At 40.1% G+C, this 72,089-nt stretch overlaps 2 protein-coding genes across 10 annotated transcripts; one reads left to right on the top strand and one right to left on the bottom strand.

Moving 5' to 3' along the window:
* Window positions 1–659: 659 nt before the first annotated feature.
* On the bottom strand, window positions 660–49,678 carry huwe1 (HECT, UBA and WWE domain containing E3 ubiquitin protein ligase 1). Of its 9 annotated transcripts, none has more exons than XM_084428740.1 (82): window positions 49,606–49,678; window positions 46,669–46,719; window positions 45,265–45,334; window positions 45,074–45,172; window positions 44,788–44,994; window positions 44,537–44,689; window positions 44,100–44,162; window positions 43,351–43,428; window positions 43,147–43,194; window positions 42,855–43,023; window positions 42,625–42,725; window positions 42,360–42,510; window positions 42,140–42,267; window positions 41,899–42,039; window positions 41,697–41,802; window positions 41,094–41,201; window positions 40,891–40,992; window positions 40,695–40,775; window positions 40,348–40,454; window positions 39,930–40,128; window positions 39,733–39,824; window positions 39,399–39,601; window positions 39,210–39,267; window positions 38,845–39,021; window positions 38,473–38,718; window positions 38,252–38,385; window positions 30,493–30,593; window positions 30,059–30,247; window positions 29,736–29,952; window positions 29,426–29,548; window positions 28,257–28,494; window positions 27,825–28,166; window positions 27,425–27,547; window positions 27,199–27,294; window positions 26,772–27,041; window positions 26,315–26,467; window positions 26,051–26,178; window positions 25,746–25,827; window positions 25,463–25,639; window positions 25,195–25,348; window positions 24,589–24,986; window positions 24,298–24,493; window positions 24,025–24,192; window positions 23,742–23,890; window positions 22,542–22,608; window positions 22,196–22,419; window positions 21,750–21,961; window positions 21,446–21,628; window positions 21,071–21,243; window positions 20,823–20,962; window positions 20,642–20,717; window positions 20,457–20,555; window positions 19,964–20,091; window positions 19,697–19,856; window positions 19,306–19,534; window positions 18,866–19,044; window positions 18,703–18,792; window positions 18,436–18,596; window positions 17,923–17,965; window positions 16,884–17,240; window positions 16,455–16,665; window positions 15,818–15,942; window positions 15,500–15,723; window positions 15,005–15,399; window positions 13,460–14,129; window positions 10,932–11,616; window positions 10,410–10,504; window positions 10,139–10,295; window positions 9,796–9,928; window positions 8,732–8,937; window positions 8,299–8,570; window positions 6,910–7,012; window positions 5,370–5,519; window positions 5,040–5,285; window positions 4,801–4,918; window positions 3,945–4,085; window positions 3,520–3,807; window positions 3,322–3,427; window positions 3,106–3,223; window positions 2,834–3,015; window positions 1,930–2,120; window positions 660–1,720 (listed from the first exon to the last, which is right to left on the bottom strand). In XM_084428740.1, the coding sequence occupies exons 3-82, from the start codon at window positions 45,307–45,309 to the stop codon at window positions 1,618–1,620; spliced, it is 13,740 nt and encodes a 4,579-aa protein (XP_084284866.1). In that variant the 5' UTR covers window positions 45,310–45,334; window positions 46,669–46,719; window positions 49,606–49,678; the 3' UTR covers window positions 660–1,617. The 9 variants fall into 9 exon arrangements, with proteins under 9 accessions (XP_084284866.1, XP_084284868.1, XP_084284865.1 ...); XM_084428742.1 differs by having other exon boundaries at window positions 39,930–40,107; window positions 42,360–42,522; XM_084428739.1 differs by having other exon boundaries at window positions 23,742–23,887; window positions 42,360–42,522.
* Window positions 49,679–51,221: 1,543 nt separating this feature from the next.
* On the top strand, window positions 51,222–53,392 carry tmem107l (transmembrane protein 107 like). The gene is made up of 6 exons (XM_084428089.1): window positions 51,222–51,387; window positions 51,509–51,599; window positions 51,688–51,755; window positions 52,582–52,682; window positions 52,941–53,037; window positions 53,147–53,392. Exons 2-6 carry the CDS (start codon window positions 51,513–51,515, stop codon window positions 53,214–53,216), a joined length of 423 nt encoding a protein of 140 aa, XP_084284215.1. The 5' UTR covers window positions 51,222–51,387; window positions 51,509–51,512; the 3' UTR covers window positions 53,217–53,392.
* The last annotated feature ends 18,697 nt before the right edge of the window (window positions 53,393–72,089 follow it).

The following is a 72,089-nucleotide window of genomic DNA, read 5'->3' on the forward strand; positions in this document are numbered from 1 at the left end:
TTAAAGGGTTTAGGGGTTAGACGTAATTATGCATAATTTACCGTTATCGCTACAGTAAGTACATGTAACAAGGACAATAAAATAGTGTTACCCCTCTTTTTACAGCAAATCACATTGCATACAGCTTTAATGAGAATTAAAGCATGTGCATGATGCAAAAGGCAGTTACTTGCAGGTGCATCATTTCCATCACTGTTAGTGCTGGAAATTAGACCTAGGTGTAAAAAAAAACAAAAAGGCTGCATAACTGAGCTGTAGGGACATTCTGATGGTTTAAATGGAATAAACAAAAGGATACATCTGAAAGACAGGCAATGATCACGGCTCCAACATCCTCTCTCACCTTTGATATCGCACTTTATCTTGAGAGATGTCAGTCTAGACAAGTGGACTCCTGCTGTGTGGGGTGAGGAGGAGAAAGCAGGCGTGATGAACTGTATCCTAACAGCATGGCCGCCCAGCATGGACATTACTGGAAGCTCCAGATGGTCTGAGACACTCACTACACTTCACACCAGCTCCCATGCAAAAAGAGTTGAAGAGGGCAAGAACAAAGGCTAAAAAGCCTGTCCTAAAACGCCAGTAAAGAAAAACCCAAAGCAATAAATGTGAGATTCATGCAGGTGATCAATAACTGGACAGAATTCCTCATACATAACTCAGGATGAAGAATAGAGCTTTTAATACTTGGACCCCACAGCATGTGTCACGTTAGTTTTCATGGACCTCCTCCATCAGTATATTTCTTAACATATAAATGATATTTGCTCCTGTTAGTGCAAATGTGTAAGGCATACATTGAAACAACTCTAGAGGACACAGTGGGCTCATTTTATGCATTTATTTATGTAGCAATTTACGTTCTGATTAGCTGCTGAGAGGCTGCATCAGCAGTTGGGTAATAACCGCACGTGTCTGAGCACACGCGGTTCAACGTCTCAGTCCTTCACTTCTTAAATCTGTGTGTTCCTCTCCAAAAATACCACAAAAGTTGCCTAAAAATGTCCCCGTTCTGAAAATCCCTGCACGTCTGCAATTTCACCAAAACCTCATTTCATGTTCTCGCCCTCCCGCCAGTATTCATGACTGCCCTTTCCCCCAAATTAAAGTTCCCATTTGCAAAGCTAGTGAGGTCACACATTAGCAACAGAGGACAATCAACTTTTTTTTTCCCCGCCAGAGGGTTACAACCATCCTCTTTACACACACAAAACAGCCCTCTCCTTATTTTAACAGCCAGAGAAGAACAAAAAAGATTAAACAATAAACTCCCAAACCTTTTGTACAGAGAAACCAAACTAAATGGAGAAAATGTCTTTTACATTAGTCCGCAGATATCCTCTGTGATCCTCTCCCGGGCTCTGTAATTTTAATAGGGAAGTGAGACACACACGTTTACCAAATACAGTTCGGTGTGTCAATGCGAGGCTCTGTGTGTAGTGGGCAATGTCAATACATCTCTATCACTCGTTTAGCCGTCCATCTGTTTGTTTTATGTGGATTAGAAGAAGGTCTTGGCCGTATGTATGATAGTGATGTGAATATGCATGTGTGTCATAAGTTAACAACATGTAAGTCTACATCTGTGTGTGTCTGTATGCAGGTTTAGGAGAGTCTTTAGGCCAGTCCAAAGCCTTCAGAACATTCCTGAATGGCCAGCAGCAGCATGTGTCTTAACTTCTCGTAGCTCTCATACGCTGGGAGGTCCAACTGGTTAAAGCTGGAAGGAGAGAGAAACAGAGGTGAAATAAAGCAAGAAGAAACAAAAAAAGCAATAAGCCACTTTTGATTGTGCAACTGCCATGCAATGTAGTAGCATACCTCATCCAATCAGTTTTTAGAGGTGCTTAATTACATGCATTGTGAAATTTCACAATGTGTTATATGAATACATTTGAATTGTTTCATGAGGCAACAATGTTCATTTACCAAGTGTGTGCAGAGGGCAGACGGTCAGTGGAGCGGTCATCTCGGTGGATCTGGAATTTCTGGATGCCATTCATTCCCTCTAGTGCAGCAAAGCCCTGCAGTGGCACTTTGGATGTGCCTGTAACAAACTGCAGGAATTTGGCCCGGTCAGCCTGGTCAAATGATCGCAATGCACGCCAGAACCACTGGATCTGTGTAGAGAAAGGAGAACAGAAAATTAAAACCAGGTAAAGAACAGCAAGGTGTCTTAAGGCCAATTAACACCGCACAGACAAACGCCAATAAACAAGTTGGCTGTTGGATTTAGAATTTTATGATATATAAACAAATATTTGACAAGATATTTTCATGTTTTATTTTGCATAAAATATTAGTATGTATCATTACATGTCTTGAAAAAGGTGGTTGTTAACAAATGGCTAAATGGGACTACGAAGGTTGTCATTAAACACCATCACGCCAAAAATGAAAACTCCTCTACTCACTAGTTCGCTTGTACATAAAAACTGAAAGAGAAGCTTAATGGTGGTGATGCTGAAGTCATGCCACTGTGGTGTAGTTAGTATATAGCCTAACTTGTTTGTATTTAAACTTCCAAATTCATTAATTGTTTGTTTCTGAAGATTTTCTTGATGAATAAAATCATAAACTTATGTTGGTCACAGATCTTATTCCTTTTTTTTTTTGAGAACCACCGTGATGCTAACTTGCTAACTTCCGGGTTGGCCTACAAAAATATGTCATCCCTGCAGCGCTCTTTTGGACACAACCTTTTTTGCTTCAGGAGGTGGTGAAAATTATGACACTTTGTCATAGTTCATGAAACGCTTCACAAAGCTATGCAGTGTTGAAGACAGTAAAAAATAATGAAAATATTATTTCATGTCCTATGAGGTGTACATACCTGAATAGAACTGGACTGATATTTGTGGTATTCTGTATTGGCTTTGAGGTCGTCAATGTCGATGGTGGGCAGGCCGGAGATGAGCAGCTCCAGCTCTTGCTCAGTGAAGATGGAGATCAGTCTCTTGGGGATGATCTCATAGAAGCCCTCCAAGAAGGCGGCCAGCTGTTTACGGATCGCACCTAAGAAACAAAGATGTTTCAGCTTTCTGATAGACTTTTGAACCTCCCCCTTCCTCACAAGCAATGACATTTATTGAAGTGTATGCACACCTGTCATCTTCATCTGGCAGACCAGATGCACATATTCCTTCTTATTCTCTTCTGTGACAATGATGTTGGCACCATTGGCCTTCAAATCTCTCACTTCACACACGCCAAACTCTTGGACCTGTGAACATATGAGGAAGTGATTATCATGCCTAACCCTAACCCTACCAAAACTATCTTAACTAAATCAAATATTTAAGTGCAAAATGCAGCCCATACCTCTGTGCTGAATGTCAGCTCGTAGCCCAGAGTGGACACATCATTCTCCAACAAGTAGACCAGACCCTGGAAGAAGGGATAGTCTTCGCTTTCCATGTCTGTATACCTATGACACAAAAAATCCAGCTTATTCTACATACATTGTAGAGATAAAAACAATCTAAAATCACAATAAATGAGGATAATCCTTTCTGTTACCTGACACTCTTGCCCAGGATGTGCTTGTAGAAGCTGCGTGTGAAGTAACACTCTAATAGTCTGTTGTCATAGACTGCTTTGGCCACCACACGTCCCACAAACTTAAAGTAGCTGAGATGGTTGGGGTTGCAGTGGGAGGAAGGATTGATGGTGTAGGTGACACGGTCACCGGGTGAGGTGCGGAACAGGGCATACATGGGGTTGAACATCTCTCTGGAGATGATCATGTACCACTCCCTTAACAGCCCACCTGCATCCTGACCCTCCTCTCCTTCAAACACTATATACCTGTAGAGAAAGAGACCATGTGAATAATAAGAAAAAGAGAACAAACAACTGCCCTGCTCTTGCAGTTATCTGGAAAAAAAAAGAAAAAAAAAAGATCAGTGAGAGAGTGTCAAAGTGAGAAAGCATGAGAGATTTACAGTCTGTTCTTCATGTCCTCTGGGCTCTTGCGGTGCAGCTCTCTGTAAGAATCTTCAAAGACGTGGTCTCTTCTCACATGGACGGCCATATCTTCTTTCCTCAGCCCCTCATCCAGACGCTCCAACTCCTGGCGGAAATACCTAAGAGACACACTTATTAGATAAAGACTGCAAACAGAAAATTAACAATAAGAGAAATATCCATAGATGTCAGCTTTAGACTAAAATGCCAGTAGAGAAGGGAGAAAAAAATACAATTTAATTTCAAAAAAAAAAAAAAACGTACTAATTATATTGTGTTTAGTCAGTACTGAAAAATTTAACAGTAAAGCGCATTTTTCCACAAGTTCTCATTACTACACAGAAAAAAAAAACTCAAGTAAAACATCTGGATTCATTCTCCATAATGATTTTTAATAGACTTCCATTATTAGCATTACAGTGAAAATCAAGGTAATATGAAAGTTATCACAATGATGTATTATTTTTTTTTAATTACAGTAATAAGAGGGGCCTTTGCATTTTTTCTTTTAATTTTTTGTCATAATGTCAGTATAATTATATAAAATTTTAAATAATGTTAAATAAAAAAAAGAAAAAATAAATGGCAAAAAGAAGTGTGATGTCCACTCGCTGAACTGACAGCTCCAAAACAACTATTGAAAGCCCAATGTTTCGACCGTCAGGTCTTTATCAGGCACATATCAGGCCAATTAAAAGAAATTCAAAATCTAATTTCGCATTGTTTTTTATTTTAGTATGAAATATGACCCAGGAAAATGTTCTTAATTGTCATGAAAATAATGTCAGCATTTCTTAATATAAAAAAGTATAAAAGGCAGAAAAAGTATCTTACTTCCGCTTGACATCAAAGTCCAAGATGCGGATGTAGTCAACCAAGACGGCAAATGGCCCATCTGCCAGGTGAGTGGTGGACTGACGCAGGATCTGATTCAGCACTGTACGGTGGGTCTCTGTTAATGGCAGAGAGAGAGTTCATATCAAGGACAGCTTTCATCAGCATTCATCACGTACGCCTCTACACTGTGAACTTTCATTAGGGACCACGAGACAGCTTGTGTTTGATTGACTAACCTGCAAAACGCAGGAACTTCTGTGTGTCTGGAGGCAGGTTGGAGGAGATGTGCATAGAGGATGGCTCCCTGGAAAAGAAGGGGTCCAGAGAGGAGGGGGTGGCAGGGGTGAGAGGGGCAGGGGATAGTGGGGGTGGCTCGTCCTTGATGTGTGACAGCTGGCTCTCCCGAGTATCTCGAACCGGAGGTTTGCTTTCCCGCTCGGTGGCATGCACCAGGAAAAAGGCCTCCACTGCAGGCTGCAGCACTACGGAGGTACAAAGAGATTTGTTAAATTAAGTTATTTATTTTCAAAAAAAAAAAAAAAAAAAAAAAAAGATGAATAAAATACCTAAAACTGCATGTTGGTCATGAGACTCTTCAAGTTCTTTCAGGCACTCCCCCAGCATGTCCCATAGCTCGTCTAACAACAGCTGCTCACTCAACAACGGCAGGTCAGGCAAACGTTCCTCCTGTTCCTGCTGGCTGCTGCTCTCTTCACCTACTCGCACACATAAACCATATTGTAACATGCATTGTATATAAACCAGTTATTTCAGACACTGATTTTTCTCAAGTTGCATCAATGCAGCAACCAGGCATATGAGCCCCGGATAATGTGTTTGTAGATAACATTGTTTGTAGAATAATTATGCATTCCAATCCTGTTCTAAAATGGCCTAAAAGAGTAATCTAATACTATATTAATGCATTCACCTACTTTATGATGCTTATATTGCAAAGCCATCATCATGCAAGTATATGACTGTACATCAAATTATATTACATTTGAAGTTTACTTAAATCTTAATATGGAAAAGGCAATAGGACATTTAGCTTTGACTAAAATTATTCACACAGTTCAAAAGATTGGGGTCATCAGGTTTTTAAAAATGATTTTTTAAAGAAGTCTCTTATGCTAACCAATGCAAACCAGCAACACAAATATTGACCCTAAACTTTTGAACAGTAGTGTATTAGTGTTGTTTTATTATAATATTTTGTTTAAAACACAATTATCCATATTCCAATAATAACTGGCAGACTCCTTGCTAGGGTTGATCATCTTGGAATTTTAGCAATTTCGATTCCACTTATCAATACCCAGTTTCAAATCCAATGAGGTAAAAATTCAAAATCTTTAGATATCAAACAGTTACATTGTTGCAGCTCGATACCATGCACCATAATCAGCAGCCTAAAAAACACTTAAAAACAAGCCTAACTAATATAAATGTCAAACATTAATGACAAGTAAACAGTCAGTAATAAAATTAGCAATAGCACAAATAAACAACTGAAAGTTCAGGTAAAGAAATTTAAATCAAATGCAATAAATTGTAAAATAACTGCATGGTTTTCTTTTTATAAATAACATATAGATTAATCCTTAAAGTAACAAAAGTTATTCAGCGAGTGATTCTTTTCTTTTGTTGTTTGACAGACAGCAACAGGAATATAAGGCTGCTGTCACTTTAAAAGCGAATGCATAGATCTAATATACTGATACACATGCGTTTTCTTTTTCTACAGTTTATGTTCTCTTAAGACAAAACTGCCTGTTTATGAGGATATTGTGACAATTTGGTGTGCATTTGTCTGTTCAAACCCAAGATGATGTGAAAGAACTCAACTCAGTATTCACACATTATATGAGAGGTGCACACAAGAATTGATAAGCGGAATCGAAATGCACACGTCTTATTGAATCCAAGTTTCTTGGAAAATAGGAACCTGTTCTAAAAATGGACCATTTTAGTACCATTATAGACACTATAAATTATAGCAGTCTCATATGAGGACAAAGTAGTTCAGCGATTCATATGCTATAATTCCATGCACTGATGTTTCTATTATCGTCATTTCACAGCTATTGTTTTACAGGGCCTTACCTAAGGTTGCCTGGTCCTGTTCTAGGGGTGAAGGCTGATCCACATCCATGGGCGAATCATCTCTTTGAGCTGCTGGGGGCTCGGCAACAGAGTGCACCTCCGACTGAACCAGGGGAACCAAGGAATAGGATGAGATTCAATACAATTCCCCCGACAGAGGAGAAGAGACAAATAGTGTGTATTATGTAGGAAAAAAGATAAAATGGGGGTAAGCTCAGACCGAAACCAGAAGCAGTGATAGAGACTGAGTATCATGCATCAAAACATTCAGAGACATTGGCAGGAAAAAGGGGGTTGGGATGGAGCTTTAGCAAAGCAGCACTGACAACAAGCCAAAAATCAAACCACACACAAAAAGACAAAGCTACAGACGGGAGAGAATCAAAAAGCTGGATGCAACATTCAAATATCTCAAATAATGCACCATACAGGCTTTGTGTTTTAAATGCAGCACAATGCAGTGGAAGGCAGAGCAGTAGAGAGGTGAAACAGAGAGCTGGGGTTTAGAAAAGAGTCACTGGTAGGTCTTATGACAGAATTACTTGGTTTGTCACTGGAAAACAATTGTGGGCTCAGCTGAAGTTTTGTAACTTTTAAAATAGTAACTAGGTATTTGATAAACAGAGCATTGAGGTGCTTTTAGAAGATTTATAGTTTTCATATGAACTACAAGCAAAAGGTTTACTAGTTTCATTATATTTAATGAGTACTGAGGGCTTGGTGATATAATTCATATTTGTGATGATTTTGTTGGTGATATAAAATTAAGCATTCTGAGCATCACAGTAATTTTAATTGGCCTTTTTTTGAGTATGAAAACTTGAGAAAAAATAAAGATTATAATAGGCTCTCAGGTTTTCATGGAAAGTTCAAAAGTATGGATTTGGAAATTCATGCAGATTATTCAGACTTCTCAATTCTATTTCAAAGAATTTGTTAAAAAAAATTTTATATATATTGCTGTCTATATATCATTTGTTAAATTGGTGCATTTAAATATAATTAATATTTATTAATTCATATATTATATAATATCATAAATTATATATATTTTTGTTCATTTAGTAAAAAACACTATTTTAATACTTTATCCCAGATGTAATGAACTTAGTAAAAATAGAGAAGACACATTGAATAGTTAAATGGGTGAGAAAAATCAAGATTTGTAGCTGTACCCTGTGTGTAATGCAGTGTTACATCTAAATAAATAGAAAATATTACTACTATTATTATTATTATTATTATTATTATTATTAAGTCAGTGGTGTCCTGGGCTGTCAGATATCATCACTACGAAATACACAGGGTATTATGAACATCATGGGTGTGTGTGTGATGGTGAGTACAGTCAGTAGCAGTCTGCCTGCTGTCAGTGCGGCCCATGCTAACCGTGGCTGCGCTGGCCGTGCCAGCGGGGGGGTTGTTGGTTGCAGAGGTACTGGGGGCAGACGATCCAGCCACAGCCACAGCAGCGGATGCAGCAGCAGCAGCAGCAGCAACAGCAGCAGCGGAAGAGGATGCAGATGAAGAGGGTGGGGGGGCCTGCTGTAGACGGCGGGCCCTCTGCCCCTCTCTCACCATCTGAATGATGGCGTCCGCTTCAGCCTCTAGCTGACGGACCGCAGCCTGGATACTGCTGGCCGAGCCCAGACTCGTGGAACCTGGAAACAAATGGAGAATGAATCTAGATAGACCCTTGAACATTAAATAAGCTGTCTAGAGCTCAATGGGAGAGAGGAGTCAATTGAAAGCTTCAATGTGAAGCGTGGAAACGTTCTTAAAGGATTAGAGGATGCCTCTGTGTTAAAAGAGAGTGACTTACTCAGTCTTCCTCCTGTCTGCTTAGCTTTCTTGTTAGCACGCCGTGTATCTTCTCTAAGCTGAATAATGACTTGCAGAACACGCAGGAAAAACTTCTGTGTGGAGGTCTTGGAAGTGAGCGAGCTCATGCAGGGCAGCTGCAGCTCACGGCCACCTAACGTGCGCTTCTGAGCAGCCACAATCACCACACTCTCTGACCCATCAAACCTGTAATCCATTCAGAGCCAAGTAAAAGGACAAGTATGGTTATTTTTGTGAACCCCATTCAGCAGAATCTTTTATTTTAAATAAATTATTTCAAATGTGATTTGAACCTCCAAGTTTTCTACAACCAGCTTAAATCCAAAGGTACATTACCGTGCCAAAAGTTTGGGGTCAGTAAGATTTTTTTTTTGAAAGAAATTAATACTTTGATTCAGCACGGATACATTAAATTGATCAAAAGTGATAGAAAATGTAAACATTTATAATTTTACACACAAACAAAAAAATTCAAATAAATGCTGTTCTTTTGAATATTCTATTAAATCAAAGAATCCAAAAAAAAAAAAAAAAAAAAAAAAAAGTAGCATGGTTTCCACAAAAATAAGATTTTTCAATAAAAATAAGAAGTATTTCTTGAGCACCCAAACAACATATTAGATTGACTTCTGATCATGATTACTTGATTAAATTCAAGTAGTGTAAATTTTTTTTAATAATAATAATAATAATTAAAGTTTGGGCTTGTTCACAATCATGTCAATTTTGTAATGATATCTCAAAGCAAACAATAGTTAGGGTATTTGGAAACATGGTGGCCTTTTATTCAAAAGTCCAAAAATCTCTCCATACAAGTGATCTGAGTGTTACACTGAACATAAGAACTACTTAAATGCTATTTCAGCTGTGTGCTCCTATTCAATGGTGCGCAGTAAATCAAGACCAGTCAATCTGATCGATCAATCCAATCGAAGCGCGCAAGCAATTCAATGCAGCCTTGGTGAGCATAAGAGACCTTTTTCAAAAAAATCTAACCAACCTCAAACATTTGAATGGTAGTGTAGGTAGAAACTTTATCGTCACCTGCTGGTCATCTTGCCCTTGAGGCGTGTGGTGATGGATGGGTCATCATGAGAAGCTTCAGGAGACTGAGCATCAGCACGAGCTCTTCTCTGCTGCTCCAGGTTATACTCCCTCAACTCTGCCAGTAAAGTGCCTGAAAAAAAAAAAAAGACCACACAGCGATTCAGTTCTGCAAATGAAAACTAAGCTGCAAAACAGGCTATTCATGGTGGTAATGACAATTCATGAGCACAATAGCACATGCCTGGACAGCTTAACCAGCCCTAACAAGTGACCACACAGAAATCTTGAAAGTATAGTACCGAAAAAAGGTGGCAAAAAATCCTGATGATGAGATACTGACCGATTTGTTTGCAGAGAGTGTATCCGAGGTGACGTGCCCCACTGAGCAGAAGTTTGAGTACAGTGTCTCGGGTTAGTCCATCCCCTCTTGACAGCTGCAGCAGGATGTTGGCTGCATCCTCTAGACCTTCCTCTGAACACGAGTGGGATGTCAGCACCTGGACACAAACCACAGGGGGTAACTAATCAGACTGCTGAGCTAGGTCAAAAGAGCCAAGGGTTAGGAGAACCAGACATGAGGCGACATATGTGCATGCACTATCATTAAATACCTCCACAGAGAGCTGCAGTTGTTTCTCCGTTAGTCCAGTAGAGGCAAGTTTGGTTTCAATGTCCGTGCTGCTCACTGCCACCTTCTGTTTTCCAGCTAAAATAGTGAGATACGGTGAAATACTGTACTGCCAGAGGCCTTAACAATTGACTGGTCAATCGCAGCATTATACAAAATTATTTGATTTCAGAATGACCTTTAAAAAATTTATAGAAGTGTATATATATGGATATCTTCCATATAAATTTGTGGTCTTTTTTAGTTATTGCTAATATTGAACAAATGTTTACCAGAATGGCAGTGGTGCATAAATACTGTTGTAATGAGGTCACAAGTGTGTGTTTATAGAGTATTTTACAACGGTTTTGAACGTGGCTCAGACAATCATAACCAAGGTCCGGAACCATCCGTTTTGTAATAATGATTTAAACTTAGTGGAGACTGTAATTAAGAATAACACAAAACAGCTGGTATTAATCCATGTTTTTAATCTATTATGTTTCAAACGCTCAGTCAGACTCACCAGCAATATTCCCGGAGGTTGTGGTGCTGCCTGCAACAACAGATACCATAGTTGCTGGTTGAGAGGGCATCAGGCCTATTGAACCCTGCGTGGTGCCCACACCTGCCACCGATGAGATGGTCCCTGCCCCTGCTGTGGTTTGAGTGGCAGGTGCAGAGGGTGTGGCAGTTGGGGCCTGAGGCACTGGGTGGCTGGCTGGAACCTCCGTGGCCTTGTTGTCAGGTAGAGCGATGGAAATCAGAGAGAGCAGGCGGAGGAGTTTCTCAGTGAGGAGAGAACTGCGGCGGATCACTGGGTGGGACAGCATGTTCATCAGCTGGCCCAGCGGAGACGCCTCAAGGCTGAACAACGCACCCTCTGTCTCACCAGCACCCCCTAGAGGCACAGTCTTCATGGAGGCCTTGCCCTTTCGGCTCACATTCATGTTGTCCAGCTTGACCAGGAGATCCCAGAAGTCAGTGGAGATGCCAAGGGACTGTGGTGTAACTGAGCAGGAGCTCAGGGAATTGTGAGTAGAAGTGGGATTGCTCGGAATAGCTGAGGAGTTACTCTGACTGGTGCCACCCGACCGGCAGCTTGCACTCGCGGTCGGTGTTAAACCAGCACAAAGACGAGTGTCCAAATCAGATGAAGAGGCTGACAGGGGATCTTTACAGCGTTGCTGAGTGAAGTGACTGGGAAATACCTACAAGAAATATAAGAGAGATACAAAGACTTAAAAAAATAAAGCTGGGCTTGACGGTGCGAGCGTTTCACTTGCATTATGCAATAGCAATAGATCTTTACAAACTGTAAAATGCATTCAGGAGCATGCATGTCAAAAAGTGTGATTATTAAACTTGATTTTAAGTTATTTAATGAAATATGAGTGCTGCACATAGTGGCATTGTTGCACGTTCTACAAGCTTGTGGTTTCAGAGCAGTTCCCAATCAATGAATACAGTGCATTTATGCCAATAGATTGCTCATAATCTACTGTTGATGACAATGTTTACATTTTAATATGTTGTAGATGGTTTAAAGAATGCATTTGTAAATAATATATAGTATAAATATGCATATATCTTTTTGAACGAGCAGGCAGCAATAGTAAAGCATAAACATTTTAAAATAAGAGTACCGGTATTTTAGCTTGTTTATAATTAAACATCCTACATTATGAATACAATTTTTTTTCCTGTTTTTTATTTTTTGTTATTTTGGTTACACAAAAGGTATCTGGCATTTAGTTCAACACATACTCTTCCCATTCACAGGAAGGAAAGACTAAGAACCTTAATTAACACATTCAATTATATAGATATTACTTTTATCAGCACAATAATCTTTTTTATACAGTTGTTTTCTTGTATCCCTTTAATAAGGAAAATCACATTATTTGATATTTTTAATGTGCTCCTTAAAGGGGTCATATAATGGTACATGCACTTTTACAAGTTGATTGTACTGAAATGTGTGTTGGCAGTGCCTGTACACAACCATCATAAAATATGATGGTTGTTATATGTTTATATGTTATATGCTTCTTATATGTTTCCCCTCCCATCTCAAATCAAGCCCCTCCCACGATTGTTGATTGACAGCAGCGTTTCAACACAGACCCGCCCTCGCTCGCGAGTGAGCTGTCAATCATAGTCCGCGCGGACATTGTTGATACGCTGCCTGAAGCACTGTCTATGAGCAGAATGGCATCTAAGCGATTGTGGTGTTCTGTTCTTGGGTGTAATAAGGAACACAGCAGTCATTTTGATGTTCCTAAATCCGAACCGCTGAAGACGCAGTGGCTGAGTTTGTTTTCGAAGGGAATATTCCCCACGATCAACGTCAATGCTTTCATGTTTGCGCAAATCATTTCACACACCAGACTGCTTTATAAACGAGGGTCAGTATAAAGCTAGTTTTGCTAAGAAGCTGCTCCTGAAAAAAGGATCGGTACCAACTATTCGTGTTCCTGCTGCACCTCCAGAAGAAGTGAGTGTAACGTTTTATTAACCTTTATATTAATATTTATATGAATCTTTGCAAATCGCTTGCCGCACGCTTCACAATGAATGCATCTAAGGTTTACACTCAGGGTACATTACGGCATGTTTTCTATGTACGACGTTCTCAATATAATTCATAATCCCACGTTTATAATGAACAACACGTTATGGTTATTGTGTTTTGGTTATTGTGTTACAAACGGTGTACGCACAGAACAGAGGGGCGGGGTGAGCAAAGCTCATTATCATTTAAAGACATATGCACTTAAACGGCGTGCTGAAAACAGAGCTGTTTTTGACCAGGTAAAATGAGTGTTTTCTTACAATACTAATGAGAATTTTTAATTAAAGTATATTACAAACTTTTAATTTAGACCCTAAAGAATCATATTAGCTTGTACAAAAATGGCATTATATGACCCCTTTAACAGAGGAACACATGTGCTCCTTGGGAAAAAAAGCTAAGTGTCAAGACCTGTAATGCAGTGACAAATGATTTCACTAAACAGCAAAACACCCTGTTAGCTAAAGGTTCTCTCTTACCTTGGCTAGTTGGATGAGGGTATCCAGTACATGTCGACAGACAACCGGTGCAGCCTGTGGGTGAATGTGAACAGTTGATCCACCTCCTCCACTTGCACATGCCACTCCCGTTCCTGCCACTCCACCTCCGAGCCCTCCCGAGCTCATGCTCCCTCCTGTTGAATGTCTCTCCGTGTGTTTCCTCCCTGACACCCGCTGGATCTGAAATATATTGGTCCTGCATCCCAGAGCTGCATCCATTGATACAGAGAGCCAGGAGAGCTGACTAGAACTACGCGACTCCACTCTGTTCAACAGCTCCAGAGAGGAAGATGATGAGCAGGACGATGACGAAGAGGCTACAGCCGTCTGCGAGGATGAAGAGGAACCCTTTCCTCCACTGGAAGAGCCCTGGCTTAGTGAGCGCTTGCCACGGGACTCCTCCAGGCGTGTGCTCTCCAGGCACAGCTCGCTCTCACTGCTGCGCTGCAGGATAGATAGAAGGCTGCGGATGACCCAGCCACGTGTCTGAGAATGGTAGCACAAGTTACGCAGCACTCGGTGGAGGCGGCTGGTATTTAGCTTGGGCTCATCCACGAACAGCAGCACTAGAAGGCAGGACAAGGCCTCGTGGTCCAACAAGAGACGCCCCCGCAGGCGCAGGAGAGAATCAACATTAGAACTAGAGGGCCTAGATAAAAAAAAAAAAAAGATGAATTAGAAATATTAAAATGTAACTGCCCACAAACAAATACTGCTTCCATCAGGGCTCCACAGTGTGAGAATTTCACTCGCATTTGTGAATTAAAAAAATTGATGTGTGCAAACTGTAAAATGTATTTAGGAGCAAGTGTGCAAATAAAAAGTCCCCACAGGTCCTATATATATATAAATATATATAAATATATATATATATATATATAAATAAAAGAAATGTAAGGTTCTAAAAAAAAAAAATTGTGGATGGGAAATAGGCATTTGACGGTATCAAATTTTCATGTTGTGATAATTTCTGAAGCTTCTATCACGGTTAAAGGTATTATCATGATATTGAAATAAGTTGCAAAAAAATAAAAATAAAGTGTTGTCATACTACAACAGGTAACTAAAAGAACTGAACATTTAAATTCGAAGCATTTCCAAATAAGAGTCCTGCATTATGCATAAAGTTTTTTCCTGGTTATTACTGGTATTTTGGTTATACAAACTGTATCTGGCATTTTATTCAAAGTAAACGCTTGCATCTTTTGTCTGGCCTGCTCTGTCACAGGAAAGAAAGACTAAGAACATTAACATATATTACTTAATATATAGATTTCTCTAGTATCGCAATCAGACTGTGTATTACGGTTTAAAGTATCAAAGTACATAATTAAATACAGTTTGAAGCAGAAATATTTAAAAAACCTACTTTTTGTATTCTAACAGTAAATCAATCTGCTTGTAAATATCTCCTTGTATGCATTTTATTTGATACATTTCCAGAGCATCCCTAAATTTTTCAACTTAGTAGCACATATGCTCCTTGAAAAGTAAGCATCAGGCCCTGTCCATCGTCACACTCACCGGCTGTGGTTGGCACTCCCTCCCATTTGAAATGTCCCTCCTCTTTGCACAGCCAGCCGGGTGTATTGTACTCCACGGTTGCCACCGAGACGGCTTGTGAAAGCGGGTGAGCGTAGGATGGCAGACAGTGCTGAGGAGGAACTGTGACCGAATAACCGCTCATGCATCAGTTGTCTCTGCCTGGCCTCTTGTTCCCTGCGCAGTGCTGCAGCTTCCGCTGCAATATCTGGGGGCATTACTGCCAGCACGCTGTCCTCCATGTCCTCCAGAACGGATCGCCGCAACTCAGAGGGCAGTGTCTGGATGAATGTGACAGGGTCCAGAGGTTGATCACCCTGTGTGGGTTGCTGGGATAACTCTCGACGTTGCTGTTCCGCCCGTTGCTGAGCCAAGACCTGACAAAAAAAGAAAACATTCGTCACACATCACATGTTTGGAGATCTTTTTTTGTTCAGACAAGTTATTTAAAGTATTTTCACAATCGTTCACTCATACCTCTTCCTGAATTGCAGGTGGAAGAGCAGCTAGGAATTCTGGGCTGACCTCTGTCACCCCTGGCCCTCCACTCAACACAGTGTTAGCCGAGGGTGTCAGTGTGGAAGTGACAGGAGGCCGAGAAGGAGGTCTGATTCCCAGTTGGTTCTGCAGCACCTCTCGACGGATGTCTTCAGGCAGTGCAGCCAAGAAAGATGGGTCCACTCCTTCTGGCAGACTGATGCCTGCAATGAAGTAAAAAAAAAAAAAAAAAAAAAAGGTGAAACAAAGTTGAGGTATGGCTCTATATCTGTCATCAATCTGTGCTGAAACACCGACCTGCCAGAGGGTCGTCATCCTCATTGCTGGTGGATGGGAGGGGCTCCTCCTGGATGGCTTGTGATTGGCTATCAGCACTGTCACTTCGAGGCATGGTCTCACCAGGAGACGAAACAGAAGTTGAGCTGAAATAAAGATAATAAAATGGTAAGAATTCAACAGTCATATTTCTTTCACTATTCTATTAAAAAAATAATGTGAATTAAAGAAAAAAATAGATAAAAGAATGGAAGAAAGCTAGCTCCTAACAAGTGACTGGCCTACAATTTAACCAATATTTAAGGTTTGATAAAAGATCTGTCAATTATGTAAGCTCCAATGTCTAAAATCTTGCCAACAGATGTGTACCATTTGAAAATATTTTGTGAATTTTGACCAAATTGTGTGTAAACTTATTTGCCACCGGAAAAAAATTAACACATTATACCAGCTACTCAGTTACAGATTAAAAATGTTTTATGAAAATAATAACAATAACACAGTAATACATATATTAGTATTACAGTTTTTATAAATATATAATACATATCATGAGTAATAAAGATAACAAATAGACTTTAAAAATAAAAATAAAGGATGTAATAAAAGCTGAACACTACTCTATTTATCTAGGAAGTACTTTGGTTCAAATCCTTACCCTGTTTCTGCATCTGTTTGCCTGTCTGTGAGGCCACTTTCACCACTTCCTGACAGTTCCTGAGACATGTGATTGGGTGGAGCGGAGCTGGCAGCCGGCTCTTCCTGCGTTCCTGAGGCGGGACTGCTCGTATCCATGGGTGAACCCTCAAGCTGAGACACACCCACTGGCACAGGCTCTGAACTTTCAGCTATATCTGGACTGAGAGAAGCTGAGACAAAGACAGCAGGGAAAACAAACCTCATGTTTGCATCTGGTAGACAATTCAACAAATGCAATGTAAAAATGGGGAACTGTACATGCAGTAGAATGCATGTAGAATGCAGTGGGATTATACAACAATTTTGGTTCGGCCTCTTTAAAACTTTTGTTACTCCAATGAACCACAGTGAGTAAAATCTAATTTTACAGGATTCAAAGTTAATCTACCTTCCCTGACTGCATCCAATGCTCCTCCTCCTCCTCTCTCACCAATAGTGGGTGCAGGCGACATTTCCATCTGAGATGCTTCTGCCTCACAATTCGCCCTATCAGGTGCAGAGAGCTGAGGAAGCCCCACCCCCGCCAAGGCTCCATGAGAGTCAGGATTGGAGTCAGCTAGCAGCAGCTCTGTGATTGGCTGGTGCACCTGCTGACTGATGGCTGTTTCCAGAGACACGAGGGCTTGCTCGTGGGGGGCAGGGGTGGTTGGGGTGACTTCTCCTGATGGGGGCGCAGTGAGGAAACCCTCTGAGGTGCAAGGAGGGTCCAGACAGGAGGACACCCCACTCTGGGCCTGTTCTCCTTCTGACCAGATAATAGAATGAAGAGACAAAATGAGAATCAATTCAATTAGATAAACATGATAAATGACATTGTAGCGCAGTCGTAGAAGTTAATGCAAAGCCCGGACGTGTAATTGAGGGTCTGCAGTGAGGAAGGCAGTAAATTGTATAGTTATCTCCTTCGAGGGCCACACTATACTGATCCCCAACAACACAACTTACTACCTCACCACAACACAGCCAGTGTGGTCTCATACAAATAGAGATGATAATTGCATTCAAACATATTACAGCCACAGGCAAAGAATGAACAAATAATGTGTTCAAAGATGTGTTCATGATGCAAACCTATAAATAATTGAGCAGTTGCCTAGAAACAATTGTTTGATTGAGCAATTGATTGTTGCCTAGCAGCAGTTACCGCAGCGATGAAGGTAGGCAGGAAGATCATCCAGTTGTCGAAGCGGTTACCGTGGGAAAGACAGTAGACTGTATAGTTATCTCCCAGATCTGGTGTGATCCTAAAACTATACAAACTACTACCTCAACCCACAGCCCACATAAAAACTCATCCAGAACCCTGGATCTTCACATTTTCACATTCCAGAAACAAAAAAGTTTGACTTCCATTTGTGCTCAAAGAAACAGCAATTGCACAAAAAACACTTTTATATATAAAACCTGCAACCATGCAATGTTTTTACCTGCAGCATTCTCTGCTCCATTGACTGTTCCAATTCCAGAGCCCTGCGGAAAATAAAAGCAACAATTAATCCACCCTTATGGTGAAATTGACATTAAATTAGGGATGTAACCTGTGCCCTGCCTGACACCCATGGCCATGCCATAAATTAATACTGATTGAATTCAGTTAGTAATGAATGGTATGACAGAATAAAAAAATGTAAGAAAAATCAAGTGCTGCTTTGTTTACGGTTTGTATTTCTGCAATCCTAATTTCGTTTTACTTTTTGAAGTGACGAATATCGACTAAGGATACCGGTTGATATAAACAGTTATTTCCAAATACACAGGCAGAGGGCACACATGCTAGTTAGCAGTCGCTTGTAGTTTGGGGTGTTCAAGCGCAGTTTTTAGGCCCAGACGCAGCCGAGGTGAGGCGTCAACACAGTCAGCTTTTGTCTTCGCTATTTCTTTGATGTCGGCTTGGTGTCACAGTCTTTATGCTTCACACTCGTTTAGCTTTTTTTTTTTACCTGTAGGCTTTGCTCCCGGGTCTCCTCTCCAGCTGCAGAACTCTCATTCTGCTTGGCCGTCTCCTCTTCCTCTGCCAACTGTCTCCTCCTTTTCTCCCTGCGTTCCTCCAGCTCCTCATCACGCAAGCTCTCCAGGTGCTGCAGTATGGGGACCTTCACCACTGAGACACCAAGCACAAGACCATTTGACATCCGCTCAGTTATTTCTTCCTGCAGGACATGCTAAACAACAGATGCTAGGATATATTCATTTTGAGACTGTCTCACCTGCCACACAGTCATGCATGCTCTCGGCATCCAGGACTTTACACTCATCAGTCCATCTGGTTAAGGCGGTCGGTATACTTGAAAGGGTGCCTACAGAACACAAGGGTTTAGCAGGTGCATCTGTACCAATTAATGTAAAGCAGCGCATCTGTGGGAGACTCACCAGCTTGTCCTCCAGTGCTGCTCTGCTCATGGAAGAAGTCATCAAGCAGCTCATCATCCGAACGGGCAATAATGTGCACATCCTCGTTACCAACCAGGAGGCGGGCACGACCGCGAGACTGCAGAGGCAGAGAGCTTGACAGCTGCAAGATATCAGCTGCAGCACTGGGGCCCAATAATCTGAGACACAAACACAAAAAAGGAGTTGAAGTGTCTTATCTTTGCGCCACAAGTGGCAACAAATAGAACTGCAATTTGAGTCTCAATGATGTTTTCCATGTTTGAACTACAGAAAACAAGAAAAGTAATGAAAGCTATGATTTTTAAGGTGGAAAAAACAGAATCAACTTTATAGGAATTATGCAAATTTCTGCACCACTGTGAAGTAATTTTCATATCTTTAGAAAACTGAAAAGCAAACAAGTTTATTAAAGGAATCACCTTTGCAAGATGAGTGGAGGGTTGGGCTGACGGTTGCCAGGGTAATGTACATGGATAGTGTGACCTGTGTTGGCCGTGAGCTGGCGGAGAGAGCGTTGACTGCGTCCCATGCCTTGAGCCAATCTGCTGCTGGTCCCTGAACCCCCCAGCGTCAGCGAGCCATGGTCAGCGTGACGCACCATCAGGGGGTGGGAGCTAGGGATATTTCCTGGTGAGGGAGGGATGTCAGCTAAAGTGAACAAAGACAGAAAGAGTACAAGTGACACATTCAGTCAAAAGAAAGAAAAAAAAATCTTATGGCTGTTTAATAAAAAAGAAAGAAAAGAAAGAGGGAAAGAGAATAAATGTATAGTAGCTGAAAGATGTTTCTTAAAATACATATGAGACTTACCAGACGTAGAGAACATGTTATCAAACTCAATGATGAGGTCATCATCTCGGTCAAATCTCTCAAAACGAATGTGTGGGGCGGCATTGATGTCAGGAAAATCTTCATCCAGTTCCATCTCTGAGCCTTCATCATCGTCATCTTCATCTCCCTCTTCATCATCCTGAGGATAATGAGCAGAGGAGATAAGTAGAGAACACACAAAACAATGAGAAATATGTGGAGATCACCTTCTTTAGTTTGCTTTATGGCTTTTTAAATAAATATTACCTGATCTTCCTCTTCTTCTTCCTCCTCCTCTTCCTCCTCATCCTGACTATCCTCGTCCTCATTGCTACCGCTGGAGTCTTCCTCCTGTGTGTGCTCCTCATCTTCGGGCTCAAGAATGTTCATAGAGTCTAAATAAGCAAAGAGAATAAAATTACTGTAGGATTCACCCCAAGACAGATTTAAGAAGAATGAAGAAACTTCACAAAAAGTGTGAAAAAAAACAATTATGAATTAACTTTAAGCTAACCAAAACAGTCAGGTGTTCATTTTCTTTATCACTAATATGTCATGTTAGTTTATTAAATAAATCTCAGGTATTTAAATACAATACATTATACTAATAGAAAAGAGAGTTAGATAAATGGTGTTTAAGTTTCAGATAGAGAGCCTGTTGCACCACCTCTCTACCAGGCCCAATGAGTAGACTATACCATTTATGGGTCATTGTTATCATTAGCTCCAAGAGTGAATACATAAGAGATTCACGTCCTACCTTCTCTGTTGGCTTGGAGAGTGGAGGCCTGACTCATATTGGAAGGAGCCTCATCCATCAGTACGTCCTCTTGAGACTCATCCTCTCCAGAGCGCCCCACTAATTAACAGTAAAACCGAATCAAAAACACGCAACCAACTCTGTATTGCTTCCATCTCTGGCCAGGAATCAAAAAAATCACTTACCAATGATGGTGCTATTAACAGTTCCTGCATCTCTCTCTAAAAGTTCATCGATCAAATCCACCAACTCATTCTCCACCTACAAGGATATATGAATAACAAACACTGTTCAGTGTTCAGGTGGAGGACGATTTTCATATTTATCAACTGAGATAACAGTTCCACAAACTGCTGTTTCTCTAACCTGCATGGCCTGAGTGCTCAGCACCTCTGGCTGTCCAGCAATGACCACGGTGTCTCCCTCGGTTTCTCCATCCATCAGGTCAGCATCTGTGGCTTGACCCCGGTCACGATTCTCTACTGGCTCTGCCTCGCCGGCCTCTCCTATAGAGAATACAAGCCATTACACAAACACACACACACACACACGCCACTGTATCCATACTATGATGCGAGTTAAAATGATCAATGCGTTGATAATTTTAGCATTACCTGGATCTTGGGTGTTGCTGTTGCTGTCCCTAACAGTGCCAACAGCATCATGCTCTGTCTTGTTCTTGCTGGATGCACCTTTACCCCCAAACAGGCTGCTGGGCTGGTTCACGATTCGTGACAGCGTCTCCAAAGGTTTCAAAGCAGCATTTACTGTGTTTGCCATGTTGGGACTGAAAGAAACAAAGAACAACAATGAAAAGGGAAAAAACCAAACCAAAAAATAGTTTTTTTTCAGCAATCAACCAAGGTTGGGAAAAAAAACACAAATCACCTTTAAAAAAAAAAAAAAAACACACCAAAAAAAACCCAAATATGCGCCTTAAATCAAATATAATAATAGTTTATATATTTATTATTAGTAGTCTGCGTTACCTGGATAGATCGAGGCTGTGAGGCACACGGGCGAGGTCATTGACAAGGCCTTTCTTCAGGAAGAGTCGGATGATATTATTCATGCCGTTGTGCTGGGTCTTAGCTGTGGCTGTGCTGTAGAAGCTCGAGGTGGAGGGACACGACTCCATAATGGTGCTGATGATGCACATAACTGCTTGCAAGCTGCAAAGAGATAAAAGTCAAAGTTTACATAAGTTTTACGTATTTAATGAAGTAGATATGTTCTAGATAGGTCAATTGTATAAAAGTCAGTTTGATCTATCGACTAGGCAGTTAGACTGACCGGGCGTGTTTCTCTGTGCCCTCTGCCATGCCCAATGCTCGACTCAGAGCGGCCTTGACCTCATTGACCAGGGCTGCTTGGGCATCGGTGCCTGTGCCAGCTGCAGCAAGGCTGGCCAGGAAAAGACGTGCAAGGGCAGGGGTGTCCTTGTCCTCAGAGTTCTGGGTGTGTGGGAGCAAGTGGTCCAACACAAATGCCAGCACACTGCAATCCTGTACATATATTAGGTCACAAATGTTACATGACAAATGAGGTTTGCTGAGATGAAAAAAAAACTGGACTTTACAAATGCACTGAAATACTGTCTTTGATAGTCCAGGAGAAGTGTTCAAAGCATAAGTTGCATAAAGAGGCTCAGTTCTCAAAAAACAATACGAGACAGAGGTTGAAGGTAAACCATTTGACCAGAAAAACTTTGGTGTTATCTCAACTCCAATATGGCTCACCTCCTTAATAAGCTCTGACTGGCCAGCTGTGTAGTTGTAAGAGGTGATGAGCGTGGCGATGCCAACATATGAGCGCACCAACTCTGCCAAAAGCCTCAGGATGGTGGAGGTAGGCATCAGGGGTTTGCTGGCCTTAGCTTTAGCAGCTCGGCTTTCCTCTGAAGTAGCTCCTTTCTCTCCCTCCTGCTCCTTTTTCTCTTCACGCATTTCCTCAGGCGTAGAGGCTAGGGTCATAGAAAAATAATAATAACAGGAAACATTTACAAGGGCAATTCATAGAACCAGCAAAAATGAGAAAAATATGGTTACTGTATAAAGAAAGGTTTTGAGCTGGGTGTGTGTTCACCTTCTCCCTGTGGTGTTCCAGACTGGGAGGATTCTGCAACAGCACCATCTGCAGCAAACACCTGAGTCTGATAGAGTATAATTAACACCCACTGTTAATGCAAATCCCACATTTCTGAGCTCATTATAGTACACATACACTTGGGATACTTGTGTTTCTCACAGAGCAGCTAAAGTTGAACTAGATTTGTACATTGTGAAGAAAATGCAAGTAGTGCTTGCCCATGCAAAACTCATGCCATGGCACTAGAGCAGGAAAAATATGCAAAATATCAGCAAGGTCGACGCTTCGGCCAATATTTGCTTTTTTTTAGATTTTTGTTTGGCCAATTAGTGTTGTGAGTGGGACTTTAATTTTAACAGCACCAAGAATCCAACAGCTGAGTGCAAAAGCACAGAAATGCCCATTCTATCTTCATTCATTTATCTAAGTGTGGTTATAAAAAAAAAAAAAAAAAAGAGCACAATCCACAAATTATAAACTTCTGTGTATCAGCTGAAGATCACATTGTATCCTGTATTAAAAAAAAAAACACATGTACTCTGTGTATGGCGGTCTGTCTGTGACCAAGTGTGCAAAGACTTACCAGATTACCAAGTGCACAGTTGATTACAATGTTTACTTCCTATTTGTCCATGTTTTAAACAAATTGTTCATTTTTTCTTACAGAATCAAGTTGCTGGTATTAAAAGTATAAATCAGTTTATTTTGCAGATTGTTTTGTAAAGTTGATACATTTTCAAATAATTTATTCCCAATTATTTTAATAAATGTTATTAATATATATACAAATATAATTGCAGTAATTGTTACGCTTGTGTTATTTCTATTGTTAAATTAAACAGCCTGCTATCATATCAGCTGTATATCGGCGTCGGCCATCAAAAAATTCATATTGGTCACCACTACTAAAAGCTTTTTTAAAAGGTTTCTACAGCATTTCTAGGGTGTTCTGGAAGGTTATTAGTATGTTACTATGTAGCGGACAAAGTGTTTTGAGTTCATGTTTCAAAAAGAGTTCATGTTTGCTTAAAGTAAAAACACATATTTTTGCAATAAGTCACAAAGTTTGATTATCATTAATGTAGCATACAAAGTGCAGGACAAATTTCACTTAAATTTTGGGTAGAATAATAAATATTAGCCATAGTGATGCTGACAGACCTTACACAATGTATATAAAACCATGTTGACTCTTACATTGATGTGGAAGGCAGACTGTGAGTCGAAATCACTGCCTTGTCTGGTGAGTCTGTACTGCTGGTAGACATCATCACCGACATCCTGCAGGATCTGACAAAGGTCTTGACTCCCTGGTACTGCGGCTGCTCGCTCCTCTCCTCTCTCTGCTACACAAACAAACCCAAGTGGACCCCGAGCATTAAGAGAAGTGAATGTTGATGAGAGATGACAGCTTGGTAGATCTGGACCATGAACTAAATATAAGCATGCTCTAATTTTTCTGTCTGATGATATTTCTTACCCTCTTCTGGAGCGTGATATGCTGCTAGGGCATTCAGCATGTCATAGATGACCTCTTTAATCGTCTCTGGTATGGAGGGCAGTGGGGACAGCTTGAGAGGTGTGGTCTTCACTAGCTGGACAGCATTTGGACCCTTAATTCTAAAGTTCTCAAACTCATCATCTGAGGCTGATTAATGGAGAGAGACTGAGATCAGGCAATTGACTTAAGAACAACAATAAATGCTGATATATGACTTTTAGGGAGGATCTCTTGTGAGATTTTTCACCATACCAGTGCCAGCACCTCTTGGGGCAGGAAGAGCAATTCGGATGCAACTCTTGGCAGTTTCCGTAAAGCACTCCGGGTTGCGGCAGGCCGCTGGCCCGAGGACACGCAGGATGTAGTTGATCTCCCTGGAGCCAAGACTACCTGACACCACACCTGAAGTAGTGCTTCCTGCACCACTGGTGACTGCAGACCGTACCACCTGAGAAAAAACGGTGAGCAAGTAACAGTAAGATAAGGATAAACTATTTCAGATAATACACCTAAGATAAATGTAGCTTTCAGGTGAATATGCACCTTCTCCATAGTGTGCCGCAGTGTGGCTGGGTCCTCTATGATGTGGCGGAAGAGCAGAGTGACCAGTGGGGTGAAGCCGTTGAAACCTGAGCTCTGTGTGAGGTTCAGGATCATGCGGGTGCTCTTGAGCTCTGCAAACATCATGGCGTAATGGTGTGTACGTGTGAGACGCAAACAGAGCCGCAAGGTGGCGTGCAAAGTGTCCGGGTCCACAGGAACACTGATCATACTGACACAGGCGCGGATCAAAATGGTGATCATGTCCTCCGTCAGCCCCTGAACAACAATAGCACTGGAACCAGAGGGGTCCTGAAGGACGGAGGGAGCTGCCGTGCTTGAATCCTTCTGCTCCGGCTCTTCTTTAGGAGGCGCCATTTCCACAGCCACTGAGCTGGAATCTGAAAAAGCCATACGGAAAATTGTAAATTAATTATATACACACACATATATACATATTTACACACACACAAATCCCAAATAATAATGAATTATAATTATTCTATATTCTAAAATAAAATTAAACAATTATTTAATCCTAAGTCAAAATCAAAACACTACAAAATGCATCAAAGTTTTTTAATGCATCAAAGTTTGCTAATTCTCCACCTGTATCAGTCTGTGTCTCCTCAGTCTTTGCTCTCTGTTCACTCTCTTCTCTCTCTGTATCAGTAACACTCCCAGATTTTGTGGTCTTGGGAATCCGTGGCACCCGCTGTACCGTCAACATAACTGGTCGTCTGTTCCCAGTCTCCTCATTTACCTGAATAATATATGAATATATTCAATATATATTGGAGTAACATTTTTTTACTCATGCTGTATGGGCAATGGCAAAAAAACTATCAAATTTCCATGTACAGGTCATAGCCGTTACCTGCACCATAGTGTTGAACTGGACAGTGTATCTCCTGCGGCCAGCAGTGAAGCGGACGCTGGTCTCTCCTGCCCTCCAGGCAGAGTCGATGGTGCTGTTGTTACTTGCACTGTAGCTGCACCAGCGACCTGAACGGTCGTCAAACCAACGCCAGTTATTCCCATTGGGCTGCAGGTACTAAGATGATTAAGAATAAAAATGAATAACACTTCTATGTTCACTGTTGCCACATTCACCGTTTATGATTATAACTTACATCCTTTATACTTCATTTGGCACCAACCTTATTCATCTGAGCTCTTCGTTTGGATGAAACAGCCATTTTCTCATAGAAGTCAATAAGAAGGAGAACAGGGGTGATCCATCTAGAGATAAAAACATAGGCTTATGTTAAGAAGGACATGGAAAATATTTTATAAACCAAATGACAAACTAGTAAAGTATTGAATAAGGCCTCAAACATATGATTATTCCCCTTATTCTGCTACTCAATTTCTAACATGCTTGGGTCAGCATAGGTTTCTAGGAATGCTGATGTCTGAGCATAAACTGATCATTCATGCAGACAGGGGAAGGACAGCGACTCACTTGGGTGTTTGAACATCCTTCTGCTCTTTGGCAGCTTGCAGACAGGGCTGCACAACCTCCAGAAGCTTAATCAGCACAGTCAAGACACCACTGTTCTCGACCACCCGAGCACATGAGAGTTTCAGTTCCTGTGGAACAGAGCAAGACGCACTTCCATCAGAGCAGTGCATGTGGGTGCATGTACTTCTCAATGCAGATCCTCCAGTACTTTTTTGAGGACAGTATAAAAATAAACAGTGATGATGTGTGCAGCAGACCGTGTACCTCGAAAAGCAGAGTGAGCAGCAGGATGCGGGTGGCCAGGTTGGAGGCCTGGGGGAGAGTCGCCATCTGTCTCGTCCACTCAGACACAGTCTTGGTGTCGCTGGTGGTTAGTGGCACCGCAGCCTTTATCAACACGTCTGCGGCCTCCCACACCTTTGTAAATATACACAAAAATATGGCTGAGGATAGGGTCTAAAGCACACCATGGTTAAAACTTGTAACAGAGTATGCAGCCTACCCAGAAAGCGTTAGGTGCAGCATTATAGCTTTTACTTGTTAATCATGCCTTTTTACTAGACTGAATAATTCTAATAACTATAATTTCTAGCAAATATTGCAAATTTGCTTTGTACAGCAAATTAAACAGATGAAAAGAGCAACATTAATCCATGAAAATTGTACACTGTACAAATTCATATTACAATAGTATGCTGTGAGCATATACGAGCATACTGACCTGATTGACCACCTGTCTGAGGATGAGGTCTCTGTATTCAGGGCCGTTCCTTTTAACAGCAGTCATGAGCAGATCACAGAGGCGGTACACTGTGTCTGGCAGCTCGTCGAGCAGGTGGAAGCAGCCAGGGAGCATTGAGTCTGTGAAGGAATGTAGCTCTGTGGTGTCTAGAGGCTCAGCTTCCAGAAAGCGCTCCAGACAGCGTGCTTCTTCCTCTTCAACCCGCTCCCTTGCTCTCCTCTCATCCTCCTCACGCCGGCGAGCTGCTTCCTACGGACAAAAAGTAACGGGGTGTGAATCGTGTGTCTGTTCAAAGGCAGAGAATGCTTGCTCAAGAAGATGTGAAGTAGGCAGGTGAGATGACCTATGCTGCACTACTCATTAATTCCTATTTAAGTGATGTAATAATGAGTGTGTGGGTGCCCACCTCAGGTGAGTCTGAGCGCTGCTCCATGCTAACTTCTTGACCTAGAGACATGGCAATGGCCCGCATCATCTGGTCTTCTTCAGACATGGTGAACTCCTACAGAAACAAAGCTCACAGTGACTACACTAGCTTATACTTCGTGTGTGCATCCTGTCTGTGTGTGCGTGTGTGTGTGTGTGTGTGTATGAGAGAAAGAGAGAGGGTTTTGTTTGTGTTAGGGTCTTACTCTGACAGCTGCGCTGAGCAGTGGTGGAGGGTGTGTGAGCAGGTACTCGGTGGCCTGTTCCATAGTGCTGGTGTTCAGCAGAGACTCCATTGCATGCTCTCTGGAGAAGCCCATGTCCATTAGCTGTGAAGAACAGATTTGGCTGGTTAGCGCTAGCTAATAGCTTTATTCAGGTATTACAGATTTCTAATTACAGCACAAAAACCTAATTATAAACTAACAATAGGACCCTATGATTTCTGTGATGCAGGAAAATGCAGACAGAATCACAGAATGCACTCATAAAAACAGAATTTACTGTATACTGCAGAATGTCACTGAATTTGCCAACACTTGGATGAATTTGGGATTTTTTTTTTTTACAGATTTCATAGGGACCTACAACAGGAAGTGACGTTACCTGAGTGAGCTGAGCTTGGTTGACCTGTGGCTCTCTGCGAGTTGTTGAGTTGCTCCCCTCCTCTGTAGAGCCTGCAGTAGAGCTTCCATTGGCACTTCCAGGCACTCCTTCTCCAACTACTCCCCCTGCTGCTGTAGGGCCACTTGTTCCCCCAGCACTTGTAGAGGTGCTCTCCTCCTCAGGTCGAACCGTACCCTCCCTTTCTTTGGAGAGCCGCTCCTGGATGATAGGTTCTCCTCGTAGGATGTGGCACAGAATGGCCAGCATGGACTCAGCCATGCGTCCACCGTAGACCTTCAAGGGCTTACGGTTCCATAAATTACGAATACAGCTGAATGCGGCCTACAACAAGAGATGAAAAATTACAATTGATTCATTATGACAATTAAAGTGTATTTATATAATTTACACTGACAATAATGGCATTCCTACCTTCTGGGTGACGATGAGAAAGCGCAAGGCGCTGAACTGTGGGGCATTGAGTGTTGCTCCAGGCACTTTAGCGGGCAGAGAGTGTGGGGAGTCCAGAACTGTGCTGGGGTTCACCATCTTCTCTACAAGCATCAACCAGGCATCTAGGAACTCTCCTGTCCCATCAGGCAGCTCAGAGTGTTCCAAGCCCTCTGACACGGGTACTTTACCACCCATGGACAGGGCCCAATTAAATGTCCTGATGAACATGAAGCATTTTTACTTACTTGTAGAAATAATTATAATACTAAAAGCCAATACAGCATAATTACTGAAGAAGGATTTTTAAATTCAGTTTATATTATACTGTTATTAGGGGTGTGGCAATACACCAGTACACCAATAACTGTGATGCCTAAAAAATTTAATGGATAGATATCATGATAATTCTACACATATGATAATATCACTAGATTACTAGCACCAGTAATCTAGCTAACTCCAACATAGTAGGTGGAGGTATTGCACTTCAAAACTGGTTGCCACCAGTCATAAAACAAAAAAAGGACACGACACAGAGCGTGGGTACTACTGCCGCACAAAATCATGTCAATTAGAGGACATAGCTGAAAATTTGGATTCCATAAAGACGAATGCAGTCTGTAGGAAGTGCTGATGAACAGCAAGTTATTTTAGTATGCTTCTGAACAGCTTTTGTTACAAACTCTCTCTACACCACCCTAAACTCATATTCTGAGTTGTTTTTTGGGGATAAGTTAGATTAATTTCACAGCTGAAAAAACTAGAAAATATATATTTTGATAGCTGATGAATGATATACTCTTTAATAATCATTTTAAATGGCCTTGCAGTATTAAAAATGTATTTTAAGTTTACAAATATTCCATATAGTCTCTGAATATGAAATTATAAAAACTGTATAATTAATTATAAATTACTGCATGTTAATTACAGCATGTATAATTAATTATAAAATAATATAAATGCTGTTAAAATATTTTGGTAATTAATTAATAGTAGTTAATGTCAACAACCCATTCACTAAAGACCATATCAGATCAAAGATCAAATCACCCAGGTCTAAGATTTAGAATTTCCATGACCGTGGGAACCTCAGCCTATGAGCTAGTAAACAGCAAAAAGAAAATAAATAAAACTTTTCTACTCACTCAAACAAAGCATCATGGCCACCAGAACAGAAGAACTTCTGCAGCATCAGATGGTATGGATATTTCCTCTCATCAAACAGCATGGGTGAGGTAAAGCCCACAGAGCAGATAAAGAAAGTCAGCCTGATTAGGGCAGAGAAGCACATTAATAAATATTAGTTTTATACACACCAGGAAAGACAAGGCTCAGACACAATTGTTTACACTGGACTAACAGCAGCTCCTTTTACTAAACTATCATTGAAGATATAAATACTATGTTCAGAACAGAATTATAGAGTAAACTTTGTTACAAGTTGCAGGTGTTTACCTGAAACGTGGTGTGGGCGTGTAAGGAGGAGGCTGCCAGCTCAAGCCCTTGGTGAGGAGTTTAGTAAGAGACGACGCTGTGGCCCGAGCCGCTGGTGTTGGGGCCGTGCCTGTGCTGGTGGTATGGTGAGAGCGTCGCTGACGGACAGGTGAGCCCACACAAAGCTTCACCAGCAGTCCAAACAGCTCAGCCAGAGCCCTGCCCAAACGAGAGGAGGCTGGGGAGATAAAAGAAATACATAAGTCAAAAACAAGACAGGGTTTTATTCACGATTTCTCATTTTACTTAGGAGTAGGCAGTAAATAGTTGCTAAGACAGCTGACCTGAGAGCAGAGGCTTAATTTGTTTGATACGTGTTGCCATGGCAGGGGTGAGTTTGGACTTGGTCTTTGGGTCAGTGGCTGTGGGCTCATCCGTCTCCATGGGAGCTAGAGAGTCTCCATCCAGGCCCATTCCTTCCAGCAAACCCTGAGCAGAGGGATCCACCCCCACAGACAGGGTCTCAGTCTCAGCTGGTGGAGAGAGAATGGCTTTAGAAAAAAAAAAATGCAAATGCAAACCAGCAAAAGAAAGGCATGAAATGCAAATAAAATAAACTAAGATGCAAAAAGAAAGAAAGAAGAAAATAAAATAGTGAAACTGGTGGCTAAAATAACCCCAACATTTGTTTACATATAAAATCATACCAAAAAAGGAGGCAGAGAAAGGTAGTGAGCTTAGTTATAAAGACTTTATATGCAGAATTGCAGTATTTTACCAGTTCTCCGACCTGCAGCTGCCGTGCTGCTTGAGGGTTTATCCTCCTTAGGCACAAGTTTCTGCATGTCAGCCTGACCAAACTCACATCCAGGAGGCAAACTGCAAAAAACAACAACAACATTCTGTTTCAGCCAGCAGACAACCACCTTCTTCGATATGGCCTAATTCTATACTAGGGCGGTCACCATTGCTCGATTAAATTTGAGTGCTCGATTAAAAAAAATCCTTGATTGCAATTTACACGTGTTGAGTAATCTGCAAAATACCGAAAGTGGCGCATTCCACAGACGAGAATCCATGATCCGCACAAGTGGTCGACCGATATCTTGCATTTTTTAAATATCAGCATTGGCCGATAATTTTTTCTGATTGACTGATGTGTTAGAAGCAGGACTTTTATTTTGACTGGCGGCGCTGAGAACGGCAGCACCTGAGCTCACATCGCTCACATTCTCCGTCTTCATTAGTTTACGGTTTCTGTTTAACAGCCATATCTAATTAGATTAGATTAGATTCAACTTTATTGTCATTACACAAGTACAGGTACAAGGCAACGAAATGCAGTTTAGGTCTAACCAGAAGTGCAATAGCAGCAAGTGCAGGATATACAGTGGTTCATAAGTGCAGAACATGGATATGTACTGAATAAATATAGAGTTGAATACTATTATAAACAAAAATTTACAGATAGATTGTCCTATGAATATAATATACAGATAACTATTACTGTGAACAGAATTTACAGCTAGATATGTACTGAATATAATAATATACAGATGGCTATTACTATAAACAGAATGTTTACAGATAGATATGTACTGAATATAATATACAGATGGCTGTTACTATAAACATAATTTTACAGATAGATATGTACTATGAATATATATACAGATGGCTGTTACTATAAACAGAATGTGAGCATAATATACAGATGGATATTACTATAAACAGAATTTTACAAATAGATATATGTATAAGTTAGGCTAATGAGCAGTATAACAATGGATTTAAAGTAGTGCAAATAAAGTTTGGACAGAAGCTATCCGAGTGAGTGCAGTGGAAAGTAATTGCATATTACAGTTAAGGTACGATATTGCAATGTATATATAACAGTCGGTACTGTAAATAAACAGTCGGCAGTGCAAATGAGCATATTCCAGTCAAGGTAGTAGTGCAAGATGCATATGTAAACAGTTGTTACTGTAATAACAGTCAGCAGTGCAAATGAACATTATAGTATTGCAAATAACAAAATGGAGGCAGGTGTGAGGAGGGAGAGGAGAGTCAATCAGTATATAAGGGGAGTGGGATCAATGAGGGTTAGAGTTTAATAAAGAGACAGCTCTGGGGAAAAAACTGTTCTTTAGTCTGCTGGTCCTGGTCCGGAGGCACCTGAAACGCCTGCCGGAAGGCAGGAGAGAAAACAGTCTGTGGGCTGGGTGAGAGGAGTCCTTAAGGATGCTGCGAGCTCGATGCAGACAGCGTTTCCTCTGGATGTGCTCGATGGCAGGTAGTGGAGTCCCAGTGATGCGCTGGGCGGTTTTCACCACCCGCTGCAGTGCCTTGCGCTCTGCAACAGAACAGCTCCCATACCACACTGTAGCACAGTTGGTCAGGATGCTTTCTATTGCACAGCGATAGAAGTTCACCAGGATAGTGGAGGAAAGCTGATTCTTCCTCAGTGTCCTCAGGAAGAAGAGGCGCTGGTGAGCCTTCTTGACCAGGCTGGAGGTGTTGGTTGTCCAGGTCATGTCCGCCGAGATGTGGGTCCCCAGGAACTTGAAACTGGAGACACGCTCAACAGCCATTCCATTGATGTGGATGGTGTCGTGTGTGCCTCTTGACACTTTCCTGAAGTCCACGATGAGCTCCTTCGTTTTGGTGGTGTTGAGGAGCTGGTTATTTTCGGTGCACCATGTGGCCAGGTGCTTGATCTCCTCCCTATAGGCAGTCTCATCGTTGTTGCTGATGAGACCAATCACCGTAGTGTCGTCCGCAAACTTGACGATGGAATTAGATCCGTACACAGGCTTGCAGTCGGAGGTGAAGAGGGAGTAGAGGAACGGGCTTAGCACACAGCCCTGTGGTACACCAGTGTTGAGTGTGATGGATGTGGAGCAGTTGGAGCCTGATCGAACATTCTGGGGTCTGTTGGTCAAGAAGTCCAAAATCCAGTTGCACATGGAGGTGTTGAAGCCCAGGTCTCCAAGTTTGGCTATTAACTTAGTTGGGATGACAGTGTTGAATGCTGAGCTGAAGTCAACAAACAGCATGCGTGCATAAGTGTTCTTATTGTCCAGATGTGTGAGCACAGAGTGCAGTGCCATGGAGACTGCATCCTCTGTGCTCCTATTGCTACGGTAGGCAAACTGGTGTGAGTCCAATGTGGATGGTAGAGAGTCTTTTAGGTGTGCCAGGACCAGCCGCTCAAAGCACTTCATTACGATGGGTGTGAGTGCTACAGGGCGGTAGTCATTAAGGCACTTCGGGCTGGAGTGTTTTGGCACTGGCACAATGGAAGTGCATTTAAAGCATGTTGGTACAGTTGCTTGGGCAAGAGACAGGTTGAAAATGTCTGTAAAAACCCCAGCGAGCTGCTCCGCACATGCCCTGAGTACGCGTCCAGGGATGTTGTCTGGTCCAGCAGCCTTGTGCGCGCTGATCCTGCTCAGTGCATTGCAGACATCTGTGGAGGAGAGTGTGATCGGTGGGTGGTCAGCTGAGGATTTGAGCTTGGTGGCAGTTTCTCTGTTGTCTCTTTCAAAGCGAGCATAAAAGTCATTTAGCTCGTTCAGGAAGTTGACATCAGTGGCTGCGGGGGTGGAGTGAGAGGGTTTGTAGTCACTGATGGCCTGAATGCCCTGCCACATGCGCCGAGGGTCAGCGTTGGAAAAGTGTCCCTCTATCTTAAGCTTGTAGCAGTGCTTGGCCTCTTTGATGCCCCTTTTCAGATTTGCTCTGGATGTGCTATAGGCTTGTGCATCTCCTGATCTGAAGGCAGTATTGCGTGTCTTCAATAGGAGTCGCACTTCCCTGTTCATCCATGGCTTCTGATTTGGGTATGTGGTGATCTGCTTCTGGGTTGTAACACTGTCAATGGTGGTATTAATGTAATCCAGTACAGAGGAGGTGTAGCAGTCAATGTCCGTGTGAGAGCCACTGGTGGCTTGAGAAGCAAACATACTCCAGTCTGTGTGTAGAAACCTTTCCTGGAGTGAGAAATCTGCCCCCGCAGGCCACACCTTGATGGTCTTCACTGATGGCTTCACGCGATTGATCAGAGGTGCATATTTGGGGGTGAGGAACAAAGAAAGGTGATCTGACTGTCCCAAGTGGGGGAGGGGTGTCGCGACGTAAGCTTCAGCCATGTTTGTGTAAACATGGTCTAAGGTTTTGTTTCCTCTGGTGTGACAGGAAACATGCTGGTGAAATTTCGGTAGCACTGACTTTAAGTTTGAATGATTAAAATCACCCGCAACAATAAACGCAGCTTCCGGGTGAACGGTCTGTTGTTTACTGATGGCTGCGTGAAGTTCTTTCATAGCAAACTTGGCATCAGCATCCGGGGGAATATAGGCTGCAGTTATAATAGTGGAAGTGAACTCCCGCGGTAGATAAAACGGTCTACATTTAACCATGAGAAACTCAAGGTTAGCTGAACAATGTCTCCCAACAATAGCAGAGTTTGTGCACCAAGCTTTGTTAATGTAAATGCACAATCCACCACCTCTGGTCTTACCGGAGCCATGTAATGTTCTATCCGCCCGGAATGTATGGCGTCCCGCTAGCTCAATAGCGTTGTCCGGTATTCCGCTGTTTAACCATGTTTCCGTGAAAATTAGAACATTACAGTTCAAAAGTCTCTTGCTGTATGTGATGTTGAGTCGAATCTCCTCCATTTTGTTCAACAGCGACCGTACATTGGCAAGGAAAATGCTGGGTAAAGAGAGCCGGTGTGGTGTTAGCTTTAGCTTAGCTCTTAGTCCTCCGCGCTTCCCCCGCCTTTGTTTACGATCTCGCCGGCGCCTGCGAGCACTTCCGCCCGGCCGGGCAGAGTGCATAGCCTCGGGTGATCTGGCGATCTCAGGAAGGAGTCGAAGGTTGTCCATAAAACTGTCGGAAATTCGCAAACCAATATCCAAAAGCTCACCTTGGGTGTACGATGTTAAGGCACAACTGTTCTGGACGAACAGACCCGAAATGAGCAAGAAAAATACTGCTAAATTACAGAATCTGGAGAGACCGCGAGCCTCGCGATGTACTCGCGCCGCCATCTTGGATCGCATACATTTACTTTAAGAGTTCAATCTAATAAGTATAGCATTTGCTTTTATATTAATAGTAACAAAGGCAAACAATAGGCAATAAAAAAAAAACAGTATCGGTGGACCACTAATTATTAGACCGTTTTCTAAGGCTGCTATCGTGAATTCATATATATATGCATGCATGCGTGTGTGTGTGTGTGTGTGTGTGTGTGTGTGTGTGTATATATATATACACACACACATACAGGGTTCATACACATTTTAACCAATACTTTTCCGTGACTTTGGCACATTTCCATGACTATGTATTCCTGAAAATGTCAGTCGACATTAGAGCTGACACAGAAGCCGCATCAAACTGGCATTAGCCTACTATATTTACACTTCATTTACAATTGCATAAATAAAGCTATTCAATATTTAAATGAAATGATTTATAATTTTAACGTTTTAATTAAAAGATACTTTAAATATGAAACTAAAACCACCAGTAGGTGGCGGCAAGTCACTGTCTTAATAAGCGAGTTGTTGGAGTAATTTCAACCGATTCGTTCAAACGGCTGATTCATTCAGAAAAACAAGTCATTGTTCATTGAATCGTTAAAATGATTTGTTCAAAACGCGGATTTCATTAAATAAATAAATAATCGACGTCTGTTGGACCACGGCTTCATTATGAAATTCTCGTCGGCGATATAAAGTGAAAATTGACAATATTGTGTCCAAAAAGTAACTCACAATGTTAACTTTATTGTTAATTTAACTGTTGTATAAAATAAATAGCACATTTGCAATTATATGCAAAGGAAACGGCACTCTTGCTCATGTGATATTCTAATATGACAACATAATATGATATAAATATAAGACAAAAATTCATTTGGGGACATCTATAACTGCACTGACACATCACGCAGTGAAAGCAAGCATTAGAGACAAACACGATGTCAGCTCGCACTCGCAGTGCCTCGTACATAGTTAAAACAATGATTACAATATCATCATAGTTCATAGACAATATCGCACACTCCTAAGCACATAAAGAATGAACTTACAATTAAACTGACATTTACTCGTTTTCTTCTCTCCTCTCGCGTGCAGGAGACAGACGTAAGTTAGGCTAATATACTGCGTATCGTTTCACATGCGGCCAGAGCTGCAATCCTCTTTCCGCTACATTCTCGACCCACCGGTGCTTGCAAAACTTTAGCATGCTCGTGCCACTTTCCTGGCATTTCAATTAAATTTCTGTCAGCACCGACTTCGCCTCAGGCAACATCGCAACAAGTGAGTGAATCGGATTCGTAAGTGAACTGAACGTTATGCCGCCCGAATATAAGGACGTTAAGACAACGAGAAATATTTTTTTTATTAAACAGTTTTTGTATTAATCACATATTATGCTGTGTTAAAAAAAAATTCCATGACTTTTCCAAAACTTTCTGGGTCTTTTTATTTTTTCAAAACCTTTCCAGGCCTGGAATTTGCATTTTTCAAATTCCATAACTTTTCCAGGTTTTTTCAAAACGTACGAAGCCTGTATATATATATATATATATATATATATATAGGGCTACAGACTAACTTTTTTTATTAGGAGCGCTGTAGCCCCTGACTTAAAATTTTAGGAGCGCAAGCAGAAAATTTAGGGGCACACCTTCACATTTTCCCCCTAAATAACTATTACAGACAAATGCTTTGATAATAAATAGATTAAGCGTACAGAAATTATGGTGCAGTTTTATTTTAAGATCACAGGGCTCCAGACTAACATCTGAGGGCCGCGGCTCTAAGTTCTACAGAAAGTATTTGGTAGCACTGTGGGATGACAAAGCACTGAGATAAATTTGAGGTGTATAGATAAAGTTAAATTTAACTCGGAACCCTTCATGGAGGACCGTTAAAAAATTAAACATGCTAGTCTTCTTGTCGTGATGTCGTAAACAAAGCATCGCAGACGCGACGTCGGTTGTCGCCCACTATGAACGAGATGAAATTTACTGGTCGCACATGTGCGACTGGATGTAAAATTTAGTCGCACACTCTCAAATTTTGGTCGCAAAATGCGACCATTTGGTCGCAGTCTGGAGCCCTGATATATATATATATATATATATATATATATATATATATATGTGTTTATTATATATGAGCTATAATTATTTGAATGTGTGTAGGTTATGTGCATCTCCATTCACAGTAAATGCTGCTCCACATGAACTGGAGCATGTCTCAAACTCCATTTCTGCATATGAGATGGGTTTGGGTTGCTTTTAACGTTCATCTAGGAATGCAATATGCGCCAATTCATTCAGATGTGTAAGGTAAATCATTTATAAACCTATGCCAACACATCAATATGTTTCTAAATATGCAAACTGTTCATCCCGATTTCAAGATAAAAGTCTTTACCCTCGCTCAGTTTGCATGTTTTGATGTCCACATATTCTTGATCAAGAAATTGCACTGGCTGTAGCATTTCTATCGTAAAGAAGTGGCCAAATATTAAAGATTGAGTAAACATTTTAATTAAATGTCGTTTGGCCAATATTAATCAAGGATTTGATCTGCTGTTAAGTGTAACAACACCAGGCCATTGGCGCCCTCTGCAGGCATTTGGTATAAAACAATGTACATAAGATGATTGTTTTTATTATGTATATTATGTATTTTAACAGTATTGTTTTATAAAACTAAACCTGCTTTTGACACTATTTGAACCAAATATTATTGCCTCGTTGTTATTATATATGTATTTTAAGACATTCTAAAAGTTAAAGTGTTTGCTTAGGTCTATTTTTCAGGGAATGAGCGTGTTTACATGTAGGTTCTTAAGCCGATTATGCTGAATAAACTAACAATGCATATGGTCATGTAAACGCATTAACCCGTTTTCCTAAATCAGAGTCAAGTCCTAAGTTTAAGTATAAACCAATCGACTCAGCTAGATTTCTGCCCCTTACTCTGATTTCTCCCGGCATTTAAAACACATTAACCCGCATTCTTTGGGCTTATTGAAGTGCGCATATGTGAAGTGCATCCAGGCAGAGAGAGCACTGGTAGGAGGACATATATCGCAAACTGACTTTTTCTTGACCCAAGAAATTATTAAAACGTGTTCTCATCTCGTGCAGAAGTACAGTCAAAATGCTGCATTTTTTTTACATCACTATACTGGGAAATAACCTGATTTAGCCTATTAATAAACACTCCACATTTGCTAGCAAAATAGAAAAAGATTCTCATATATAAAACAAAGTAATAAAACAAGCAAAATAATGAGTAAATAAGCAAGTTAATAATCAAATAAGTAATGCCCCCTCACGATAATATCGCGTATCACCGATCTCACAGGCTGACAATAGGACGATATGAAAATGGAGCATATCGCCCAACACTATCAAGTGGATTTAAAAATGCCTTAGGAGTGGATTAATAAAAGGTCCACCATGTGTTCACCATGGGCGAGATGAGAGCAGTACTAACCTGTTTGGTGTACAGAGAGACAGCAGCACAGTGCTCTCCCACACCAGAGAACAGTAAAGCTGACTCAGTTTGTTCAGAACACTAAGACCCAGTTGAGATCCCCACTGATTCACTGAGATAGCACGGATCTCACTCTGAAAACAAAGAAATAAATCAACAGATTAATTGATTATCAACTTTAATTATTGAAAAAGTTTACAAACAGCTGCCTATATGCATACCTGTCCGACTCTGCAGGTATGAACGAACATGAGGATGTACGCATGTGCCGCTGTTAGGGCATGCAGCAGTGGGGTGGCACGTGCCGACAATGTGGCATCTGTGACATGGCCTGCGTTGGCCAGTTCTCTGAGCAGAACAGAGCCACCAGGAACCTCGATGGGCCGGTGAAGAGGCTCCAGAGCAGACAGAATGCTGTCCAACTGACACAGACCCTCCTGGAGAACTTTCGGCTCATGGGACAAAGTCTGAGACACAGTGAAACAAAGCGAAGGGTTAAAAGAATCAAATTAAAGAGTAAACATCACTGCATCTAGTCAAATTCCTGAAACAGGGGAAAACTGCTGGATATCCTTTAGGAAGGTGTCACTTACTAGTATAGATTTGCAGACTCCTGCCACAGCTTGGCAGGCAGCAGAGGTGGGGAAGTCAATGGGCAGGTTGGGCAGCCCAAGGATTGACACCAATGGTAGAAGTCCTTTCTGGTTTACAAATTCCTGACAGTGGTCATCTGTTGTGTTGTTACTCAGAATGGACTCCACAAATTTCATCTAAAAGCAAACAAGCACATATTTTAGTTCCAGTCCTAAGTTCTATTGTCTAAAAACAGACTTGAGTTTTGATAAACAGCCAATGAACTGAGCTTATGTGATAAGACTGAATCAGAATATAGTCTGAAGAATATTAATGAGATAAAAGCTTAAATTAAATGAGATAAAAAGTCTAAATCAGCACGTACCACATTCAGGATGTAATCCATAAGAGGAATGGGGATTCGCTCTTCTGTTCCCACCACTCTGTAAATAACATTCATTTGTTAAAAACAGCCCATTTATCAACATTGATTTCTCACATATGGCATTGAACACAAGGAATACTAAATTTCCTCGTCTGCCCTATATACTAGAAGCTATTTGGATGCACTAACTGCCTGTTGCTTTCTGGCTCCCCCTGCTGTTGGCTAAAGGTATGTAGAGCCTCTTCCTCCTCCTCATCCTCACTGGATGCCTCCTCTGCAGCATGGTTTGATCGAGCTGGAGGCACAGTGACGGTCCCGTCTGCTTTCTGTATGGAGGGTTTCTGGCAGATGTACTCTGGCGATCGGCCCAAGTTGCAGATCTCCTCTAGCAACTGTTAAAGGTCAAGACAGTAATCAAACTTCCAGGTCTCAGAATGAATGTGTGTTTAAATATGCAAATTACATTGCAATAAAAGGCCATTTCTAAAGGCAATGTGTCAAAATGTTGCAAAAGCTGCTTTACCTTGATGATGGCTGTTGTAGCGTCCGTTTTAAGCGTGGGCTGGTGCCGCATTAGCTCGTCGACAGCACTGCCCAAGTTAGAGGCGGTGTCACCTGTTTCATAAAATGACACCGACTGTTAGAAACACATTCCCATTATCTCCAAACACAAGTCACTGACTGTGCGGAGAAACAGGTACACCTATAGGGGACACTCACCTAGTGGATCAGAGCTGCGTCTGCGGCGCATGGCAGGCAGGTAGTCTGGTGAGAGCAGGACCTTGAAGAGCCGCTCAAAGGGCTGGCATTGCACAAACGAGTGCAGACCACGGGCATTCAGGCACAGGGCACTGAAGACGTTAGGCAGGGAACCCAGCACTTCTCTGGTGGCAGGGACCTTTACAAACAAATAAAAGGTCTAAAAGGTGTGTGATGAGCTGCTGGAATATGCAAGGAGGAATACAGCAAATGGAGAAATATATAGGGATTTAGGAGGAAAAGGGATATGGAGTGTCTAGCATGACTGAATTTGGGGTGGTCAGAGACCTTGAAACAGACAACAGGAGTTTCGAATGGACAAAATATGTGGGCATAAGATAAAAAGTAAAAAAAAATAAAGTTGTTATGGCAGACTCACGTCTTTGATGAGCAGTGCATGTAGCATGACATCAGTGAGACCATTGTCCTGCAGAGATGACAGTAGAGAGGGCTCCTGGAACACAAACACTGTCACGACCTCCGTTGCTGAAACAGAGAGAGAGAGAAATAGAGTGAGAAAGTGACATATAGGGCAGGCAAATAAATAGACAAGATTCAAACTAATTCATTTCACAATATTCAAAGGCCTGAGAGTATTCCTTTAACCATACAGCTCTTGCAACTTTCTACTCCTGTATGCAGAGCAGACCTTGAAGCCAGATCCGCACAAAGTTGTGCATAAAGAGTTCGGCTAATATTTCAACAGCACCAGCTCCATGTGCTTACCCAGAAGAAACAGTGAGGGTCCATAATACTCTGCATTACTGATGATGTGTTTCAGAGAGGTAGGGAGGGACCCATCCATTACTATAAAGAGAGTGCAAAGGGAGTGAACATCACTTTTGGCAAATTAAAACACTTAACCACAATGTAAAAACAATAGCATCATTAAATAAAATAATAAAACCAATGAGTTTTATACCATGACGAATGCCGTCAGAGAATGCAGGGTCCTGAATGGCTTTTTTCAAGAAGTTTAACATAGATTTCAACAGAGCGGCCCTCTGAGGGATGCATTGCACTCCTGTTAGGAAAGAAAAAAAATGCATAATCAAATTCCCATTGTTTAACTAGTACCACTATGAAGGAAACCCATTGACTTGCAAATTAATATACATATTGTACCTGCTCTGGGGGTGCTGGCTGCATTGCTCTGTGTTCGCGAATCTGTCTCTGCTCTGGAACCAGAAGAAGTGGATGGGCCAGGACTGCTCTCCATGGCAACCTCTGACACTAAATTGACAAAAGCATTTTTACTGACTTTGGAAAAATGAAATATAAAATATATGAACTCTTCAAATATTCTAGGAGAATTTCACACAAAAGAAGAAAACTGTGTCATCATTCCAAACCCCTACATCTATCATTTGGCTTTAGAAGACTTATATGGTGCATTTGTCATATTGTGCCTTCACATCCTTTTTGGAGCTAGACAGCCTGTGATTATTATGTGCTTTATTGTATGGAGAAAAAAAGCTTGGATATCTGGTAATGTATTCTGGGTTCTACAGAAGAAAAATCAGTCATGCAAGTTTAAAATGACATAATAGTGAGAAAAAGTGAAATATTTTATTTCTTAAAGGGTGAATATATTACACCACAAAAATTTGTCATTACAAAACCCCAGTGTGGAGATGAGAGAGTTTGTGTATACTATACACAGATTTGAATGAGGATAAACTAAATATAGTGCCACTGCCACATGTAGTAAACAGTGATGGTACTAACTGTCCATATCTGTGTCCATGTCCTCGGTCTCAGTAGCTGTGCTGGGCCTCTGGATCTTTGGTTTGATTACAAAAGGGCACTCTTTCCTGGAGAGGTCAACCTCATGCTGCACAGAGAAACAATGGGGTCACATTCCGTCAACAAAAGGGCAGAGGGTAAAAAGCCGAATATTTTACGCAGGAACAAGGGCGGCTTTCAATACCTCCAGTCTGGAGATAAAGATTGAAAGGCCGCCATGAGACTGAAAAGCAGCCATGTCCAGATTGGTGATGAGATCCACAACTCTCACTGCCCGCGTCACAAAGGTAATCTGGTCCTGCTCGTCCCCAAGGAACTTGATCACCTGATGCAGAAGTGGCATAGATCACAATACACCCTCACATAACACCTTATTAAATGCTACAAAATTGAGGAAGCTGGAGAGGAAGCAGCAAAGCACCAACCTTTAGCAACGCCTCCATCATACCACAAGATACCAAGGCCTCTCCGCCTGCATCATAACTAGCCAGGTGGTAGAGGAAGGAGAAGAGGGCTGTGGCAAATTGGTGGGGGTATGGCTCCATCAGTGGGTCTGAAACCCCCAGCAAAAATAAGAACAGTAAGTCACCAAACCAAAAACCCAAGAAAAAGCTGAAGTAAAGAAATCAGCTAAAATCTCCTCACCGATCATGGCCTGTATGCAGTTGCGGACAAGCACAGGCAGAAATCCATGGTAGGAAGCTGTTCCTGTGCAGTCGATAATGTTGGAGAGTTTGGGGGTGCGCTCCAGGTGGACTATGGATGTCAACGTGCGCAAAGAGGCGGCCTTAATGTCCTGCAACAATAACTTTTTTGAGGGTTCATCAATAAAATTTAATTCTTGGCAATCACTCTAAACAGTGCAACAATTATTTATACTGTATAGTGAATATTAATAATTGCTACCCACCACCAGCTGTTTGTCTGTGATCTGAAGTACATCCACTAGCTCCTCTATAAGCCCATTGTAGAGTATGCTATTGGCTGACTCCTGGAGGGCATTGGAGTACACTGCACACAAAAAACAAAAAAAACTCTTACATATGATCAACCTCACCAGACAGAAAGCAAGAGCCTAGTGCCGTTTGATGAATATAAATACCTGTACTTATTTTGGTCGGTACCAGAGAGGTCACTTACCGAGTATAGAGATGGCATGCAGCCTGGCTTGCACGGCCTGCAGTCTTCTCTTGTGGTTGGAGAAGCCGTGAGCCAGGCGAATGTGTGTGAAAAGCAATATTTGTTTGTCTTTAGGGATGTTGTACATAGCCGTCAGAGACTCCATGATCTCTGAGGGGCTCTCGGAAATCTGAGGGCGCACCGGGGAAAAGCAGAAATTAAATTCAAGTGCAATCAATAGCTATTAAAGGTCTACGCACTTCCATTAACTGTTCCATAAGGATGGCAAATGAAAACAACTATGGGAACTCACCTTATCAAGTTGTTCAATATGAATGTAGTGTAGCGTATTACTGCTCGACTGTTAAGAGGGGAAAAAGATAAAACAAAGGTTAAAAGGTTCTACAAACAAAACAGGACAAAAAGAAATGAACTGTTTTCCCTAACAAAAAAGAAACAAAAAAAACAGTGTTGAATGAGTATGGCAAAATAAAGGGAATCATGACTCCATGCATACCTTTTTCTCCACTTTGGCCTCAGAGCTGGGTTCTGCATAAAACTCAAAGTGCAATGTGGTGGCACTCGGTGGATATTTCTGCATAAAGCAAATATAGAAAAATATATTTCAGAAAAAAACAAACACTTGGAAATTGCATGACTAAAGGTCCGTTCACACCAAGAACAATAACTATAAAGATCACTGTCTATTACAATAACTACATTTGTTGATTAACTATATTAGCGGACTATATCGTTCTGTTTATTGTAAGAGCGCACTGCAGTTATGTTGTCTGCCATTTTAAATGCTTAAGCTCTTTTAGAGCAGGATGGATTCTGATTGGCTGTCAATGTTTTTATAGTTAATCAGCTTGAAAAAAAATCGTTCTAAAAGTGATTGTTTATCTATGCCATTATCATTATTGTTGTGGTGAGGATTCTTTTATAATTAGAACGATTTTTAGAACATTACACAATTACCGTTATCCTCCTTGGTGTGAACGCTTAAGTAAGTTAAGTTTACAGGGCATAAAAATGTACATGGTTAGTGGAAGTAGGATTTAGTAACAACACTACACTGGTTAAAGGGTTCATCAACTGGCCCTAAATGTTCTCACCGTAGCCCTGGGTTACTGGGCTATCCTTATTACTTAGCCATAACTTTATATCAATGGTGTGCACATACAACTCAAATCGCTAAAACTAAAGCATAGGTTTTTCCACTTTTCAAAAAGACATTATAATATGTAATAGAGCACAATAACATACCGACAACGCCAGATCTCTGCAACACTCTGCAAGACCAAAACCATTCTCCTTACCACCCCAGCTCTACGACAGGGGAAATAAAAGAGTCAGGAAAAGGTGTAGGATGAAAGAAAACACGCATCAACTTTCAAATGTCTGAACAAACCATGAAAGCATCTGTCTGTACAGAACCAGGTCAGCATGTTGCTTTAGTTAGAACCAATACAAAACAAATGAACTCATTTCAAAAGGATAGAAAAAAATTCACACTAGCATCAAACACAATTCATAGAATAAACTTTTAAAAATGACAAGTGTTTTTAAAACACTGCATGCTGCCGCTGCAAATTTCAAAGGCCGTTGATTTGCAGATGCTTCCTGACACTGCATTTCAATCTTCTTGATTTCAGCAATGAAAACTGAGAAAAATATGATGACTAAAAGTAGAGCTTTCATACCTCGGCCAGATGTTGCAGACGGGCAAGCAGTGGGCTCCTCTTGTCTGAGCCAAGTCTGGTGATGTAGTTGGAACGTTTGCTGAACACATACAGGAGATTCAGCACAGACAGAACCACCTGCATGTCACATGATGCTAGAAGGGTGGTCAAGTGCTACAGACAAAAAGAAAAAAGAAAACACTCAAAATCGACTTGTGATGAACAAGTTAAGGCTAAAAGAAGCAGGTTTTGTTGGTCAGGGGTTGTGGTACCTCTATAGAGCTGTACAGGTGTCTTGAAAAACTGTATTCGATTAACAACGCGGTGAAGTTGAGCACTGCCAGCAATAAAGCTTTTAGCTGCCCATTCTCTGGCCGGTCACACACCAACAACCACGCCATGGTCTCCACCGTCTGCCCTGCATCACAGAGGATGCCATCGAAACGGTCCAGCAGGTCCACCCAATGATACAACTCACACTGTGAAGAGAAACAGGTCGTCATTAGAGATCTGGACATGCATATTAAACACTATGATGGTACATGTGCTAATGTATACCTTGCCAATGTTCCAGGTCTTGATTTGCTGCAGTTCCAGCAACAGCTGTTCATCGCTGCATCCTTTCAGCTTCTCTATGAGAGTCCTGCAGTCGGCAGGCTGGAGGAGGAACGCAAGAACATGTCAACAATGAGGAAATGCGCACACACAACCTCAAATACTCCAAATGCACAGAAATCCTGCATACTGACCGCTTCAGTGGGGGTTTTCTTCAATTTACTTCTGTCAACCTTCATGGTCACTAATTTCTACACTCGGTTCCTACAAAAAAGCACATCAAATCATGAGGGAGGAAAATAAAAAAGCTCAATCAAATGTTGATTATTAAGTGAATAATGCTTATCAACATGATGCCACTGCATGACATTCAATAATAGCACTGCCAAAGTATGAAAAAAAAAAAAGGACTATAGGGCTTTTCCCACTTGACCTTAACCCAGGGTTAAAAATGAATACTGGGTATTCATAAATTGAAGTTTCACACTGTACATTCCTAAACCCTGGAATAATGTCCTTAATCCTTATCTTCAGTGTCAGTGTCAATGATTGGATGAAAGCAGCACATGACTTGTGTATATAAAGCCTCTAGCATTGTGCATCCTCATATTATACCAAAGTCCCTTTAAGGCAAGTTATTTCACTTTGCGACCAATACCGGCCATGTTTGAAACGCCTTATGGGCAGCTGTTTCAGTCATGCAAGTACATCTATCTCTTTGAATGGGGAAACATCAAATTCTCCAAAGCTGTTCACTAAGCTTACGAATGAAATCTGACAACAACTGTCTCATAAATGTTCTTTCTTATGCGCAAATAGCATCAAAAAAGCTTGTTTTTCAGGCCAAAGCACATATTCAGTCCTACGTGCTGAATAATAACTACGTGCTGTGTTCTAATAACTCAGAACACTGACTGTTTCAATAGCATCTGATGCTTCTAATGGCAGCTGCTGTAACTTTACCAATCAGTGATTGTTTTGTTTTTTTTATATAGAAGGCAAGACTATTCCGCCATATTGTGCGTTGTACTTTCTCCCGTTAATAAGTAAAATGAGTACACTGTCTTTGCATTTCTAAAGTCTTTGTATTATATATTGCCGACTACACTATCAAGTTTTTCCTGAATGGACCTTTCAGACTATAAATGTAAAAATAATGCACTCTTCTTTACGCCAATTGACGTATTTTCTGTCAAACTACAACACGCAGTGTTTCTGTGACTGTCTCTAAAGCATGTGAATATGAGGCACGCAACTAGGTGTCTGTTGCCTAGCTTCTAGCTGTAACATTCCAACACTGCATCATTTCACACTGTACAAGTTTAGCAATGTAATGTAGGGTTAACACCCAAAACCGGGTAAGTGTGAAATGTTTCTTTACCTGGGGGTTAAAAAGTGGTTTATAATGACAACAACTCAGGGTTAAGTGCAGTATGAAAAGTACGAGGTGTATTTTTGAGTCATTCAAGAACAATTACATATTCATAAATAATCAGATCCAAATGTAGGATTAAGTGCCAAAATAGCAATGTAAACATTCATCCAAATTATGTTCAAGCAGATAACCCTTCAAATTCAGAAAATGTAAAAGAACTCACGGTATATGATTTGGCAATTCCAACTTAACGGCATTTTTCATGTGCAAAAACCTAAAGTAAAAGACAGAAAGATGAAAGTGAAACAGTTCCTAGGAACGAACATAAGAATGTTTGTGATCTTGCTGCCGAATGCACAATAAAGGCACGCAAAACCTCTACGTATATCAAAAATAATTATTCTACATGGTTAAAAACAGTCCTATACTAATTAGCTGTAGAATAAAAACTAAATCAGGGCTGGCAGAAAGTTAACAAAAGAGAGTTTGTGAGAGAAAGTGAGAACAAGCCAAGGGAAAAAAGCAACCCACATTGGTTCAGATTTAGGGCATAGATTCTGGGCACAGACAATCTCTAGCATCTTACAAACATGCCCTTAATGAATTCAACTATTCTATTTGCTCCTGAAACAAAAGGCTGTCAATGTAGCGTTTTTTAGTAACTTGTGCACTCCTACTGAGAAACAAAACTGATTTAGGACCTTGAACCCGGCCAAAGAGAAGCAGTGGCCTGTGATCAAGGAACCTGACATGGAAAAATAAGCCAACACATTACACAAAACTTTCAACGTTACCAAGCTATGCTATTTAAACGTAAATGTAATTACTATAGAAACACACTAATTTAGTTCTTGTCAGAGAACCAAATGGTGTTGTAGTCGTGTGAGCGAGCACCACAGCAGCTAAGTTACCTTACAGTAGTTTCCGAATACATCAAATTACAATGACATTACTGACCGGAGCCCATAAACGAAAGTACAACACCGTAAACAAACAAATTGTAAGAACAAGTGAAAGTAACACAGCCACTGTGGAAATAAAACAACAACCCGACATATTTCTTCACTAACTAGGCTATTTCTAACGAAAACAAGCCAGCAAACGGAGACCAGTTTGAGGAAAAGGGCAGCTAACATGCTATCTAGTTTTTCCTTGCTAACAAGCTAGCTGCTAACGTTACCTCAGTCAGCAAGCTAAGTTTTGCGGATAAACGTGATCACGTCATTCTTATTTAATGGCGCAGATAAAACACGATCATCGCCGGTTTTTGAATAAACGGTAACAAAATTACCGGACGCGAACTGAAAGGAAATTTGACCGTTAGCCGCTCGCGCGACATCTTTGATTCCGAGCTCGCGAGCTACAGAGCTCAAAGCGGCACATAATTCCCCTCAACATGTCAACACAAACCCGCAATCTTCAACGCACTCTTAAAATCTTTACCATAGCCAATCTTTTCCACCAAACATTTGCCAAACCCTCCATATAAGGCTCGAGTGTGGCGGAATACGTCAGGAGCGAAGCTACGTTACACAGGTCAATATGTTTCCTCCGGGCTGCACACATGCTCTGGTCTAATCTAGAGCCCGGCTCAGCCTGGCCTGCTCCGGCAAACCCGCTCACTCCCCTCAAATATCCAGCTCACAAAAACAGCGTCTGTCACAGCGCTTCCACAGCCGTACCGTAGCGTATATTGTCAGACATTTTCAGCAAGCGCTTCGTCTCGATGAACTGTGGCCGGTGAAGCGCGCGCGGTGTTGGCGGCGGATGAGATGCTCGTGCATGAGCTGGTGTGGTTGGTTAGCTGAGAAACGCAGAATATCTCGCTGAATCATTCCCACTCGGGCCTACCATAACACTGACTTCCAGTGGACGGCTCAATTTCTCACTTTTTACTGCTGCACTTGTGCGTAGCTGCATTTGTGGCGAACGTAGCGTGTCACACATGATATCGAAGTCTACTTTATCAGGTTAAAACACATTTATCTGAAATAATACCTAGGAGCTATAGATATTGAAGGTTTAAGTTCAGATACAATTGGAATGCATTTATCAGCCAAAAAACAAAAGTTGATGCATTTTGCAATCATTTAAGCAGTCTGGAAATATTTTTGTTAATGCACGACATTAAAAGATAATGAACCATGTCAAGATATTATATAAAATATAGATTTCCCAAATATGGATTTTATTGATTCTAATATTGATTAACTTAACTAGCTGGAAAAGAAATGTATTACACTCATAGTATGATTAGAATTAGATTTTAATCATTTTCTCATTCACTGAACACAGTTGCCATACTCTGTTTACTGTAGTTTGATGTTTTTCATTTCTTCATTCCAGTCATCAGCATCAGTTTAGATAATATTAAAACAAAACCGGGGAGTAACTGTTAGGGGGGTGGAGTCACTTTACAACATCAGTCAGGGTCAGTTTGGTTATACTGACCCATATTATCCATCAGCTGTAATCTCAATAGTAGATCATATAAGACAGATGTCTGGGGGATATAAACAGTGAATTCTTCTGAAGGAAAATTGTATATTATAATCTGGGACCACATAACTTAAACCCAAAATCGCGAAATGTAACCCCCTAAAGGCCATACCAGAGGAATTTAGGTGTCAAGACTGTTGCTGGACTTGACGACTCAGCAAATTAATGGGTATGAACATCCATATACAGAGAACACGATGTTTTGAAGCCTTGAAGATTGAAATGCAGAAATCCTACAAAAATATTTAATTGTTCATCTCATTTATCACATAAGCACACGCTATCACATACGCATGCTCTTTTCGTCGTGATCCACTGATAGACTCATATATGACATTACTCGCCAATTTCACATCATTTACACTCACGCACGAGTATCATATTTAATTTTAGAGATTCTTCCTACAGTGTAAACAGATTTCAGTCAATCTATGCGCGCGCACATCGCGCGAGCATTCAACACCACAATGCTAGTCCGACCGCAAATTAAAAATGGCGGTTTATATTAGCAAAGTGTCCGGTCTTTGCAACAAAAACACTAATTTTAATGACAGTATACACGTACAGTTCGCAAGCAAACCCGTCGGTTACTCTTAACGGTCATGTAGAGTCAACCACAGACGTCTCCACCAAACAGACAAAGACTTATTTAAGCTCTTACCTCGATTGCGCCTCAACATAACTTCTCCATCTTACAGCAGCGAGTGGGGATGTAAATCTCGCGATATTTCAGTTGGCTTCCTCTGCTCCAATAGTAGCCTTCTGTAGACACACAGACCAGCCCCTTCAGTGATCTGCTCCTAGACAGAACGATACAAAATATGATCAGTATTCAGTATAATTAAATATATGTATGTATAATAATACTTTGTTGGTCGTACACGGCTCCCTTTGTGCTCCTCTTGACACTTTAGGTACCCAAAAATGCACTGTCCAAGAAGGAAAACAGATGCAACAAAAAAAGATACAATAATGCAAGTGATTAAATTGGCAATAAGGTGTGTTTGCCTATTCTTGTCATTTCTATACCCTTAAACCCAAATGGCAAAAGTATTTGCCACCATAGTCTAAAAATCTTCTTAAAACGATCTTGCATTTGTATTAGAGCTAGCCTATATATCTACATTTTTATAACTCTCCATTGTCAAAGTTGATTTTGGATCCCAACAGATATATCAGTGAATGCATTCAATCTTGTATTTCTGCAAAAATTCTGACAGAATTCAAACAGATGGTTTTATTACGCCTTCCAGAAAATAGGTCTATAAATAAAGCCTACCAAATCATAATTAATTTTAAGAATTTTCCAATGCCACCTGTTCAGTGACGTTTGTTGAGGGGACACATTTAAATAGTTTTGTTTGCCAGAATTTTATGTTGCCGTGAAAAAGATCTCAGCAGTGCATGTAATATGCAAGGTTTTTCTCAAGCTTAAAAAATTAAGCATATTCAAAATTAGATCGAAATGTAATTTATTTTAAATGATTTTAAGACATTTTTGTCCCCTTTGAAAGTTTACCAAGGACCCCGTTGAGAACCACAGTCAGAGAGCGACTCCTGCCAATAGGTGGCAGCATAAATCTGTTAGATTTTGTATTTTTATTTTATTTTTTAGTACATAAGTACATAGTACATATTCGCCAAATAGAAGAAGAGTGTTTTGGATTCCTGCACATGAGATAGTGGATAAACAAAAAACGAATTAAAATGCAATAATGTTGAAATCACAGTTCTCATGAGAAAATCCAGCAAATCTGAAACCAAGACAATTATTAGAAACGCTACAAATAATGGAAGGAAATGTGGGAAGACGTTTATATAGTATTGGGAAAAAAAGTGGGTATAGGAAGAGAATTCACAACAATGTTTATGATTATAACAAGATTATGTGTCATACTGGACTGAATGGTAACATATAAACAATTTAAAAAAGCATTGTGCAGTCATTGTAATGTAGAAGAGGCAGTTGAACATATTATATTATATTGTACAGACTCAGAGTATGAAAATGAAAGACGAGTTTAGCTAAAATTGCTAGACGTCATTAAGGGCAAGAAAATGTATGATGAAAGATGAGGTTTGGCAATATATAAACGCAACAAGATCATATATGAGAATAGAATTAAGTAATTGAATAAGTAATTATTTAATTTATATATTTTTCTTTTTTATTCTTATAAATTTTTGTCAGGGTAGTTCTTCCGCATTGCTGTACCACACTCCGGTTCAGTTGGTGGCGGTAATGCACCTAAAAGCTGGTTTACCAACCGCTAATTAACAAGAAGAATAGTGTTGTCGTAGCAACCTGAAGCTTGTGCGAAGGAGAACCGTCCACAGCTTTTGTAATTCAGTATAACAGATGCATAGAAGCGTTATATTCAGGTTCTACTTTGTCGCCCGTTTACTTGAACTATCTTAGCAGGTGTTAACACCTTAAAAACTGGTACGTATATCCGCGGTTAGAAGTCACACGTTTTCTGTAAACCGCTCACGTTAATTTACAAGACGAATAAGCCTGTTCATTTTTAGTTTAATCTCACATGATGTCGTGTTCTTGTGTCTAGTTCAATGTCGGTGTTAAGCAGTCTGGTTCCAGCCCGTTTCCTGACTCTCATCGCGCACCTTGTAATAGTCATCATCATATTCTGGTCGCGGGTAAGAACTTCTCGTGTGTTTAATCATTATTTGATCACACTATATCATTGCAATCAGGCCTGTGATTAAGAGTTGAACTATCCCACAGGAGAACAGTGTCAGAGCTTGCCTCCCACTAGATTACACTAATGAAGAGTACAGGTTAGAGGACACACGGTAAGGACAACTGTCTCGGTTATGTACAGTATTGCTTCATCAAAGTGTGTGGGCCAATGACAAATTAAACGAATATGATGATAAAAATATAGTTTAACCTTTTTTTTTTTAAATTGCTTTAATCCTTTTTTTAAAAGATATAATGAATCATTATGCCATGCAGACATTTCTTTTTAGTTAGACTTAAACATTTACACTACCGTTCAAAAGCTTTTGAAAGAAGTTTCTTATGATCACCAAGGTTGCATTTATTTGATCAAAATACAGTAAAACAGTAATATTGTGAAATATTATTACAATTGAAACAATTTAGCTGTTTTCTGCTGTATATATTTTTTTTAATTGGCAGAGCTGACTTTTCAGCATCATTACTCCAGTCTTCAGTCTCATGATCCTTCAGAAATCATTCTAATATGCTGATTTGATGCTCAGGAAACATTTCTTATTATTATCAATATTGAAAACAATTGTGCTACTTAATATTTTTGTGGAAACTGTGATACATTTTTTTTCAGGATACTTTTTTTTTAAAGAAATAGAAACGTCAAAAGATCAGTATTTACTTGAAATAGTTTTTCTTTTGTAATATAAAAATATTTTACTGTCACTTTGATCAATTTAATGCAGCCTTGCTGAATAAACATGTTAATTTCTTTAAAATAATTTCCCCAACCTTTGAACTGTAATATATGTATATATATATATATATATACACTGAGTTATCTCTGAACAAAGAATGACCGTCATGTTATTTACTTCATTATATGTACTGTATGCATAGTAAATATGCTCATTGATCTTCCTAATCATTCATTTTGGAGAGCAGGCTTGTGGTGGCATTATCCGTAACCCTGGGCCTGTTTGCCATCGAGCTGGTTGGGTTCCTCTGTGGAGTCTCTATGTTCAACAATAATCAAGCTCTTCTGTGTATCCTTACCAGTAGCACATCACCACCGCAGGCTCAGCAAAGCAGGCTTAGTTGTCCTCTTGAGATGGATAGCTTTACTTTTATTATCCTAGAGCAGTCCAAAAACGAATGCAGTACATTTCAAAACAATGAGATGTTCGTGTTTGACCATGCCACCGGTAAAATGACATTTGCAATGATAGCAATGAGTCATTTTTAGTTGTAAATGATATTGCTCTCATACTGGTACAGAATTTCACTTAACTGTCACTTTGCAGCTATTGGATGTCACGCCAGTGGCTCTGTGGCTTTGGCCTTCTTCTTGTTTGAGCAATGGACCTGCACCATCTACTGGTGGATCTTTGGCTTCTGTAGGTCAGTCGCTAAATAATTAACTGACAATGCATAACTGTGAATGTGAATTGACATATTAATGAATTTTCTTTGAAAACATTTTGTAATCATGTTCCTCTCTATGTTTTAGTGTGATTCCTGCACTATATGAGATGATCCTCTTTGTTGTAGTGTTTGGATTTAAGAGGAAGCCTCTTTGAGTGTCTCTGCCCTCTTGATTCTGGCGAGTCGAATATTGTCCTTCCATCACCGAAGTACCAGAATCACCTGAATTCAGAATAACATTCACTAGCACAATAAACTAGTGTTTCTAAAAAAGTACTTTATATAATATTTTGTACCCATTGTAATGAATTAATAAAAAAATATTTTTTTTAAATATTTTGATCCAACTAAGTCTGTTCATGCTTCACATTTTCAGTAGATTACACATGTTTACTCATAAAACCTGTTAAAAATAGGCACAAGATGAACTATGAATTATTCTTATATAATTTACAGTGATACTAAGTGCATTCCCCAAATGCATAGACGCTTAGGTTCATAAAAAAAATTCTAATTCTGTCATCATTACTCAACCTCATGTTATTCTAAACCTGTATGACCTGTATAACCTTATTTTCTTCTTGTGAGTGAATGCTGAATGTGAAGCTGAAATCATGATATGTTGACATTGCAGCTGGAAGTAAAGGCGTGCAACTCCTGGAGATCGAGAGTGAGAACTAACCAACTACAAGAGTCACAAGATACATGTACACTGTAACTTTAACAAGTTACCACTTACTTCAATAACAGACAGATAATTTCATTATATTTATATATCGATAAGATATACCACAAAATATTTATGTGAGATTTCTATATGCCTTCCTATAATGGATAAAATATGTTTCTGGAGAAAACTTAGAAGAATTTTATTTTATTTTTTTAAGCATAATTGCCAGATACTATACTTGCTGCATAAGTTATTTTAGTTTAAAATAATCCTTTTTAAAAGTTCAAACCTATGATAAAAAAAAAAAAAACAGCAGTAAGAAGAGAAAAGTCCAACACAGAGAATTTCATGTGAATCCAAATAACTACACGATGTATTCCATAAGCTTAAAATGTATGTTCTTAGCAAACATCAAGGTGTTTGTTGATATGCTGTAGGACTGCCAAGAGAAGTTAGTCCTTCACAGGAATGATGAGTCTGTGAGCCTGCGAGGTACGTGGTGAACTGAGCATAGCTGACTTCAGCTGGACTGCACACACTCTTTCATTAAGATGGATGAAAACACACAAATAAACCGTGACTAGAAGAACACAAGCTATTCACACTATCCAAAGAAACAGCAAACTCTTAAGTTTTAGCTCAATACTCATTGCTACGGTACAGCGTTGCAGTTATCCAGCCATTTATAAACTGGGGGAAAAAATTACTGAAAAAAAAAAAAAGACTTAAAAAGTACCCTTTATTTAAAATTAAATCAGACACTCCAATAAATTAAAATTGATGTAAGTAATTGGTTAATTTAAGGTTACTGAACATATGTTTGTTGACATACTTGGAATGGAAGGACTTGCAATCAAACAGAGCTGAGACCCGTCTCTCTATGTCTTTAAAAGAAACCCCAGCTCTTCCTTTCTGCTCTGCTGGCACCTATTCATGTACCCTGATTTCCTTGGACAAAATCAATACCTCCATTTCCAAGAAACTTCCTTCATATCCTCTAAATAATCCAACCACTCGTCCTAACTTAAATAAACCATAGCAATCAATAAGGCAACTTCAGCCAAGACGCCGCATCGGCCTGTCTTTAATGAGCTCCACTCTCTGTGTGTACACAGCCCTATTTCCTCGGCAGCTCATGCAACTGTCTCCTCACATATTATCAGCACGCTTTGCTCCCCATCGTTATTTTCGTCCTTGTCTCCGTTTGCCACGACCCACCTCATCGCCTGACCCCTTTGCTGTCTGTCGCATAGTGAAAGCTCTCTTCACCCTAGGCCAATTAGTGTCAACTAGACACCAACAACATCAGTGACCTCTGGCTAGATAATTAAAACTAAATGGAAGGTGCATCTTGACAAAAAACGCCATTTCCGGTGACTGTGTCGGGACCTTTTGCCTTCTCCTTCAGGGACTATTAAGACTGTGCACACCACTATACTTTTATAGTGTATTGGAATCACCCTCCACTTGTATCGCATAAGTGATCTAAAGAAAGAAAATAGAGATGCTTTGTAATTCAACAGCTTCAAAGAAACACTGTGATGGTTATTAATTGCCGTTTTGTGGGGGATTTTACAGCAAGACTACAGCAAGCAATTAGAAATAGCAGGGTGTAAAATAGGTTTTAAGAGAGTTACCACTGTGAACTTTAAATTGAACATGCTTAGTCAAGAGGCTTGTCTTTCTGGTCTATTCAACCAGTAGAGCTGTGTCTGTCACTACCAAAAAATGAACAGTAGAGGGCGCTAGTATGTATGTTAATGGTATGGCTTCTTAGCATTCTTAGCACTAATTAGCATTTATATGGCTAGGAGAGATCTGTCTATTTGAAACCTACTTTTTAATGTTAACTAGCTTAATGTGAGATATCTGTTGACTCCACAACTGGTGACAAATAATTTCTTTAAAAAACTACATGCAGTTCAGATTTTGATGCTTAAGTTGCACATAAAAGTTCACCTCCATCATTAGTGCCATTAAGCAGATCATTTGTGGCAATTTAAGTAGATGAGATAGCGTTGATTTATGGATTGACATATGGATTATCCTGTCAGTGACATATGGCTATTTACAGCGTGCTAAAATTTAACATCCATAATAATGTTAAAATCTGCAGTTAAATTCACACGGTTTAATTGCCAGTCTCTCATCTCCTCAATTGGACTGTTAAATGTTTAACTTAGGTCTACTTTATGGTTCATTCTTAGTACTGAGGGTATATTTAACATCAAATAAAATGACTATTAGTTTCCGTTTCCATTTATACAGAGTAACATATATGCCTTCCTATAATGGAAAAAATATGTTTCTGAAATTTTTTGTGTGTGGAAAAGATCTAATTATCATCAATAGACCTGATCAAAAAAATTTTTTCAACTTACAGTGCAGTTTTGTCTGTATGTGTTCCTTGAAGTGAACTCATGCCCTTGCTAGTTCTACGCTCTACCAGTTAAGTTACACAACATACGCGTTACCTTTAATGCCTGATACTTCATGCAGCTACTTTAGTTACGCTAGCAAAATAGCTGCTCTGCTTAGACCACACAGAAAAGTGCTATCTCCTGTCCCGCTCCCCTCAGCGCCGATGATGTATTATAGGTAGTGTGACTATTCTAATAAACACGGTTGGGGTAATTAAGGCATGGAGAGGCAGCAGACAGTGGTGGTCTAGGGACAACACGAAACGATAAATCACAACTCTTGGTTCCGCCTTCTCGAGCGTGGCCGATCACACTCACCGAGAAAGCAATTCTGCCAACCTGGGTTTGCACATTTGTCTTCATCAGCCTGTGGTTGTTTTGGGGCTAGTCTGAATTTGCTGGTTCCCATGGTAATCAAACAAGCTAGAGATATCAAATGTGTCCATTTTAATGTCAGCCATGGCATAACATTAAGGGCAAGCCTGGAAGCTAACGGCATGTTTTATTATGGAGCCCAGAGTGTACTGGATTAAGCTGTGAATTTAAGGCTGAATGGGAAATGTTTCATGAGAGCGGACAAACTCTGCAGCAAGTGCATCGCCAAACAGTAATATTAATAAGCAAGCATACCGAGTTTGTAAAAGGATTTTTTTTTTTTTTTTTTTCAGTTTCTGTGTAGACATATCCACCTAATTTTTCAATGTGGAAGTAACCTATTTTTGTACAGCTAAAATTACTGGAAGCGCATGAGACAGGGAGTCTCGACACATTCAAGTTACAATGTGTTAAAAAAGGTGAATACAACAATCTACTGAACACACTTTTTGACAATTTCACACTACACTGTAAAAAAGCTGCTGCCTTAAATTTTTAAGTACAATTAACTTGGATGTTTAAGTCATTTCAACTCAAATTACATTAAACTGACTTAAAAACTAGTTGAATCTTGTATAACTTATAAAAAAAAAGTTGAAAATGGTTGTCATATGTTGTCATAACTTATTGATCATATACTTCTTACAGTGTATATTTGAGAATTATTAACACTAATTTGAGAAGAATACATTAAAAATATTTAAATATTATCTAACATAAAAAAGTCTATTTAAAATGTTAAAGTGCCATTTATCGCATTTCATCAAACAGAAAAATTGGAAAAGATAACCACACATAATACAAAATAACACAAAAATATCAAATTCTAGCCCTAAATCAAACATTTCGGTTTAAAGAACCGTATGAAACCCACTCTGCCTTATGGCTCGCACACACAGGCCTAACCCACACCAAGAATTATAACTATAATGATAACTGTAGCTATAAAGTTTTGCCAATCATTGGTTGAAACAATTTTCACTCAGAAATTGCTTGTAAATTTCACAAACAATTACAAAGAAACACAAGTACACATTCAATTAAATGTGAAATTTTAAGTGGAAAAGCTGAAATAGTATTTTCTTGTAAAACAAATCCAATAATCTTTGTTTTATGTAAAACTTGTTTAGTGTAATTCTACGAGAATAGCAAAGTTACAACTATAATGATAACGACACAAAGGATATTGGAATCAATTTCAGAATGAAAAGACATTAACAGCCAATCAGAAACCACTTGACTTTAATGCGCTCAAGCATTTAAAGTGGTGTACAACATAACTGCAGCGATTTAATAAACAGAATGTTATTTGTTCGCTGGTGTGGATGCTTTTCTCAATAAATATAGAGTTATAAATAGTATTGATTTCCATATACAAACAGAACGGCATTTTAGCCAAAAACAAACTCTATTCAACATAAACAAAGTATAAGGACTCCTCAGGTCAGGTGCCAGTCTCTTGTCTAAACGCCTTAGGATGCATCTGATCTGGACAGATGCCATTCAAACACACCTGAGCCCGGAGTGAGAGTGAAGAGAGACAACAAAACAGAGGTGTGTTAGGTTTCAGGAGAAAAGCAGGACTCAACTGGACTGAGAGAGAAGGCTGTGGAGCATTCTGCCTCTGAGGGACAGAGATGCAACAGTCAGCAACCGCTGGAGCAGGAGATTCAGCCAGACAGAACACAAAACCCAGGAGCGGCCATGACACATGATGGACACTAAGAGGCAGAGAGAGCTTGTTTTTTTACCCTCCGCCCAAATGCATTAACTATTCTGAACCTGTGCTGGAGGATTTTTAAAGCAAAGGACAGAAGCCATTCCATAAGCTCCAGTGATGTTGGAGCCGCAGAACTGTGTCTGAATAAAGCCAGGCCTCAGTGATACTCTCCCGTCTGAGACGAGAGCGGAACGCAACAAAGTAATGGATGCAACACAGTACACAACAAAGTACACAACAAAAAAGTAATACATTGTCTTCATAGAGAAATAGATTTTTTTTAAACAAAAATGTATAAACCTATTAAGTATAAACTATTATGATCTCCGAAGGATAAGAACTGGAGTGCATTTCATATGCCATGTTATTTAAACAATGTCATGTTATTTTATTACTTTATGAGATAATATAATAATTGTGTATATATATATATATATTGTGGTTTTGTTTGATATTACACACACACAAAGATTTTGCTTACAATATTGTTAGTTACTTTGTCAATTTTCAGCCAATGACAATAGTTCCAAACAAAACCACAGCATCAGTGTTGAATGAATCAGCGTTTTTGGACGAATCGTTTGAGTAAATGATTCAGTGACTTCCTCATAAAAACAATATGTAACCCGCAAAAAGAGTACTGAAAAATCTCCACCACTAATGCACAGATGTATAATGTCGTTCACAATGCCTCATGGGAAAGGTAGTTCATTTCTCATAAAGGAATTTCATTGCTTCAAATAAAAGGTTCTAATTATGTGACTCATGTCAGATTCATTCATGATTTGGTTTAAGGCTTGAACTATTTATTTAAAGGGCACCTATTATGCCCCTTTCACAAGATGTAAAATAAGTCTCTTATGTCCCCAGAGTGTGTATGTTAAGTTTTAGCTCAAAATACCCAACAGATCATTTTTTACAGCATGTTTCAATTGTCATTTTTTAGGGCTCAGAAAAAAGCACCGTTTTAGTGTGTATCCCTTTAAATGCAAATTAACTGCTGCTGCACGGCCCAGGGGGCGGAGCCTCACGAGCTCGCGCTCAGAGCCAGGACAATATCATCTGATAATATCAGAACAGAAACTCTCAGTTGCGGTGTTCATTTCGACTCGGAGTCGGACAATAATGCCCCCATAGCCAGAGAATATATGCGGTATGGAGATAGAACAGGAATAGTTTAGTTTAATTACGGTTATTTGTCATCTGCTTTTATCCACTATTAATACAAGCCTGCTGTAGCAGACCCCGTCCAAATGATGACCAAAATATACTGATGAGTTCAATTAAGTTTATTGTACCTCACACAAAAGATGAAGCCTTAGTTTTACTCCAGAAAATCACTGTAAGAGCCGAATAAACACAGTATATAAGTGCGCATTAAAGTCTTATCCATAAACTCTCTCTCTCTCCCTTTCATTATCATGGAACATACACAGCGAAGTACACAAAACACTCTTAGAACTAACAGTAAACAAATATATACACACCTTTTCAGTGGGTGCTTAATCAACTGGTAAACTGTATATCCACGACTGGATGAGCTGTCATAAAGTGCGCGCTCTCACTTTCATTTTTGCCGTGATCAGTAACGTTAGTCCTGTCGCTCCGAAGACTGTAAGCTGAATCACGAACAGTACAGATCCATCCTCGAGTAACAACGAGAGTAAATGAAGACTGCTAAGTTCATTCTTACCTCTTAATCACTTAGGAGACATTCTTGTCTACAGTTGCTCCAGCGTGGAAACAATGGCGGACTGTGTCCAGCTCACTCAGGGCGGGTCTATGCTCAAACTGCAGTGTCAATCAACAGTCGTGGGAGGGGCCTGTGCAAAGTGACGTCACATTTCCCCGAATCTGAGAACAGCTCGTTCTGAGACAGTGCTTATGATTTATGGGGATTTTAAAAAAAGCACTTGGTGGATTTTTATCATTATTGGATGGTTGTGTACACACACTGCCAACACACATTTATGTTCAAACACCATGTAAAAGTGAATTTAGCATAATAGGTGCCCTTTAAGGTTTTTTTAAATTCCTCATGGAGAAAATGAATGAAACCAAACAAAGGTGGTCACAACTGCGCTATACGACTATTCAGAAGCAAGTTATCTTTGATAAAGGTATAGCACCTCGCAATCAAATGCACTTCACATGTAAGCTCCAGGGAGGAGCCGCAAGAATGTGTGAGGAGAACTGAATACACCGCCTAAGGGGCTGAGAACATTTTATAGTAGAAATAAAAGGCTGATCTTTTTATCCTGTGGTCCGGCTAATTTTCAGACACAAATTAGCTATGAGCTGATGAATATATGCCAAAAGGTCTTCTTGCGAAGGTTCCCTTTAATCTGTCACCGCATTTTAATTACATTTACCGAGGAACCATGAATAATGGAAAAGAGGGACTATAAAACAAAGCAAAAGAGATACTGTACCCCTTAAAAAGGGGCCTACCCCAAAATGAGCATTTTGCCATTACTCACCCTCATGTTGCTCCAAACCTGCACTTTTTCTTCGGTTTTTGTTTTTTTTTTACAATGAAAGTCAATGAGGTCTAATGTTGTTTGGAACCCAATATTCTTCAAAATATCTTGCGTTGTTTCATTTTTGACTGTACTATCCCTTTAAAAGATGAAATGTCCTTAATTAGTATATGCAAAGACATTCTTTTTACAACAAAGTCCCTTTGCCACAATGAAGGGTGCAAACAACTCACTCCAGCCAACAGCGTTCAGTTCGAATTAGATCTGATCTGGTGACTGGCTGATTGATCAAGGCAGAGGGGGAAGCTACATTGTCAGTTCTAATCTTCACCAAACGGTCCGGGTGACGTCTCAGTGCTGTGGCACTTCAAACAATGGGGTGTGTGTTTGTTTTGGTGGGTTAATGTTGGGGGGGGGGGGGGGGTGGATATTTGTATGGAAGCAGGTCGCAAGTGTGGCGCGCTCGAGGATGAATCGGGTTGGACATCACCCCCCTCACATCGTCACCGATCCACCTGCTACAGTTGGGGGACGCCTCCCTCCAGATGCACTGCATTTGCTAAAATAACCCTCAGAAAGCGTACCAATCCAATCTGTCAGCATGCTCGCGCACACATAAACTCCCCCCACATCACGAATGGGCAAATAACCATGATTCAAACTCAAGGGTATTCTCACGGGTACCACACAGAAGGCATTTACCGGCCACAATTAGAGGTAAAATAACCAATCTGAAGCATTCTGTAATATTCCTAAACCTTAGAGAACTGATTTTAAATTAGAAAACACACTCGGATGCCTCAGAGCAAAAGCAAACACTATAGCATGTATGTGTACTCACAACAAACAATTTGTCTGATATTGCTCAAAGTGGGAAGGCTTGCTGCGAATGTGCTGTAAACAGGCAGAGCTGAGACCTGACTTGTCATATAACAGCTCCAGAAATCGATCGAGGCCCACTCTCCCCTCTAATCCCCCCCACACACGCGCGTGGGGCGAGCAGTGGGCGGCTGGACACAGCCCGCAGCTTCTGAGTGTGTGGAGGAGAGAGAGAGAGAGAGAGCGAGAGAGAGAGAGAGAGAGAGTTTGGGATTTCGGCAGAACCTGTCAGAGAAACACTGAGACTGATGGGGAGAGAGGGCCCACAGGAGCAGATTTGAATATGAATGTTTTAAACACAAAGTGTGAGGAAAATCAAAGTCTATGTGATCTTATAGTCAACGAGGAGCACAGGCGGGTCTTCCACTTCCATTCGCTCTTTAGATAACACACCCCCCCCCCCACGCCGCTGTATCACAGCTCCAGACCGGCAATACCGCGTGTAAAAGAGATTCAGCTAGATGGGTTGTATCCAAATTACTATTGATTGATCTCAGTGGTGCGCAGATTTGCCGGAGGAAAAATCTAAAGGTACTTCTGCCCTCGAGGATCAGGGTCAAGTAAGGCGGTTCTGTGGATTATCAAACCATGAGAGAATTCCAATTGCTCATTTTGAAATTCATGTCTAATATCGGCCCTCGATCGTGCAGCTAAGGTTTCTTTATAAGAATGACTGTTCCCTTGTTGCCTTCATAATAATGGAGCAAACATCTTCACAAACTGTCAAATTTCCTAACTCGATAAAGACTGTTTGTGAAGAGATGTGGAGCCCATAGGAACAACAATATCTTAATCAAAGGATTTTCAATCTTCTCAAAGCCAAAGCTTTACCCCTAAACATTATGATCACCTTTTCATGGACCCCCTTCTATAATGTCAAGTCAAAGTCATTTATTGTCATATGTACAAGTACCATGTAAAAAGTACAACAAAAATCTGTACTACTACTTGAATGCTTCTCCACAAATTATAGATTTACAAATTACAGACAATACTGCTGTATACGATTCAGATCACAATATGATTCAGAATGCTGCAGCTCGTCTTGTCTTCAACGAGCCCAAAAGGGCCCACGTCACTCCTCTCTTCATCACTTTGCACTGGCTACCTCTCGCTGCTCGCATCAAGTTCAAGGCATTGACGCTTGCTTACAGATCTATCACAGGCTCAGCTCCCTCCTACTTTCACTCACTCCTACGAGTCTACATCCCTACCAGAAGCCTACGATCGGTCAACGAGCGACGTCTCGTGGTTCCATCACAGAGAGCCAGAACTTTCCAGAACATTCTCATTCACAGTTCCATGCTGGTGGAATGCTCTCCCCACCCTCATCTGGAATACAGAATCCCTGGCAACATTCAAAAGACAACTGAAAACCCATCTCTTCCGTGAGCACTTAACCTCATTACATTTTTTTTTTTTTTTTACTTTCCTTTTCCTTTATATCCTACCTTTCCTTTTCCTTTATGTCCTTGCTTATGCTACTCTGAATGACTGAACTTCGTATTTTGAGCACTTCTTGCGTTGTTTTTTGCCTCTTCACGATGACTCGCTTAATTTAGTCCTAATTTGTAAGTCGCTTTGGACAAAAGCGTCTGCTAAATGACTAAATGTAAATGTAAATGTAATATACATATATGCAGAGATAACACTAATATATATATATATATATATATATATATATATATATATTTGTTTTGTTTTTTTTAAACTATATTCAGAAAAATTGGGCTGAAACATTTGGAATATAGTTAATTTATCTGTCTGATTTCAAGTAATTTTGGATGAACATTTTGGCTTTCTAATATCAGACTAAACATTTACTTTTAATACAGTGGGCGGTAAATCTTTAAACTTCTGAATGCTCAAAACAAAACAGAGGGTTTGATTTCAGTTGATTCTGAGCATGTATTACATTGATTAGAGATAAATGAGGAGTGGCATTGAAGCATTACCTCAGAGTCTTAGAGCCGTGAGGATCCATAATTCACTACGCGTGTGTATGTACTCATGCATTGGTATTCACATTTACGCTCACTTCAGGGCACGAGAGGGAGGGGACGTAGAGAGATGCTACAGGTGCAGGAAACCATAGGAAGAACCTGAAATAAAGAAGGATCAGGGAAGAAGACAAGAGAATGAGCATGTGAGAGTGGACAATGTCATTATGCAGCCTCATAAGATATAAAATTAACACCTTAAAGTCAACATCAAATCAAAATCGACCCTGTTTACTTTTCTACTACATTTGGTTTTATTCATAATACTCATGATCTTATTATGAACGAATCATAGCATGTTATTCAATTGAATAACTCGGAAGTGCCTTTCCTTTTAGTCTGACATCACCTTTTCACAATTCAATCAATCCTTTTTTCATTAAATATCCTGTTTCTCTTAGAAAAACGTCACATTATTAAAGATAATTAATAGTTGAGATTGCTGTTTCATGTTGATTTTAAGTTTTTAGAGAAAGATCTCTCGTTTTAGCCCAAAAATCGGATGCATACCTCTTAGATAAATAAAATATTCTTAGTTCTAAAAAAAAAAGTTTTTTTTTTCTTTCAAGCAAAATTCTAATACTGTGCATTTATCACAGGTTACTTCCTTCTCCCCTTACTCCCATGCTCTCTATCAGCCATCTCATTGGAATTCTACACACCCTTTGTCTGTCTTATTAGGAACGTCTCTTTGGTGCAATTAGTTGCACCCGTTTCTCTTTCTATATTGCACAGCAAAGCAGCAGACCCGCTCACTCAGTTAAGGAACCTTTAACTTCCATCACGTCTCACAAAGCATCGTCTCTCACTCCCTTTCTGTTACTGCTTTTATCAACAGGCTGTTTCCTCCGCTAACCGTATAAGAGTGAAGGCAGATTAAAGCAGAGAGAGAGAGAGAGAAAGGGGGGTTTAGGCAGAGACGCTCGACTGGTTGGCTGACAAACAGAGGGTCCCTCTAGAGTGCAGGCAGAGGAAGAAAGAGAGTAAAAAGAAGAGGAGAGTTTGATGTGGGTAGCCGAGCTCAATCTCCTCCTCATCCCCCCCCCCCTCCCCCCTCATTTCAGCAGAAAATCTATGCTCGCTCTCTTAGTATTCCAGCCGTCCTCCTTTGAAACCTCTATAGGCTCGGTCAGACAACTGGGCTGCTGTTGAGGCCTGGGCCAAACGGGAGAGCAGCGGGGTGGTGGGCTTTTTGGAGGGGAGAGGGGAGGGGAGGGGAGTGTTTGCTCGAGGCTGTCAGAAGTGACAGGAGGCCAAGCGACTTAAAACCTCACCAGGGACTTCAGCTGGACAAGCCCTGTCTCCTCTCCTCTTTGGCGCTCCTTTTTTCTTCTGAATCATCGTTTTCTCATGCTTTTACCTGTGAATCCGAGTCTTGTCCCAGACTATCACACTCTGTGATCGTCCTCTTGCAATACCGACTCATGTTCTTAGGTCATATATTTTCTTCAAATTTATTTTGTGCATCTTAACGCTGCAATATTCAAGGCAACTTTTGCCCAGATTTTTGCCAGCTTACTCTGGAGAAGTCGAGGCTTGCCGAAAGTTGGAGCCTGCAAATTCTAGGCAGTTAGAGTTAACTGATTTCAGAAAAAATAATGAATAGTATGATGAGCACAGACTTTTTTTTTGTTGCTTTTATAGATTCGTTTAGGAAGTTGGAGGGAAAAATTTTTTTTAGAGAACAAATATTGTTTTCATTTGTCACATCTCCTAGCAACGAGGATCCTGTTTCTTCGCGAGTCTGTTGTGTAAATGAACTCTGCCATTTTTTACTGGATTTATGATAATGCTCAATTAGGCTAAGTAGCGCACAGCAAATGTGATTGAAAATGTGATTTTGCAGTCCGAAAAAGGCTGTGTACGGTGAAATAATCGCAAGAAAACACATATTTGTGTAGGATGTGTACGGATTCCACGGAGTCTGCAGTTTTCGATTCTCAGTCATTCAGTGAGATATAGGCTGCAGTTTTTCTGTAACCATTTAAGTCACCAAAAGTGTGATGCAGTGTTGGGTGTAATGCATCACTAAGTAATTAATTACTGTAATTTAATTAGGCCTACTTTTCCCTTCAAAAAGTAAAGTACCTTGTCACAGGTACAGCCAATCTGAAGGGCGCGTGGGCGGGCTCGCGGCAAGCTCTATACGCAAAATGGATAGGCTAAGTACTTAATCAAATTCATGAATATTATACCATTTTAACATTATTAAAAATACATACCGAGTTACTTTACAATATTTGTCATAGAACACACTAGTCTGTTAACATTTGGCAGTTTTAACGTTCTTTAGGTCTACTTTTAGAATTTATTTTGAAGATCTGAGGTGAATTGTCCATTATTGCTTTCAATACGGCTATAAAAGACACACAAAATGATATTCAAACTCACAGTAGACGCTTTTAACATTAAATAAAAAAATAAACAGTAGCCTACCTGAAATTATCAGCCTACTTTCTGTTGTTTTTCCAGCTGCAACGTAGCAGAAATATAAACCGTTTCCAAAATAGAATCATTGCGTGTTGCCATCGCGGTTGGTTAGGTAAAGTCGTGTAAAGGTTTTGAACCTTTTGAAACGTACCACCCTGCAGTGACAGCTTTTTTTCTGAGTTACTTCTATATAACAATTCTATATAAAACAATAGTGGATTTAACATCAACATTTAACGTCTAATGTTAAAAATGATTATTTTAATTTAACCTCCCTTTAATGACTTTGATCAGTTCAAGAATACTTTACACGATATTTAAATATTTATTTGAAAGAATTAAAAGTGCAGTTCATGTCTATCCTTGTATTTAGAAAGTAATTAGTAGGCCTAGTAATGCAATACGTTTTAGAGAGTATTAGGCCTACAGTAATCTAATTACACTGTTGAAGATGTAATTAGTAGCTAATTCATTACTTTTTAGAGTAATTTACTTGGTGTGATGTTTAGTGTTTTAAAAATCTGTTCAAATTTTAAAAGGTGTGTAGCGCATTACAGCCTTTAGCCAAGTCTTCCAAACCTCAATTAGCTGCATTGCTCATCATCATCTGTATGAGCAGTCACTTTTTAAGGCAGCATCCTAAATTAAGTAGAACTTCATAAGTGATTTAAAATATTTTGGCGGAGAAGAGGGTCTTGTATTTGTCGTCGAGTCACATCCCAAATAGCCTGTGCAATCCGGCCCTGGATGTACGTCATTGCTTACGTTGCACAAGTGCCCACTACTGGCGGAACCCTTGCAATAGGTTTAAATGGATCATCATGTTGCATTGTGGATCTGCCTGATGAGCATTGTTTACAATTCTTTTTCTGGTTTGTCATACTCTTCAATTAGCTGCTTATTGACGTAGTACGGTACATGGCCTCTGTTAATTAACCAATCACTGCGGCTGGTTTATAACTGTCTGCATAGATGCACAATAAACTTTGTGTGTGTGTGTGTGTGTTTTAAATAAGTATTCGTCAGACTGTGAATCTGTGAATTAAATAAGTATTCGTCAGACAAGTGAATGCACTGAGTCCATCTCTGAATTACTGAATTAAAGGGATAGTTCACTTTGAAATTAATTTTTGATATGTTTTAGCTTACCTCAAGGGCATCCAAGATGTAGGTGTCTTTGTTTCCACAGTAGTTTCAATTTTGATATTTTTAGGTCAAACCGTTCTTGTCTGTCAGTCATATAATGCAGGTCGATGGTCACTGTCTCAAAACACAAGCACAGAGTCCAAATTAAAACAATTCCCCATCGTCCAAATTAAACAATTCCCCATCGTAAGTACACATTGATGGCCTAAGACACGAAACGAGCGGTTTGTGTGAGAAAACGAACAGTATTTACGGTATATCGTTGTTATCTCTTGAACACAGCACACGTCCAAATGATCTGACGGTGCGGGCGGGTATAGATATATACATAGATGTCGCCTTGGCTACGGTTTCGTTCCAATGAACTGCAGTAGCGAAGGCGACATCTAGTGTATACATCTATACCCGCCCGCGCCGTCAGATCATTTGGACGTGTGCTGTGTTCAAGAGATAACAACGATATAAATACTGTTCGTTTTCTCACACAAACCGCTCGTTTCGTGTCTTAGGCCATCAATGTGTACTTACGATGGGGAATTGTTTAATTTGGACGATGGGGAATTGTTTTAATTTGGACTCTGTGCTTGTGTTTTGAGACAGTGACCATCGACCTGCATTATATGACTGACAGACAAGAACGGTTTGACCTAAAAATATCAAAATTGAAACTACTGCGGAAAAAAAGACACCTACATCTTGGATGCCCTTGAGGTAAGCTAAAACATACCAAAATTTTATTTCAAAGTGAACTATCCCTTTAACACCGAATTACTTAAACTGCAGGATATAATTTCTTTCAGTAATATTTGTCACAACTCCTGAATGAAGCAAATTTGTGTACTTCAGGTTAGTGAAACTTAAGTAGCCTATCATTGCTGAATTAATGTCTATGACATCACAGTGATTCAGATGAATCCATCTGGTTTAGTGTTGATGAAAGGGTGCTTATGCCTGCTGTGGTGGTGTATATACAAAAAGTTTAGGAAACGCTGTCTTAGTTGTCAGCATACGTTTGGAACACTGAAAATGCTGTCTAGATCAGCAGCTCACAAGGTTTTGCAACAGACCAAATGTTTTTATGTTCTACACTGGTGCTAACAGTTCTTACCCACTTTAACAACTAACAATGCACTGATTCCAGGCATGCAGTCCCACATCTCATCCCCAAACTTCCGGCCACCCCCAAATTCCCTCTTCTCTCTGTCACCTTGAGCCTTGCCGTCATGCTTCTGTGATCGCTCTAAAGGTCAGCGCATGTAGCCACTGTCATTACCTGTCACTCTCACTCCCTCCCTCGTTCTCTCGCTCCTCGACCACCTCTCTGTCATGCATTTCATTCCTAAGCTCTGGAAGACAGATCAAAGTGCCATCCTTAGTTGGGCTTTGAAGGTTACAAGCGGATAGGGGTGATCTCACAGCAGAGTTGAATGAGAGACAGGGAAACATTAAATGGAACAGGAGGTGGCTAAATGTTCTGGTGTAAGTGACAGTCATTCAGTGGTTTAGAATTAGCGTGGATATCCATCAGTGTGCCACTTAGCATTAGGCTCCTATTTGCATCCAGGACACCTATTTAGGGTGAGCTGGCAGGTTAGTGACAGTAGGAGAACCAGCTGGAGTTAGCCAGTGGGGGAGATGTACCTGTCCAAATCTCTATAACAAGCATTAGTAATGCTAGAAATCATGTGGTCCTTAGTTTGGAAACTAATTGTGATCAGCTGTATTACACATTTTGTACTGATCAGGTCTCATAAAGTAAATGTGAAGAGTATGAGATGCTTTACAAAGCCCTTTGGCTACGTTCACACTGTCAGTCCAAATCTGGTAATTTGTATATCCAATTGGAATCTGATCTAAAATTATTGACTGTCCACATTGTGTGTCGCAACTGTTCCAATATGATTTGTGTGTCCATGCCGCTCTTTCGTTTTCCGGAATATCTGTATTGGTTTCTATGACAGTGATGTTGCGTTGGTATCCCAACAACAACAACCGCAACATGGAGGGGTTTGCAATACAGATATTGTCTTATTTAGAGGCAGAGTGAGAAACAGGAGGCTTGTATGCACTGCTTTATTCCGAGCTGTCTTCTCCATCGGTTTCAAAACATGTCTCCATTATATTGTCATTTTCTGCTCGTCTGGCACTTTGCAACAACACATACTTACCAACACACCTCACATGTCTGCAGCGACTTTCAGCATGTTTCCTACAACAGTGTCTGAAGTTTACGTTTTACGTGGCGTGAGAAAGTCACATAACCAAGCAAAATCCGATCAGAGTGGTCAGACTGAAACGGATTTCCAGAAATGCGATTTGAATAGGACTTTTAACCAGCATTTCATGTGATTGTTTGCCATTCACACTTGCTAAATCTGATCAGATTTCAATCAGATATATGCACAAAAATCGGATTTGGACTGACAGTATGAACGTAGCCAATGTGGACGTCAATAAGTTTAGATCAGATTTCAATCAGATACACAAATAATCAGATTTGGACTGACAGTGTGAACGTGGCCTGAATGTAGCCTTAGAGGGATAGTTTAACTGAAAAATTTATGTCATAATTTACTCATCCTATTTTTTTTTAATCAAATTTGAAATAATCTTCTCCTCCAAGGAGTTTTTAACTATAGAATAACTGAAACTGGATTATTGAGTCAAACTTTTGAGCTTGATTCAGTTTACAAATAGGACTGACTATGTTTTCCATGCACTCATATTTGTCAGTCGGAATGAATCCAATCTGACTTCAGATTCTGAAAGGTCTGAAAATTAAATACTGAAATCCGGTTCACATGTTTTTTTGCATGCGCATGTGCAAAACTTCAGTGCATGCAAAGTGCTCAGTCACTGTGTTCAGAACCGCATACGGTTTATATTTTTAACCCAGCTATTGGGTACACAAAAATAACCCAACGTTTTTTAGAGTGTAGAAAGCACTGTGATAATGTCACTGCACTGTAAAATCCAACAGTGATTCTAACTTAACACTTTTTAGTTGACTTTACTTAATGTCTTAACTTAATTGTAAAAATCTAGTAATCTGTACTATTCACATACTATGCTTTGTTTACTAAGAAAACCCAAGTTAAGATTAATTGATTGGTTTGAGTGTGGTTTTTGAGGCGGGGAAAATCTTAATGGACTTTTCACTCATTTCCTCCACGTCTGCAGTCATTTTTCTCTGTTTGCATTCACTAATTTCCCAAAGTCATCTTGAATGTTGAAATTTTAATACAACTGAAAAATTGGAGAGAACATCACATAAGCTGACTTCGTAAATTGATGTTGATTTTCCTAAAATGTTTTTAGTCACCATTATGGCGATTATTGATCCCTTTGGTTGGGCACTTGGAACTTCATTTATACTGTTGCAAATCTCTTCGCATTGATGCAATGACTGCAACAAGAAATCAGTTATTCGGTTTCAAAGGAAGAGAAGTAATATATATGTATGTATGTATGTATGTATGTATGTATGTATGTATGAATGTATGAATGAATGATGTATAACATAACTATATTTCATGTCATTTAATGTTCTTTTATAATTGTGTTGCTAACACTTATGTCCTAAACACTTTGTGAAACTTTTAATTGGGTTTATAGAATCCTTCTATATTTGTGACAATCTTGCAATTAATCATACTTGAGTCACACAGACTTCAACATTCAGCCTGCAAAACACAACAATGGTAACAATTATATTTTATTTAAAGTAAATTATCAAGTACTCTCTACAGTTCTTTTTTAGTTACTAGAACTCTTGTGTAAGTGAACTATACTAACTAAGCATTTGTTAGTACCACATTCCTATTTCACTTTACTTTTTTTACTTTTTTAAGGCAATCGGTTTGCATGCATTTTTTAAGTAAGTCCAACTAATTAGATTTTACAGTGTGGGGCTACCATTACAATAATTAATCAAATAATATGTAAAAAAAAAAAAAAAAAAGGGTATTTGCGCGAGGGTATTTTTGAATGCAGTTAAGAAAATAGTTTCAGATCGAGCTCAGTCGGCTTGATTGAGGTGTTTACACAATGGCTTTTCCATTAGATTGAGCCATCAGTCAGATTACTAACCGTTTATTTGGTTGCGTGTAAATGTAGGCCTCACTTGGGATTTGAATCAGCAATTGAATTGTTCATTTCAGCTGGTTCTGTTTTAATTAACCGTTTGATCCAGTTCACAAGTAGAACTGAAAGAATAATTCATGAATTGGAGTATAGCACACTATAGTGACTTAGTCACCTGTAGTTACTACTGTTGTTGTGAAAAAGTCCTGCTCAGAGATTGAAAATTTCTCTCTTTTTTTCTATAAAAGAAAGGAAGTGGGTAAATAATTTTCAGTTTTGATAAATTCTTTCTTTAACAATCTCTGTTTAAAAAAGACTGTCATTATCAAAACTGACAATACTTAGAGGTGATGGAAAGGCAGAACAGAAACTGCTAAAGCAAAGCAAACACAGGTGTGTCTTTTTATCAACTCGGAGGTAAGGACTAATCAATGGCAAACTTTAATCAGATATGATCAATAATTCATGGCCTGAGGCGTAGCCATCCCATCTCTAAACCATTCTCATACTGACGGCACAGGATGAATAATTCAGACACCATTTACACAAAACCAAGCACCATCCTGATGCCAGATTACTGAATTAGAAATATTATGCAACAAAGAATGTTAATTAGACTGGAGCGATCCAGCCTGCCTATATTGAGTTTAAAAAAAAGAAAGATGAACTAATAGGCTACGTTATATCATTCAACAAAAGTGCTTATCATTTTGGCACACAAAAAAAATCAGTTTTCAGGATATATCATAGTTCTATTAAAAAACATGGCCACTCAAATGTTTAAACTAATCTTTTCTACGATAAATAAACAGTACATTTGTATAT

This window comes from Rutilus rutilus (assembly GCF_951802725.1).
Source record: "Rutilus rutilus genome assembly, chromosome: 13".
Lineage (NCBI taxonomy): Eukaryota > Metazoa > Chordata > Actinopteri > Cypriniformes > Leuciscidae > Rutilus > Rutilus rutilus.

Bases quoted from the DNA above. Each gene is read 5' to 3' on its own strand.
- huwe1 (XM_084428737.1), bottom strand. From the start codon at position 45,309: ATGAAGGTTGACAGAAGTAAATTGAAGAAAACCCCCACTGAAGCG. The intron at 10,505-10,931 runs GTGAGTCTGACT...TCACTATTTTAG, and splicing joins AACCTCCGGGAATATTGCTG to CTGGAAAACAGAAGGTGGCA. The intron at 1,721-1,929 runs GTAAATGAACAT...CTCTCCTTCCAG, and splicing joins CTGCCCTCTGCACACACTTG to CTTTAACCAGTTGGACCTCC.
- tmem107l (XM_084428089.1), top strand. From the start codon at position 51,513: ATGTCGGTGTTAAGCAGTCTGGTTCCAGCCCGTTTCCTGACTCTCATC. The intron at 52,683-52,940 runs GTATCCTTACCA...GTCACTTTGCAG, and splicing joins CAATAATCAAGCTCTTCTGT to CTATTGGATGTCACGCCAGT. The intron at 53,038-53,146 runs GTCAGTCGCTAA...TCTATGTTTTAG, and splicing joins TGGATCTTTGGCTTCTGTAG to TGTGATTCCTGCACTATATG.